The sequence below is a fragment of the Erpetoichthys calabaricus genome, chromosome 3 (assembly GCF_900747795.2).
Source record: "Erpetoichthys calabaricus chromosome 3, fErpCal1.3, whole genome shotgun sequence".
Classification (NCBI taxonomy): Eukaryota; Metazoa; Chordata; class Cladistia; order Polypteriformes; family Polypteridae; genus Erpetoichthys; species Erpetoichthys calabaricus.
This window is the reverse complement of record NC_041396.2, coordinates 258,585,531-258,657,619: the sequence shown is the minus strand read 5'-3', so window position 1 is coordinate 258,657,619 and position 72,089 is coordinate 258,585,531. Positions and strand designations below refer to the sequence as shown.

The 72,089-nt window shown below is 41.2% G+C and overlaps 1 protein-coding gene across 1 annotated transcript; it reads left to right on the top strand.

Annotated features, from left to right (window-relative positions):
* Positions 1 to 11,443: 11,443 nt before the first annotated feature.
* On the top strand, positions 11,444 to 68,591 carry lmbr1l (limb development membrane protein 1-like). The gene is made up of 17 exons (XM_028798114.2): positions 11,444 to 11,712; positions 34,029 to 34,113; positions 42,214 to 42,247; positions 47,877 to 48,016; positions 48,381 to 48,484; positions 50,785 to 50,911; positions 53,787 to 53,855; positions 56,113 to 56,177; positions 56,389 to 56,461; positions 56,552 to 56,635; positions 56,854 to 56,930; positions 57,020 to 57,097; positions 57,301 to 57,374; positions 61,602 to 61,692; positions 61,784 to 61,850; positions 64,820 to 64,981; positions 67,822 to 68,591. The coding sequence occupies exons 1-17, from the start codon at positions 11,650 to 11,652 to the stop codon at positions 67,905 to 67,907; spliced, it is 1,479 nt and encodes a 492-aa protein (XP_028653947.1). The 5' UTR covers positions 11,444 to 11,649; the 3' UTR covers positions 67,908 to 68,591.
* The last annotated feature ends 3,498 nt before the right edge of the window (positions 68,592 to 72,089 follow it).

The window sequence follows — 72,089 nt, the reverse complement described above, 5'->3', positions numbered from 1 at the left end:
CATTATATAAAAACTAGGGGGCTCTGCCCCCTGCTCGCTTCGCTCGCCAACCCCTGGCCTTGGGGCATGACAAAGAGTGAGATGTATGATTTAGATATAGCACAGTGTGCAGGTTTGGATGATGCGTATAGAAATAAAAAATAGAGTGTTTGGCATAGAGTAATGTTTTATTGGAATATTTCTTTGTATACAACATTAGTAGTAAAGATGGTGTCTTGTCCTTGAATGAGTCTTCCTTGGCATGGATCATTTATAATTTTAACTTTAACGTCAGATGAACGTCTTGTTCTTTGTCCTTTATCAAGACCAAAGTAATAGTAGTTGCTGCTATACCTTCTGCATTTGCTTTTGTATTGGCCTCCTTTTCAACTTCATGTAGCATTTTTATAGACTTAGCTAATGGGTGATTGTTTATGACATGAGAGACGTTTCTCATTATAAGCTCTGTGCATTGTTTGTTTTCAGGAAGGTTCATTCATTGATAGATTGCCTCATCTGGATCTAGGATGTAGATTTGTGCATATTTGCGTTGTTGATTTGTTTCAGGGTGCACTGTTCCAATGCGATGCAATATTTGTCCACATATGCGAAAGCAGTATGGGCCATTGCCTTTTGGTGGCCTGATATGTACTCCGGTAGATGCAAAAGCAAATGAACTATTGTAGGATCTAATGCACTTCATAAAGTTTTTACTTTCAGGCACATCGTTAGTTAGAAGCTTCTGTAGATATTCAGGATATGAATGTAAAGGAGTCAGTCTAATCTGCCCCTTTTGACAACAACGTGTAAATTCATTATTTGTATTGCCAGTTGTTTCTTCTGGGAAGTTAAGTGAATGACAATGATTGCAAATGACATTCATTAATCCAAATGAATTTTCCTCAATAGTGGATTCATTATTGAAGGCGTTTTCAGCCATTTGGCTTAAGCGTTTAACATGTGTCTGGCGTTGATGTCCGCTACGTGCATGTTTTGCTTTTGGCGTTTGAGTGCCGCGTTGTTGCATGTCCAGTATTTGTGACGCGCTATTTTTTTCTTTTAATTTATTCTCCTCCGCTTTGCGCAAAGTCCGTTTCAGTCTACGTCGTGCATTGTTTGTATCGAGCCTTGTCCGTTTTTGTATGTCGGTCATTTGAGCTTTCTCCTTTTGGAGTCTTGCTTTCTTTTTTTCTGGCAGTTCATTTGCGCTTTGTAGACGTCTGCGTTCATTTATTTTTTCTCTTCGCTCCCTTTTTTGTATGTCTGAGACGTGAGCTCTTTCGTTTTGAAATCGTGCTTGTTTCAATGCAGCACTTTGAGACGCGCGCTGTATTTGTCTACGTTCATTGTGTCTGTCCATTTGGGCACGTCTCTGTAACGGTGTTACTTGTGCTTTGCGTTTTTTGATCCGTGACATTTTTTCTCCCGGAGTTTCAGAAGCGCGTTTTATGCTCCGCCGTCTATTTTCTTGTTTCTTTCATGTTCGTGTGTTTGTTCCTGTCATCCTTTCCGAATCGTTTTGTACCCGTGACCGTGTATTCATGACTTGTTTCTTTCTCAGCATGCGAAATATGGATAAGTAATAAGGAGGATCGCACTCACTGTTAATATGTTTCCTTTTCTGCAGTTGAACGGTTAATAGTGCTTTATTGTAAGGAGATCCACCTATGCTGTCTAGTGTGAAGGTGTTTTTGTTCACTTTAGAATATGTGGCTTTGGGTGTCACTTCTTATGGATGTGTGTGGGGGGGAGGGGGGTGGGGTGAGGATTGTTGTTGCGCGAGCGTCTTCTTTCTTTTTGTGTTCCTGTGTCTTGTTGAATCCCCCTCTTTGTGTGTGTCCCGTCCCTTGCTTGTAGGGTCTGTGGGGTGGTTTTGTGTTCTTTTTTTTTGTGTTCCATGGGCTTGTTGAATCCCCCTCTTGGTGTGTGTCCCGTCCGGTGCCTGTAGGGGGGGGGGGGTGCCTTGCTGTTGTGTGCGAGCCTCTTTTTTTTTTTTTTTTTTTTTTGGGTCTAGTTTCGTGTGCAATGTGTTTCGTGCTTTGTCTGCGTTTGACTACTTTTTTATGTGCCTTTTCCTTTTTTCGGTGCTCGTTGCGTCTCATTTCTTTGACTCCTTTTTTTTCTTTTTTCTGTGCTCACTCCTTTTTTCTGTGGTCTTGTCCGCCTCTCGCGGCCCCTCATCCGCCTCCCGCGGCCTCTTTTGTCCCCCTCTCTCGGCTCCTCATCCGCCTCTCGCGGACTCTTTTCGCGCCTGTGCAGTACGTCTTTTTGCGTTTCTTTGACTCCTTTTTTCTCTTTTTTCTGTGCTCACTCCTTTTTTCTGTGGTCTTCTCCGCCTCTCGCGGCCCCTCATCCGCCTCTCACGGCCTCTTTTATCCGCCTTTCTCGGCTCCTCAGCCGCCTCTCGCGGACTCTTTTTGCGCCTGCGCAGTACGTCTTTTTGCGGCTACGGCCCATGGCCGGATGTCCCTGCGTCCATCCGGTTTAGCATTCTCGGTTAGTAATATGGATATATTGATAAAAGTGGATTATATAACCAACTGGGCAAGAAAGAAATTAGAAATGCAGTTTTGGGATGCTATAAATTAAATACAGTATTGACTAAGGATCTGATATACTGTATGTGGACGATATAACACTAATTTCAATAAGTGACCAACAAAGGAAACAATTAACATGGAAGAGTAAGCTAGAAGCAAAATGTATGATAATAAATGTAGAGAAATGTAAAGTAATGAAAATAACAAGGGAAGGACTAGAAGAGAAACAGTAAACATGGATCCAGATAGATGGAAAACAACTACAAGACATGTCAGTGTATGAATACCTAGGAGTAAGAAGATGGAAATGTAGATGAAGAAATAAGAAACAGATAAAACAAGGCCAATAAAATATACTATTAAATTAACAACTTAATAGGAAAGAAAGAATTAAGAATAGATAGATAGATAGATAGATAGATAGATAGATAGATAGATAGATAGATAGATAGATAGATAGATAGATAGATAGATAGATAGATAGATAGATAGATAGATAGATAGATAGATAGATAATAAAGGTGAAGATGTACTTATATAAGGCGAATTGGTGGCTCTGAGGCTAAGGATCTGCGCTGGTATCCAGAAGGTTGCCAGGTCGAATCCCTGTCACTGCCAAAAGAATTCCTACTCTGCTGGGCCCTTGAGCAAGACCCTTAACCTGTAATTGCTCCAGGGGCGCTGTACAATGGCTGATCCTACCATTATACCAAGGGGTATGCGAAAAATAACAAATTCCTAATACAAGAAATTGTATAAGGCAAAATAAAGAACCAAAAATATATATATATAAAACCATACATGTACCAACAATATTATATGCTGCAGAATCTTGGATAACACTGGATAAACAAAAATCTAAAATAGCATCAGTTGAAATGAAGTATTTAAGAAGAGTGGTAGATAAAACAAAAAGAGACAGAATAAGATATAAAACAATCCGTGAGCAACTGGAAATGCAACCACTTGTGGAAACCATAGAAATAAAACAGCTACAGTGGTATGGATGTATAATAATGACAAGTGAAACAAGCTATCCAAAAAGGTTTTTGAAATTAAGGGCAAAGGAAAAAGACAGAGGGGAAGATTTTGAAGGGTATGGGAGGAAAATATTAAAGAAGTAGCCAGAAAGAGAGGGATGAACATGGAGAAAGTGAGAATCCTAGCAAAAGCTAGAAAAAAATATAGTCATTGGCTCAAAACCTTAACACCATGAGGTATAATGGTAGAGAAGATAAAGTAAGCAGGTAAGCATTGATAAATAGCCCATTAAACCAAACATAAAGTCAACTACATGCCTCCGGTCCTGTTCAGCCTATATACATCAGACTTCCAATACAACTCGGAGTCCTGCCACGTGCAAAAGTTCGCTGATGACACTGCTATCATGGGCTGCATCAAGAGTGGGCAGGAGGAAGAGTATAGGAACCTAATCAAGGACTTTGTTAAATGGTGCGACTCAAACCACCTACAACTGAACACCAGCAAAACCAAGGAGCTGGTGGTGGATTTTAGGAGGCCCAGGCCCCTCACGGACCCTGTGATCATCAGAGGTGACTGTGTGCAGAGGGTGCAGATCTATAAATACCTGGGAATGCAGCTGGATGATAAATTGGACTGGACTGACAATACTGATGCTCTGTGTAAGAAAGGACAGAGCCAACTATACTTCCTTAGAAGGCTGGTGTCCTTCAACATCTGCAATAAAATGCTGCAGATGTTCTATCAGATGGAAGAGGCGAGCGGCATCTTCTATGCGGTGGTGTGCTGGGGAGGCAGAATAAAGAAGAGGGACGCCTCACGCCTGGACAAACTGGTGAGGAAGGCAGGCTCTATTGTAGGCACAGAGCTGGACAGTTTGACATCTGTGGCAGAGCGACGGGCACTGAGCAGGCTCCTGTCAATCATGGAGAATCCACTGCATCCACTGAACAGTATCATCACCAGACAGAGGAGCAGCTTCAGTGACAGACTGCTGTCACTGTCCTTCTCCACTGACAGACTGAGGAGATCGTTCCTCCCCCACACTATGCGACTCTTCAATTCCACCCGGGGGAGTAAACGTTAACATTATACAAAGTTACTGTCTGCTATACCTGCATTTTTATCACTCTTTAATTTAATATTGTTTTTTATCAGTATGTGAATCTGCCCTTGGGATTAATAAAGTATCTATCTATCTATCTATCTATCTATCTATCTATCTATCTATCTATCTATCTATCTATCTATCTATCTATCTATCTATCTATCTATCTATCTATCTATCTATCTATCTATCTATCTATCTATCTATCTATCTATCTATCTATCTATCTATCTATCTATCATCATCACATTGTGAAGTCAAAAATGAGACACTTCTGTAAACCCGTCTGATAAATTTACTTCAAGAATGTGTTTTGCATTCATTCAATTAAGTCCTTCCCACCTCAGATAAGCTTGGAAAAACAAACTTGCTTGCCTGTGATGTTTCCAGATGTTTATCTGCCACTCCTATGCACTTCATTATAAAGTTCAGGCTTGCAGATGCTCATGTACTTACAATATCTCCCTTCTTCTAAACTGCCTTTTATACTGCCCATCTTTTCAAGTGACTGTGAAAATGAGCTCACCAAGAACCTCACCACATGAGTCAGTCCCTGTATGAATTCACACCTGTACCCACGAGTATGCAACCATGCTGTCTCATCAGCCTCACCTCACTGCATACTCTCCACCAGCCCGCACACAGTTCCTGCATTGCATGTCTCCTTGGCCTCTAAGCAAAAGGATAACACACAATACAAAATACTGCCCACGCCACCCGTGTCTGTCCATGGAGGTTGAGAAGCCCAGTCCTACATTATTTATTACTATCTGTTGTGCTTGGAGTTGATGACTGGTACTCATGATGTAAACGATCAGTTTACATGTGTGATGTACCTCACTGTCAGCAGTGCTCACTCGGGTTCTTTTCCTGTTAGCAATGCTGCGTGGCGACACCTCTGGGCTTTTCCTGACAGCTGCACCGCCACTTACCGTGAGGGGGACCAAAGATTAATTCTGTGGCCAAATTGCCTGCATGTCCAGTTCATGGGTTGTACTACGCGTACCATGGCATAAACAGTTATCTGAGACCAAAATCAAAATTTTAAGGCCCAGGGGTTTGCAGGACACACAGTCAACCCTTAGCTTTTTTTATATATAGACAAATTGTCTGTTAAACCAAGCATTAAGTTCACTACATCTCTCATTTTCACACTGCACAATTATCTGGTGTGAGGCCAAAATCAGACCTATACTTGGGACTTTGTGCCACCCTGTGCAATTGGATTTTGGACTTTCTAACCAGCAGTCCCCAGTATGTGTGGAATAACTGCATCATATCCTCCATGCTGATCTTTAGCACAGGCACCCCACATGGTAGTGTGCTGAGCCCCCTTCCATACTGTTTCTTCACCTCTGACTGTTTGGCCAGATGCAACTTCAACTCCTTGATTAAACTTGACAGCATGACAGCATCATCATGGTCACCAAAAATAAAGAGGTAACTTAGTGTAGCCGAGTGAAGTTTTGGGGTCCCAACCCAGTCGTCTCTGTTTAATCAATGAAAACGGTAAACAAAACACACACTCGATGGCACTAGAAATTAGCGAAATTTTGCTTGACTTTGCGATACCTGATTTAGTCTCTGGGTTTAGGAGCTCCATCCTATAATGCATTCTTGTTTCGTGTGAAGCACTCCATTAGGTGATTGTGGGAAATATAGCTGGGAAACCAGAAGGGGCGGAGTCAAGTGCACTCACCTGGCATCTTCTCAGCAAAGTGCAGGGAACACAAAAGCAATGAGGTTAGCACCAGTGCCCCCTCTTGACAAGGGTCAGCAGTACATACCTCAGACGAACTCGAAGGATGATCCACTGAAGTGCATGAGTAACATTAGAAAATAGATGTTCACCCTTTGACACATTGGTGCTGCAGCAATAATCTTCCTCATTCTAAAACCTGTTTTATCTAAATAACTCACAGTGGGACAGAGGATGTCCTAGAAACACTGGGTACAAAAAAGAAATGGTTTTAAACAGGGCAGCACTCCAACACATCTCCATACACACAAAGGCCAATCTGAAATCACCAATAAAAGTAATACATGTGAACTACAGTCAAATTCAGGACTCAGATGCAGGATCCATGAGGTGGCAGCACTATTCACTGCACAGCGGAATCACTGAGACAACAAACTCTCCCACTTTATTTCTTTAAAACCAAGGAGTGGGTCCGTAGATTTTAGGAAGAAGTAGACAGTCCACACTCCAATCTACACTGGAAAGATGTTACAGAGACAGTTGGTAATGTCATATTTCTTGGATTCACCATAACTAACGAACTTAAGTAGCACACAATATTTTGTTTTGTCAAGAAGACTCGCCAATGCTTTACTTCCTTAGAGTTCTAAGGAAGTGCAAATATCTCCATTAAATTTAGGTTACGTTAGGTAGATTTTATTATCCCATAGTGAAATTTGTTTGCAGCTGGAAAGTATAAAATATAAGATATTGTTACACAGGTACAAGAAAATAAGCAAAGACAAAGCAACTGAAATCCAGTGGCATCATAAACTCACACTCTGGATTAATACAAATGAGAACAATTACCTTCAACAGGACACTAAATAATAATTCAGAATTCAGCAGTAATCTTACACGTTTTTTGATTTTTCCAAGTGCTCATACAGTAAATTCAAAAGTGTTGCTGTGGTGTCCTCTAACACCCTGATATCCACATAGGCCTCGATTTTGTTACGTAGTTGTCTCTTAACCAACCTCCCAAAGGATTTAAAGACTGTTCCTGAAGTGAAAACACATAAGTGCATGTACTCCATGTTTTTGCCAGCCTCCTGATTCTCCAAAGATGTGTTATACATTTATCCTGATTTACTAATTATTTGGAAATCGGGGTTGGGTGCCTTCAGAGTTTTCAGAGTGATGAGATACGCAGATTTGATTAGAGGGAGTGTCCCCGTCTCAGTTTTGAGTGTGATGAGATTCGCTCAAAGAGCAAGGGGGTGAGAATCAAGAGCAATGAGATATGCACATTCAGTCAGAAAGGCAAGGTGATCTGGGGACCCTTGGAGTTGATAAGTGAACATTAAAAGGGGTCCCCTTGAAGGTCAGAGCGGGAGGTGGTGCCACCATTTACTAGGCAGAATAAAACAGAAAACTGCATACCCGTGCATATCAACCCACTTCAAGCCCTGTTTAAAGATATGTGGCACTAAAGATAGATAGATAGATAGATAGATAGATAGATAGATAGATAGATAGATAGATAGATAGATAGATAGATAGATAGATAGATAGATAGATAGATAGATAGATAGATACTTTATTAATCCAAAGGGGAAATTCACATACTCCAGCAGCAGCATACTGATAAAGACAATATTAAATTAAAGAGTGATAACAATGCAGGTATACAGACAGACAATATCTTTGTATAATGTTAACGTTTACTCCCCCGGGTGGAACTGAAGAGTCGCATAGTGTGGGGGAGGAACGATCTCCTCAGTCTGTCAGTGGAGCAGAACATTGACAGCAGTCTGTCGCTGAAGCTGCTCCTCTGTCTGGAGATGATACTGTTTAGTGGATGCAGTGGATTCTCCATGATTGACAGGAGCCTGCTCAGCGCCCGTCGCTCTGCCACAGATGTCAAACTGTCCAGCTCCATGCCTACAATAGAGCCTGCTTTCCTCACCAGTTTGTCCAGGCGTGAGGCGTCTCTCCTTTATTCTGCCTCCCCAGCACACCACCGCATAGAAGAGGGCGCTCGCCACAACCGTCTGATAGAACATACTGCAGCATCTTATTGCAGATGTTGAAGGACGCCAGCCTTCTAAGAAAGTATAGTCGGCTCTGTCCTTTCTTACACAGAGCATCAGTATTGGCAGTCCAGTTTATCATCCAGCTCCACTCCCAGGTATTTATAGGTCTGCACCCTCTGCACACAGTCACTTCTGATGATCACGGGGTCCATGAGGGGCCTGGGCCTCCTAAAATCCACCACCAGCTCCTTGGTTTTGCTGGTGTTCAGTTGTAGGTGGTTTGAGTTGCACCATTTAACAAAGTCCTTGATTAGGTTCCTATACTCCTCCTCCTGCCCACTCCTGATGCAGCCCATGATAGCAGTGTTGTCAGCAAACTTTTGCATGTGGCAGGACTCCGAGTTGTATTGTAAGTCCGATGTATATAGGCTGAACAGGACCGGAGAAAGTACAGTCCCCTGCGGCGCTCCTGTGTTGCTGACCACAATGTCAGACCTGCAGTTCCTGAGACGCACATACTGAGATCTGTCTTTAAGACAGTCCATGATCCATGCTACCAGGTATGAATCTACTCCCATCTCTGTCAGCTTCACCCTAAGGAGCAGAGGTTGGATGGTGTTGAAGGCGCTAGAGAAGTCCAGAAACATAATTCTTACAGCACCACTGCTCAGCTTAACAAAATGTGCCCCACTTCAATCACTCTTGGTGATGATATCCTCAGACCTTCTTCATATGCCAGTAATCTTGATGTCATTTTTGATTCTACTGTGTCTTATTGTATCTGCCTAAATCACATTAATAAACTTTCTTACTTCTACCTTGTAACATATCTCATGTTCGCTCATTTCTCTCCTTTACTAATGCTGAGAAACATATCCATGCTTTTATTACGTCCCACATTGACTATTATACCTCCCTACTGGCTGTGTGTTATTTCAGCTACAGTTGATTCAAAACTCTGCCGCAAGAGTCTTCACACAGACCACAACAGTGAGCACATAAAACCCATCCTGCTCCACCTACACTGCCTTCCTGTGTCTTACAGGACTCAAGTGTAAATTCTATTACTAACCTATAAAGCTTTATGTGGCCTTGCACCAGACTACATCAGTAGCCCCCTCCATCACTGTGCTCCTGTCTGCTTACTATGGTCTACTGACTCTGGCAATCTTGTTGTGCCCCAAAGTAACCTGTGCTCTGTGGGTGATAGAGCCTTCAGCTTTTAAAGCACCCACACTTTGGAACGACCTCTCTAAATTAATGAGATATTTTAAGACTCATCTGTTCAGGAAAGCATTTAACTTAACCCTGATATTCTGGTCCTTCTTTCAGTTTACACTCTCTATCCAGATGCTCAAGATGGCTTGCATTTGTTTAACAAATTATGCTATTTGTTCAGGGTTTTTCTCATAGTATTTGTATTTTTGGTATTTTATTCTGGTTTATTGTCTCTTATTTAATTTCAATGCTTTGTATATGCTGTATTTATCTTTATTTAGTGTTTTATGTAGATATTACTTGTATCAAATATTATATATAATCTGTTGTTCTCCCTGAATTTCTGTGAAGTGCTTTGAGCATGGGAAATGTGCTATATAAATAAAATGTATTATTATTATTATATGAAATTAAGGCCACTGGTCTGAAGTCATTTAATGCTAACCCACCTCTGTAAGCGGAGTCCATCCTTGATGGCTGCATCATACCCCACTACTATCAACCTGGGTTGACAAAGAACTACAGAAGTTGTTGAAATCATCACAGAATAGGACGGGAACACAAGTCCCTTCTGTCGACGACTTACATAACACACGCCAGCTTAGAAAGGCAAAGTGTTACTAAAGAGCTCAGCCTCCACCATGGCCACTTATCGTCCTGTTCAAGGTCTTCAACACTCACATCAGGGATGATTATCAACAGGTCATAATGCTACTCAGTGGAAACTCACATTGTCAATTGAATGTGTTTCTTGTGTGTACGAGTATCATCTGATGTTGCATTTAAAGTGTGCAAGTCAGAATTTCATTGTACTCTGTACACATGACAAAAAAAACTAAACTTTATCTGAAAGAAACCTGTTGGCACTGCGACACTCAGGAAAGGGCACCCTTTTTTTAAGTGGCATCAGTGAGTGATTGTACAAAACTACCTGCCTGTCCAATGTCTAGTCCGGTGTGTGTACAGTAAAGTAATGGACTATTTACTACGTAGTAATAACGCAGCACATATTGTATGCTACAGTATAAATAAATCTGGTGCATGTATACAGATATATGGAGTCTGACAGCAGCAGCGTAAGGCTTTGTCAGTTGTGTTGAAGTCTCTGTATTGTCCCGTTAGTAAAAATCACCAAATACAGTCATGCCTCTTTGTGTTCATTGAACCATGCAGTTGGGAGGCTTGCAGAGTCTGGGAGCTCACGACATTCGTTTCATTCTCTGGAAATAACAGGTAGGGCCGGCGGATTTCCAGGACTCCTTTTCCCATGAAAAAGGGAATTTATCTGTGCGACAGTAAAATAAAATCCACTGTAAATAAAGGGTCCAATCCCAATTAAACGAATACGGGAAGACAGTTTCCTGTGCGCATTTGTTGACCTCAATTTGCCGAAAATGCAAATACAATACACTCTACAATTCAGACCACAGAGAATGTGTCTAATTATTACAATATGTACTTTTCCGAAAGCAAATTCTTCTGAATGCACGTATTCAAAGCTTGAGGCGTGTATCCGCAGTTCATTGTATTGTAACGCAAATATTTACGACTGTGACACGCCTCTGTAACTTTAAAAGTCTTTTAAAAGAGAGCTTTTCTCCAGTCGTGGGTGGGGTTATATTTAACTACGTCAGACGCAAACCAGGCACGACACCGAGCTTATCCAATAATGTGGGCGGTAGCTCAGTCATTCAAGCCAATCCACAAGGGAACCGCGTATTCAATTTTTGCTCGAATGTTTCTTTCTATTGGCCGATATGCTTTATTGACCTTATTTGCATTAAGCCCACCCTTTCAGAAACGTGTACCGATTGAGCTCCGCCTTACCCTCCAGCTCCTCCGGTGTGATAGGCCAAGTGAACAACTTGATACTCCGAGTTTCCCCTGCTTTGCCTAGCCCCGCCTCTGCACCATGTCCAGCCCCACAATGTAACTCGGAGGAGTAGCGAAAGACTGCAGCGGATAGTCCATATCGATGTCATCGATTCGATGAGCAGCATCGCTGCCATTGGGACGTTTAGCACACTTTACTGTGAACTCGTCGCTATTCTTTTTTCGCTTTTTCATCGCTGCACTAGAAGACTCCCAAAACCATGGTGATCCCGGAGGATGGACCCGGACGACGTGTCAGTTAGAGAGCAGTTATTTCACAACCGAGTTCGCGAGAGCATTGTAAGTATGTGCGCCGAGTTACCAATTCCGTCCCCATTGCAGAGGTGCGGCTGCATCAGATCTTAGTTCAACAAACGACGGGAGGCTGCTGGGGGGTTTAGGAGGATTCATATTTATCCGGGATTGGTGCTTGGGCAGGTTCACATCCAGGGGGACGCAGGTGGGCTGAGCTTTCAGTCCGTTTCCATTTTTTTCCTTCTAATTTGGTGCAGCGGTGTTGGTGGGGGTCGTCTAACTCTAATATGGAATGGAGACCGCAGCTGAGCAGCATGAAGGCTCAGCTGGACATTAGTACAGGTTTTTAGCCAGGGCAGGACACAGCTGCTTTGTTTTTTACACATTATGTATGAGAACAGCGACAGATGCCATTAAGATAGTTTCCATGTGAAACCCTATGGGACTCTTTCATGTGAGGAAAGGTGGGGGGTGGGGAGCGAAGGTTAGGTGTAATTTGTGAATAAGCAAAGTTGTGTCTGCATTATCAACACCCAGGGGAACAAGCGGGCGTCAGGAGGATGATTAGCGTGGAGTGTCAGAAACGAAGTGTTACCTTCAGTGGTTTCAAACTGGTGGTCTTGTGTTCATGGTACTTGTGCCTTCTCAAAGCCATTCAGCCTAGAAAGTAAATAAATGGTGTCTTTATAATCTCCATCCATTTATCCATCTCCCAAACCTGTTCATCCAGAGTTGGGTAGCGGAGAAGCTGGTGCCCACCCCAGGAAGCATTGGGCTTTAGGCAGGAGCAATTCCTGGATGGGGCACCAGACCATTGTAGGGTGAATGTAACTGAATTGAATGTCCTTGAATGTAATTTAAAGCTTTACAGTTTGGATATTCTCCAGTTCGATTCCCCATGTATAAAATGACTTGTAGTTTATTTTGATGGCTGTCAATCATCAAATCAGTCTTTATTGTTATGCAGTTCATTAAAACGCAAATAAGAGTACATTTCAGAGTCTGTCTGGCCGTTTTCATTCTCAGTTTAGCTGTGGATTCTGAAATTTATTCAAACAGCACTGGGAACAATGCAGGAATCATCACACAATTGTGTTGCCAATTAACCTAATGCACAAGTATTTGAGATACTGGAGGAAAATCAGAGTGCCCAGAAATTTATTTTTTATAAACCCAGAGTCACAGGGTGAATGTGCAGACTCCTCACAAACATCGAAATGGAGGATGTGCGAAGCTAAGATTCCGGAGCTGTGGCAGGAACTTGTGGAATATTTTAAATCCAATGTGAGCAAACCATTTTGTATTGCACCTTTCAGCTGTGAACACTGTCCTTAGTCAGTATGGAGTATAGAACAGTCATTTCCATAATTATGGCAGATATGCGACTGACCCATGGTTACAAAGAGCATCGGAAGATTGGTTAAACTAATTCTGTGGTTTATCGTCTAATTCCTTACCTGTGGTTTAGAGCATATTTGTTGCTTCTTCTGTGTCTTCCTAGGTCACTTTGGATACATGCTTTTGCTAAATAAAGAAATGTAACATGGACTATTAAAGGTTCTTTATAAAAATTGACTTATTAGAACGGTGCTAGCTCCCAGCCATCAATTTCCTATGGTTTCTTTGAACAACATTGTTTTGTGCCCTTTAAATCCTGGTTCTCCAGTTGGCACAGACACTGCTTGGGTCCCCTATTTGATCCTTTAATTCATTTCCTTTCTTGAAATCTATTCTCCTTATGTTATGTAATGTCCAAACTAACAGAGTTTAGCCGTTGGTGTAACTGTGTATTTAATGATTTAAAGTCATCTTCTTAGATTAACATTTATAATATGTGACTTTTGTGCCCCGTTATTCCATTAGTGTAATGTGTTTCAAGGGATGAGTTAAAACTGTTACAGAATGAAGAGAAGTGATAACCCTGGCAGGGCATAGTTGCCCTGACGCTGGGTGGTGGGGGAAGTGTTAAGTTTGGCCGGCTCTGTGCTTGCCTTTGCCAGTTGCGCCTCCGTTGGCATGGACTTTAGCATACTGCTGTGTGGGGGCCTTTACTTGTTGGAGTTTCTGCAGCGTTAATCTCTCCAATCTTTTTATTATGACTGTGGCTTAAAAAACTGGTCTGGTAACCATTCGGTTACAGGCTCAAATCTCACTGCTAGATTTCTCTGTGGCCCAGGAGAGCAGATAAGTATATGTCTTATCTGTCCTCCTATCATTTGATAATGAATATCGGTGTAAGTGGCTCTTACTTCAAATACATTACATTGTGTCAGAATCAGAAAGCTGCTATATATAGGGAAAATAGTAACCTCAGCAACACATTACGAGGGAGGATCCAAAATTCCTCGAACTGTTAAAAGATAATTTACTTTACAACTTTCAGCAATTAAATTTTAGTCCCCATCAACATACACTACTTGAGATGCAATACATTTGTTCCCAGCGCTTTGTCTGTTCCTGTAAATATTTCCTTTACTGGCAATTTGTGAATTTCCCCTTGGGATTAATAAAGTATCTATCTATCTATCTATCTATCTATCTATCTATCCATCCATCCATCCATCCATCCATCCATCCATCCATCCATCCATCCATCCATCCATCCATCCATCCATCCATCCATCCATCCATCCATCCATCCATCTATCTATCTAATGTGGCCATGTCTAGAGCCTCCTGCAATTTTTTCCTGAAATTTCTTCCAAGGTAGCAAACCATCTTTACTTGGCTCCTCTCCTTCAGTCTCAATTTTGATTTTGGTAACAAAAACAACTCACAGGGAGCACGATCTGATGAAGCAGAGACCAAGGTGGAGTGGTGGCTCTAAGGCTAGGGATATGCACTGGCAATCGGAAGGTTGCCGGTTCGAATCCCGTAAATGCCAAAAGGGACTCTGCTCTGTTGGGTCCTTCAGCAAGGCCCTTAACCTGCAATTGCTGAGCGCTTTGAGTATTGAGAAAAGCGCTATATAAATGCAAAGAATTATTATTATTATTATTAAGGGTGCAAAGCAACAACTACCTTGTTTTTCGTCAAAAACTCTGACTGACAACATAGTGCATGAAGATGATCTGTCATGCTGCAGCAGTGTGTGAAGGTGCTCCGTCAAGGTGTAAAATGCAGGTTTGTATACCCTTCATTCTCCAGCCGTTTTTTTTTTTTCTTGATGCGTTCCCATAGACACCTCAGCAGTTCAGTATAATGTTGCTGGTTAACATTCTACTCATAGCCAACAAACTGTTTATTAACAAGTCTGTTAATGTTCAGAAACATGATCATCATTGTCTTGATGTTCACTTTGACCTGACATTCTCTTTTCGGCTTGGAGAAAAAAAAATCACCCAGGTCATGCACGCGATTACAGTAATCCCTCCTCCATCACGGGGGTTGCGTTCCAGAGCCACCCGCGAAATAAGAAAATCCGCGAAGTAGAAACCATATGTTTATATGGTTATTTTTTATTGTCATGCTTGGGTCACAGATTTGCGCAGAAACACAGGAGGTTGTAGAGAGACAGGAACGTTATCAAACACTGCAAACAAACATTTGTCTCTTTTTCAAAAGTTTAAACTGTGCTCCATGACAAGACAGAGATGACAGTTCTGTCTCACAATTAAAAGAATGCAAACATATCTTCCTTTTCAAAGGAGTGCGCGTCAGGAGCACTGAATGTCAGAAAGTGAGAGAAAACCAAACAAATCAATAGGGTTGTTCGGCTTTTAAGTATGCGAAGCACCGCCGGTACAAAGCTGTTGAAGGCGGCAGCTCACACCCCCTCCGTCAGGAGCAGAGAGAGGGAGAGAGAGAAAAACAAAGTCAAATACCAATACGTGCCCTTTGAGCTTTTAAGTATGCGAAGCACCGTGCAGCATGTCGCTTCACAAAGCAGCTGCACACAGAAGGTAGCAACGTGAAGATAATCTTTCAGCATTTTTAGATGAGCGTCCGTATCGTCTAGGTGTGCGAACAGCCCCCCTGCTCACACCCCCTACGTCAGGATCAGAGAAAGTCAGCGCGAGAGAGAGAGAGAGAAACAAAAGTAAGTTGGGTAGCTTCTCAGCCATCTGCCAATAGCGTCCCTTGTATGAAATCAACTGGGCAAACCAACTGAGGAAGCATGTACCAGAAATTAAAAGACCCATTGTCCTCAGAAATCCGCGAACCAGCAAAAAATCCGCGATATATATTTAAATATGCTTACATATAAAATCCGCGATAGAGTGAAGCCACGAAAGGCGAAGCGTGATATAGCGAGGGATCACTGTATAGAATAAATGCCAGAAATACACACTTGGTAAAATAAGCACAATGTCACTCAGCTCACTGATTAACGTGACTGTACAACATCTAGCGGCATAGTTGATAACTATGCCATAGTCCCAAGCTATCGACCGATTCCGGGAATTTTTGGGTCCTCTTTCATAAATGAAGTTTCTTCCACACCCAAATTTTATGCAGCTGCCTACCAGGAACAGTGGAGTCAGGGATTGGCACACATTAACCAGTTTTTACTTTGTACACTGCCAAAATCCAAAGCTTTGAGAGTATAGTCCCAAAGTAGAGATCATTCAGTTTTGTCTGTTGATGTCTGCCAGTGGTGGGTTAAATAAGCATACATAAGTTCCAGCATTAAATCAAATTGTGTGGCATTGCCTGTGGTAATCAGAACAGTGAGCCTATGACTCTGCATGTGCCCTGTTTAAGAGCCGATGGCAGGTTAAATTTAGGGTCGACTAATCTGATTTGCTAGAAGAGTAAAATGACTTTAGCTTGCTCCTGATTAGAGTTGCGGTTTTCCTTCATACCTCTTTTTATTTGAACCTCTTCTGTCAGTCCTGCTCATTGACCAGCTCTCAACCTGACTGTAGGCCTGAATTAGCTCAATTTTCAGAATGTAAGCCAGCCATTCGTCGTTCTGGTAATGGCATGTATGGACTTGACATTTTAATAAATAAATTAAATAGTGGACACCATGTGGTAACTCCATCTACCCCAGTGACCATCTCAAGTGTTTTTTTTTTTTTTTTTTTAAAACAAGGTTTTGCCATCTTCATTTATTATGGAACTCAATACTGAGTTTAGAATGTTCATTATCTTCCTTGAGAATGACCGCCTGGGATCCCAGAGTGCTTCCATGTCTGATTGCAGGGGCATCAGGGAGATCTGTCATTCACTTCTTGCAGTGGTTAAGTCCTGGTCAAATGACACTCATTTTTATGCCAGCAACTAATAATTACTCTTGTCCTTTAAGTTTTAGCCTGTCTCACAGAATGATCAAAGAAACCTGAAGTGTGTGACCTAAAGGAACCTTGCTTCCCCCTTGTTTTTAATCCCCCTGCTTCCCCTAGACCAGCGGTTCTCAAACTGTGGGGTGTGCCCTAGTAACATAAAAAAGGGGGCGCGAATGTTGCCATATGTGGTGTAATTTCGCTATTCGTAGGAAAATGTTTAACTTGTAGCGGTGTATCGGCAGCAAAAAATATAGGAATAAATTTTATCAGGGTTTAAAAAAAACGTTAGGGGGGCGCGATTAAAACTGTTATGAAAACTTGGGTCACAAATACTTAAAGGTTGAGAAACGCTGTGCTATACTGTCCTCTTTGTTTGAGGATGGTGGATAATCTGTGGCCAGCTGTTATAAAAAAAACAACAAATCAATGAAAGTCTGCATTTGTCATAATGGCTTTGTAGAAGAGAAGGAAGTCCCTGTCGCACAATTAATCCTTCTGCAGCTCCCAGGTGGGGGATGTGAAGTGTTGGGTGGGGGCAGCTCTTATCAGGAAGTGTCACCTTCTGTATTAGTGCAGCCCTTGGTGGGTGTGGGGAGAGAGTGGATTCACTTCACTTTATTTCAGCACATCATTACAATTTTATGAGCACTGCTGTTAGCAAGTAAGTACACCATCTAACAAGTGTCCTGTATTTGAACATATGTGAAAGTTTGGCAAATCTGATTATTAATATGATATTATCAGTGGATGGAGGTGATAATCTAACAAGCAACGCTAAAAGACTGCAATTGTTCATTTATCTAAATCAACCTGCCCGAAGAAGGGGCTTTAGCTGTCTTGAAAGCATGCATATTGTAATCTTTTCAGATTTGCTTGACTTCTCATTGCATCTAAAAACAACCAAAATGCAGTTTTCCTGGAACAGGAAAGTAAGCATTTTTGGTCCCCCGCCCCACATACTGTTTTAGAAGTAGTTCCGACTTCTTTAACTGGAAGGAATTTCTGGCCAGTCTCCCATATAGAGCTGCTTCCAGACTGCTTCCCACCCCATCTCAGAATTTCAAAAAGACTTCAGATGCGACTTTGAACTCAAACCTATATGGCATATTGGTAAGCAACACAGCTTCTTTTTTCTGTGTGGAGTCTGCACATTCTCTACGTGTATGCATGAGGTTTCCTCCTATATCCAAAATACATCTAGGTAAGGTGAACTATCAGCTTTTCATTGTCCCTGCATGGTCACAAGTTTGAATGGGATAAGTGGATTAGATAAATGGATGGATGCATGGCTTTGTGGATTAAGTTTGAGCATTTCAGGTCATTTGTAGTCTATCTCATTGACAGATGGCATCACATTCTGTTCCAGTATTCTCGGCTTCACTGTGGAAGTTGCTTTTGATCTGATGACCCAAAGATGCCTAGGTCTGGGATATTAAAGGATAAGATGGATATTTTTAAAGTCTTAAGTTATTTCTTCACAAGCATGGTGTACAGGCATTTGCCACATGAAATTGTGTTCTAAAGTTAAGTGCTTTCTATAAATTTAATAAAAGTTTTTCCCGCAGTGGCACTTTACAATCGAGTGTATGGGGCATAGAGGAAAAGTTTAAAAACTTACCAGATACATCCATTTTTAAAGTCAAGACAGTTGCAGAGTATTGTCGATAATTAATATCAGCTTGAAAAAATGTGTTTTAAATTCCTTTGCAATTATTCTGTAATGCTTCCTGGAGAAATGGCCTTTGAGAAGCTTTCTTCTTACTGGTAATGATGTGATGCCCACTCACCTGTAGGATTAAGATCCAAGTTTCTCATCTTGCTGTGAAGCTGAGCTCTTGATGTTACTTACAGTCTAATGATTTACTCCTGATTTTCTGCATCTGATGTAAACTGTAAATCAGTTTAAGGAATTATTAATCCAAGAGTTCTCATACTTTAACCACCAGTGGAAATTGTATTTTGTATTGATTAACTGAATAACTTGCCCTGCAGTGGACTGGCGCCCTGCCTGGGTTTGTTTCCTGCCTTGCACCCAGTGTTGGCTGGGATTAGTTCCAGCAGACCCCCGTGACCCTGTAGTTAGGATATAGCAGGTTGGATAATAGATGGATGGATGAATAACTGAAGAGTACAGTCATTTAGTCACGTTAGCTAGATCAGGAGCCATCATCGGTTGATAATGTTCAAAGATAGACCAGACTTCCATATGCTGACATGTCAAAAGATATGACTCTTTTCACTTCCTCTGTTTAGTATTAGGGTGTAGTACCGTGTTAGCCATTATGAATGCAGTGAGAAGTCAAGCAAAATGACACTTTTCATTGGCTAACTAAAAAGATTACAATATGCAAGCTCTCGAGGCCACTGAGGCCCCTTCTTCAGGCAAGATGTATACTCGCCATTTACTTTCTTATAGCACTGCTTTGAGAATTAGTGAAAGGCCAGCTACCATTCTCCCAGTGTGACAGAGTAAAGAGGGGGGAACTGTTTTACATCATTTGTCCAGCTCTTTGCGTCTTACGATTTTGGGCAGGATAATACAAATTTTGTTTTGCTTGTTTACCTCCACTTCTCCTCTGGCACTGACAGCCCAGTGAAATTCCTTTTATGTCCATCAGAGATCAATTATACGTTTTAAGTAAATGACACAGGACAAAAGAGTCTGCAGGTTCTTCTCATCTCAGTGTTGTTTTTCATAGGATATTGTTTGTTAGTTTTGCTAATTAGTTTCTCCTTTTAGTAAGTGGTATAATCTATTCTTGCATCTTGCCTTGAGAGTTGATGCGACACTCTGCACTTGGTGAGGAGCGCTGTGCGCAAACAGAATTTGTGCTATTGTCTTGTATTTCTAAGGTGACAATGATAGATTGGCCATCTAGCTCTGTGAAGAGGATTACTTGTGTTCAGTTTTGTGTGTTGTATTTCCTCTTTTTTTTGCATATTTTGCATACCCAACCCATCTTTCCAAAGGTTTCATACATTTTTTTCCCTTCAAGGGTTTTGGTAATTTTTTTTTCTTGTCTTCTTAGGGAGTCAAGGCTGGGGGGCTGTCAAAAAATGGGGCCTGTTAAAGCCCATTGAGGAATTGCTTGTGTAATTTTTGGTGGGGGGAGTGGGGTATACAAGAAATAAATTGCTGTTGTTGCAGGGTACTTTAGCTTCTTCTCACATTTCAAAGATGTGGCTAATTGCCAATTCATATAAGTAGGTAGAGGTGTGTACTGTATATGTGAGTGTGCACCCGGTCTAGCACTGATTGTTGAGTTGTGACTGGGGATGTCAGGATAAAAAAATGAGTCAATAATTTGGTAAAATGGTTAATAAGCTATAACTGACAAAAACAATATCAGAGATTCAGATTGGATTCCACAAAAAAAAATATATTATGATTGTACAGTAGAAGCATTGTTCTTTGGTATTTAGTTTTGGGTGTCATGTTCTCTTATTATCCTGAGTCAGGGTGAGTTCAGTTTGTGTTACTGCAGCTCACATCCTGGTGTTGTGGATTGACGGGTGTGCAGCTTCACACCACAGCTGGCTGCTCCATTGTGATTTTGAGTATTGACAAAATGGCTCTTCTGTATTGATCAGCTGTAACTATATGTCCGTGGGGGGGTGGGTGCTGGCCTATAGGAAGAGACAATTGTTTTGGCTGTAGGGGGGATGGGTTGCTTCCTTTTTCCTTTCCTGATTTCAGGTGAATTATTACTTGAATTGTCAAGCAGCATGGCACACTTTGCTTAACTGTAGAACACAAGGTAGCGTGTTCAAGTCACAAAGTTTTGACCTTGAGTGAGTTTTTAAATCTTTCAGTTATAAAAAGTGTACCTATTAAACCCCACTGGAATGGTGCTAACCGTGGATGGACACCATGTACAATTATTTTTAATAAAAAAAAAAAACACACACAAATTTGTCTATATTCATTTAGTCCTGAACCATCGGCAAGCTAATGTTGATGAATTCAGCTGTCATTGGCCATAGGATGGACAGTTACAGTTATTTGCACATTTCTATAGAAACGTTTTAATGCTTTATTCCTGACAAAAGAAACCGTCTGCGGAAGACATTTTTAATGGTGTGGCAAAAGCAGCTGTTCTCCTCAAGCTGTGGATCTGTTATTGATTTTTCAGCTTCTGGAGTCTGGCCAGTGCATGTATACAGTACAGCCGTCCTAGCACCCATTAACCCCCACACATTAGGTTACAGGGCACATCTCGTTCACACAACATATTCAGATACTGACAATACAGGAATCAGTGAAGTGTGTGCCATCTCTGTCTCCACCAGGTAAGATCCTGAGAATACTGAATAGAACATTAAGCCAGTGTTGACGAGAATGGGCCACTCATTCAGCCCAAAACGCTTGTCAGTGCTATTCAGCAGATTTCTCTAAATTGACATCAAGTGGTGTTTTAAAGGTGAACCAAATCACTATCTACCACACTGCTTGGTAATGTTTTTTCAATGTGTCTGTGGCCGCTTGTATGAAGGGAAACTTTATAACAGTCAGTCATTTTCTAACCCGCTTAGTCCTGAACAGGATTGCTGGGGTTGTGCTGGAGCGTATTCCAGCCAGTACAACGTTGAGCACTTGTAACATTTAAGCGAAATTTAATTTTAATAAGTTTCAGTTAATGCCTCTGTTGAAGAACTCATTTTTAAAATAACAGCTGGGGTCCACTGTACTACTTCTCTTCATAACTTTAAACACTTCAAGCATGTCACTTCTTAACCTCTGTTTGCTTAAACTGAAAAAGTTCACCTTCTTTAATCATTTCTCATAGCTTATGCCTTGCTGTCCTGCAGTCAGCCTAGTTGCTCTCTTCTGTTTTTTCTCTAGTACTACTGTGCATTTTTTTGTAATATTTAGGCCAAAATAGAAAGCATGGCAGATGAGGCCTCACTAGTGATTTATTTTGCAAAAGTGTAGCCTCTTATTCCATATAATGTGCTAAATAATCTAACAGCTTACTAGCCTTTTTAATGGATAGTGTGCATTGTCTGGATGTGGATAGTGACACGTCCACTGTGACCTTTGGGTCCTTTTCCCAAGGTCTTCTTTCAAGTTTCAAACCTCCCATTGTGTATTATAGTCTAACATTTTTATTTGTATTAAATTTCATCTACCACATATCCCCTAGGAGATGCTAAATCTCGTACCCACACTGTTACCTGTGGGGTCCCACAAGGATCAGTCTTTGGGCCGACCCTTTTTAACATCTACAGTGCATCCGGAAAGTATTCACAGCGCATCACTTTTTCCACATTTTGTTATGTTACAGCCTTATTCCAAAATGGATTAAATTCATTTTTTTTCCTCAGAATTCTGCACACAACACCCCATAATGACAATGTGAAAAAAGTTTACTTGAGGTTTTTGCAAATTTATTAAAAATAAATAAACTGAGAAATCACATGTACATTAGTATTCACAGCCTTTGCTCAATACTTTGTCGATGCACCTTTGGCAGCAATTACAGCCTCAAGTCTTTTTGAATATGATGCCACAAGCTTGGCACACCTATCCTTGGCCAGTTTTGCCAGTTCCTCTTTGCAGCACCTCTCAAGCTCCATCAGGTTGGATGGGAAGCGTCGGTGCACAGCCATTTTAAGATCTCTCCAGAGATGTTCAATCAGATTCAAGTCTGGGCTCTGGCTGGGCCACTCAAGGACATTCACAGAGTTGTCCTGAAGCCACTCCTTTGATATCTTGGCTGTGTGCTTAGGGTTGTTGTCCTGCTGAAAGATGGACCGTCACCCCAGTATGAGGTCAAGAGCGCTCTGGAGCAGGTTTTCATCCAGGATGTCTCTGTGCATTGCTGTAGTCATCTTTCCCTTTATCCTGACTAGTCTCACAGTCCCTGCCGCTGAAAAACATCCCCACAGCATGATGCTGCCACCACCATGCTTCACTGTAGGGATGGTGCCACGTTTCCTCCAAACGTGACGCCTGGCATTCACTCCAAAGAGTTCAATCTTTGTCTCATCAGACCAGAGAATTTTCTTTCTCATGGTCTGAGAGTCCTTCAGGTGCCTTTTGGCAAACTCCAGGCGGGCTGCCATGTGCTTTTTACTAAGGAGTGGCTTCCGTCTGGCCACTCTACCATACAGGCCTGATTGGTGGATTGCTGTGTCTCCTGTTCACCCTCACTGTGCCACAAGCTCCAATTCCAATGCTCTGTAGCTCCATGAACAATTCTGGTCATGTATAAAAAGTGTCCATGTACATAACATGACCCAAATGTTCATAGCCCTGAAGCAGTTCTAGCACAACCTGACTTGTCAAGGGACAGTTCTCTCTTTGAAAGAAATACGTTCCTGTATATGTGATTACTTTCAGGCAGAAACCAGTGTTTGCTTCTGCCAGTACAAAATCCTTTATGCCATACTCTATTGGCTTGTTTGGCATATATTGGCAGAAAAAAAAGGCTTCCCTTGTATTTTATCATAGATTCTTGCATAGACAAATCACGGCCAGGCTGATAAAATTGTTTATATGTTAATTCCACAATGTCAAGCAGGGGCTGAACTTTATACATGGGGTTATAGCCTGGCTCACCCCTTGGGATTTGCTTCTGGTTATCACAGAAGTGAATAAAACTTTGCAGCAGCGCATACCTATCATGCGGCATAACCTGTCCAAAACCACCAGGTGACAAAGCACATTTGGACCAATGCTCCCTGAAGTTATATCACCTGTCTAGTCCCATCATTATTTGTAATGCCACAAAGCCTTTCATCCCGACTTTTGTTGTGGGTTTCCACTTTGAAAAACGAGAATGCGGTGCAAGCGTCAGCCTGCGGTTCAAGAAATTGCTCTGCATACCTGTTTGTCTCGTCTGACAGTAACTAAAAAGCCGCCTCAGGAGAGAGCAGCCTGAAGTAGTCCAGCGGCCAGTAATCTGTCATGTCCAACAGCAAGCCATGCTGTCTTGTGAAGTCCGGTAGCCAGTTTGGCTCCCACAGATCAATGTCTGGGTATTCCTCCCACACGAACCTTGCTGTAGGTGCATCGGCTGCGCGAATACGCTCAGCTGGCGGCCGATCAGCTGGGGCGGCATCGGCTGGTGTCCAATCAGCTGATGCTGGCTCTTCACTCTCCTGCTCGATCTCCTGATCACTGTCAACAATATCAGATTCTGAAAAATCTGAGTCCGACTCAGCGATAATGCGCAAAACATCGTCTGCTGAGTATTTTGTTTTCTGCACTCGCTTCGCTCCCTCGTGAGATGTCGACGCCATCTTGCCTTTGTGTATATTTCGTAACTCACGCACACGCAAGGATTAGATACTGAGTCAATGAGTCTAACATTCCTCCAAGCAGAGAGGGAATGCCTGTGACGTAACAGTGAGTTTTGTCGCCATTAACAGTTGATCGTCGCCATCTACCCCTGGATGTCGACTTTTGTTGACATGCGCCCTCAACCCTTCCTGTCGACAAAAGTCGACATCTGCCCTAAAAGAGTTAAACTGAACAGCACCAAAACTGAAGCTCTTTTAATTGGTACCCTCCATCAACTCGTTCCTTTTCTGACCATACCATTGCCCTCTCCCCCTCTGTTACAAATTTGGGTGTCAAATTAGACTCCCATCTGTCATTTGATACACATGTTCATCACCTCCTGTAAAATTGCATTCCTTCATCTCCAAAACATAGCCAAACTCCATCCTTGCCTCTCCCTTTGTGATGCTGAAAAGCTGGTTCATGCCTTTGTCTTCTCCATGCTGGACTATTGTAATGCACTTCTCATCGGGATAGCCAACAAGACCTTTCAAAAGCTCCAACAAATTCAAAATAGTGCTGCAAGGATCCTGATGACGGTGCGGAAATATGAGCATATCTCACCAATCCTTCGGTCACTTCATTGGCTCCCTATCCACCTCCGTATTGAATACAAACTCTGTTTGCTCACTCATCAGTGTATTCATGAAAATCCTCCACAATATCTTAAGGAATTCCTTATAATGCAATCTACTACAAGAAACCTCCGTTTTGCAAATACCTACCGCCTTCGTCCTCCTATGACCAAACTTCGTACAATGGGTGACCGAGCCTTTGCAGTTGCTGCTCCACGGCTCTAGAATGCCCTACTAGAGAGCCTGAGAACACAGCAGATTGTGGGCTGTTTTAAAAAACAGCTAAAGACTTTTCTATTTAGGAAAGCATATTAACAAGAATGCCACTATTTATTGTTTTATCTTTGTTAAATATTTTTATGCAGCACTTTGAGATTTACTACTAATGTAAAGTGCCTTATAAATAAAATGAATTATTATTATATTTGTCTAAGCCTGTATTCACTCTAAGTCCCTCTGTACTGATACAGCTGATGCTAGGTGATCTTCCATTCCACACAGTTCACAAATATTCTAGATATTTAACCATCTTTTTTTTTTATAGTCTTATCAGGATCATTTTTGTATATTCAAAAGAGTGGCAGCCCCAACACTGAGCCACAGTGGACACTTATTTCTAAAAGGTTCATCTAACTGTAATATTTTGCTTCCTGTGCTTGAGCAAATTTTACAACCATCCCCAAACAGTGCCCACTTGCTTAAGTTTGACCACTGGCCTCTCATGTGATGTCTTGTCTAAATCTTTCTGAAAATCAAGATAAATAATATTACATTCACCTCTCTTATCATATGCTTTTGTTACTTCCTCATAGAATGCTACCATACTGGTGAAACACAATCTCCTTGTCTAAACCCATGCTGACTGTTCACTAATGCACCTATTCTTACATATGATGCTCAGTCTTTTCCTTAACAACTTCCGCCATTAATTTATCCATTATGTATGCTAAACTTACTTGACCATTGTTACTTGGATTAGTGTGATTGATTATCTTTTTATATAATGAGATAACATTTGCTAGATTTGCGTCTTTAGGAATTTTCCGAGAGTGTAATCATTTTTAAAAAATATTAATCTTTTTAGTTCAGATACTGTTAATATAAGAGAGGCAATGCTTCATGTTAGTCCCCATCAGCTAGAATACCTGGAATAGACAGTAAACACCTCATTAGTTCAGATACAGGGGATACAGAAGAGAAAACACTTTACAGTAAGTTACATCTTCTTAGCTAGTGGCAATGCATCATACAGTATGCCCTGCTAGTTCAGCTATAGGAAAAAATGAAAGAGGACATGCTAAATAACTAAATAAATGAGAGCTAATGCATCTCTTTGCTTTCAGCCTTCAGCACCCAAATCCACATTTGAAGGTCACTGGAGCAATGGCACACTGTCCTAGAGACAGTGAATTGCCTGCTGGGAGGAATGAGGCTAGTAGTAGACTTCAATTTGCAAAGCAGCTTTGAGCGCAGTTATTGTGCTCGGTTCGACTCGTTCTGCCAGCTGTGTTACATGCCTCTGGCAGACAGTGCAAATAAAACACCTTTGACGCAAATGAGAGCTTTCTAAGTAGGGTGCGTCTTCAGAGCTCACTTCAGAGATCCTAGTTACATTTAAAAGTAAAATTGTAAGTTTCTTCAAACAGTGTCTAGTCGGAAATCTGTACTGCGTAGACTGAGATTGGGTGTATGCAGATTGAGTTAAGTGAGCTCTGCCAGCTGAGCAGCCATAAAGGCCTGGAAGTGCAGCAGAGTGCCCATGGGCACCAGAAACCCTAGTAAATACACCTTTATTTTATATTGTGCCTTTCATGAGCAGAAGATTTTGGTTTAAAAAGCCAGAAAAACGTTTCTGTTGCCATGACCCATCTGCTGTGGGTGCCACTTGAATCCTGTAGGGTTGCAGTTATTAGATAGAAGAGATGGGCTTTGTTTCCTGACCAGCCCTTCGTTAACCCATATGGTATGATGGGGCAGATTGCATGAATCAGGCTGTGCCACCTTGTTCTTTGGGTGTGGAGGGATTACTGGGCAGAGGAGGAGGAGGAGGAGGAGAAACAGACACTTACATTTCCTTAGGCTATGTCTACATTACCATATTTTCATTTAAACTCAAATGATCTCCATCCATACTAGGATTTTCACATAGTTTACAAAAGTACAACGTTGTACATTTGTCCAAACTAAAATGACCAAAAACACATATGATACAGACATCTGCCAACGCTGGACATGTGCGTGTCCATTGGAAGAATCCTTGAGTGGACAGTAATGCCACCATCCATGGAATATATCACAAAATTATAACGACTAGTAAATTGTTTGCCTTTTGCACACATATGCAGAATTCAAATTGCACAAAACACAATTTGACTGCCTACAAGTAAGCAACATAACAAACACCAATGGGAAACATCTTTTCTATGTCTGCTGAGTTGAAATATGGTTTCCTTCCACAAAGCGTGACCAATCAGCTCATGAGATATTGTAATGAGCAGTATCTGATTAGAGAAGGGACGCATACTATAATAAGCAGGAACCAATCAGAGAGTGATTAGAGTCTGCATTTTCAAAAATATGCGTTTTTCAACTAGCTACATTACAATGCTGAGTTGGCATTTTCAGAAGTATGCAGCTTTCAAAAAATTTTCAAAAGTCCCTGTTTTCAGGGGTTGAAAATGCCAGGGTAAACTGAGCAAAAGGTGAAAACACAGACTAATGTCTTATCTGAGCTGTTAAATGAAAAAGTAGTAGTGTGGAATGAGCCTTAGTATTAAAATGCTGAGATTAGAATGGTTATACAGTGAGGGCATGAACTAATAAGAAGAGTCTTTTATGACTGAACCTCAGTGCCCCTGGTGTCCCCAACTGACTACACAATTACCGTGGCTCTAGTGTGCCTCATGTGTCCTGAGTGCTAAGCCATCATTAAAATTGGCTACAGTTACTGACCTCTTGGTTAATGCCACCTCCTGCAAGTGCCAAGCCTCTTTTGTGCCTGACCAGCCTCTGTTGTGTCTTACTGGCCCTGCATGCTGAGTTCCCTGGTTACTGGAGCTCTGGTGTGCTTGACTGGCTGTGAATGCTAAGGTCGCAGTGTGCCTAAATGACTGTAAGTATAAAGCTGTAATCAGTGTGGTCTGTAACTGCTAAATTCCTAATATGCTCGACCAGCCTACATTATTGAGTCCTGATTACTAGAACTTTAGTGTGTCTGACTGAGCCTGAGAGCTAAGCCCTTGTTGTTCCCATCTTGCCCTAAGTGCTGACCCAATGATATGTCTGCTTATCCATCTGCTTCAGATATCTACTGTCCGACCAGCCATCTTGGCTCTTTCTTAAAGACATGCTGCTTCACAAAGCCGTCTGTGCTTTGTACATGTTTCTGATGAGCTTGATTTTTCAGCAGAGGCATCCACACTTGTAGTGAGCTTCCTGTTTTTGTGCTCATATCTCTTCCTTTGGAAAGACTGAGACTTGGCAGGCACAGCTGGATTCCACCTTGACACATCTGCTCACATGCTTGCTTGTTTCCTGTTTCCTTGATTGTGTATTAGGGGCTGAGGTAGGGAGGTATAGGGGGAGGTGTTGGTGGTGTTTAGGCTCCACACCTCAGCTTACATAATGTCTGTGCCTCGTTGGCCCATGATAGTTATTCTGTATTAGAAGATTCTGTCATGCTAGACCTCATTAAAGGCTGTCACCCGTGAGACATGGTGCGTGCGTCTCATAAACTTGGAGAGTACTGATTAGAAATAAAGGCTCCTCAGCAGTCTCAAGTGAGCCTTCGTGAACGTGTACTGCAGCATACTTTTCTTTCCCAGTTTGCATATGCTGATGACATGCTGGTGTAACTGGAGGAAATTTTGCCATCTCTTGTGATCGGGGTGGCGGTGTGATCTCAAAATGGAAGAAACAACAAAGGTGAAGGCGGCAATCAGAAGGTTCTGAGAGTGCTTCTTTCCTCCAAATGTTTTCCATGCCATTCTTTCTTTTTTCTAGAAGGTACCCTGTAGATTCCTCCCTGGAATTTTTCATTCTTTACATTCACATCCTTTTTCCATTTTATTCCTCTGAGCCTCAATATCCTGCCAGCCTTGGCCACCACAGAAATTGCCTTTCTGTTGCATTCCATAAATTCTGCTATGACCAAGGCCAGATGTGTGTACTTCACACGGAGCAGAGTGGTTTCTGAGTAGTACGTTCTTTAATTTCCATCCACAAAAAAAAAAAAAAAAACATTAAATCTGTCATGAGGGGGACTTGTATACATGAGGAAGAAATGTGTCTTCTAGAACAAAGGATCTTTTATTCAATTTGCTTGTCCAACATGCATGTAAACCATTGGTAATTAATCAGGTTATGATTGTACCCATTGTGTAAGGTGCTATAGATCTATTGACAAATGGCATTTGATTACTAGTTTAGAGTGCCAGCATGCTGCTTGGCTTTTGAAGTTTTGAATAACTGCAGCATCCTTGGGGCTTGATTTTTGAATTTTCCTTATAACAAGTAGGCATGAGGAAAATATTGCTTAAATTTTGTAATGACATAGGAGCACGATGACTAACATAAACACAGTGAGGCTAAGTGTGGAGCGCATATGTTAACAACAAAAGGGTGGGAATGCAAGAATTACATAGTATGGACCAGAAACAAAAATATGCATTTTCTGATCCTAAGGCTGGGCAATATGGCCAGAAAATAAAATCTTAGATTTTTTTCACCAGAAACCAATTTACAATTTTATTGGATTTTTTTTCTTTAAAAAAACTGAATTTTCTCTGGATCGGTTCGCAGCTGAGTGTGAAGCGGCTGGGATGGGAATCAGCACCTCCAAATCCGAGACCATGGTCCTCAGCCGGAAAAGGGTGGAGTGCCCTCTCAGGGTTGGGAGTGAGATCCTACCTCAAGTGGAGGAGTTCAAGTATCTCTGGGTCTTGTTCACGAGTGAGGGAAGAATGGAGCGTGAGATTGACAGGTGGATCGGTGCGGCGTCCGCAGTGAGCTCTCAATTTACCAGTCAATCTTTGTTCTTACCCTCACCTATGGTCATAAGCTATGGGTAGTGACCGAAAGAACGAGATCACGAATACAAGCGGCTGAAATGAGTTTCCTCCGCAGGGTGTCTGGGCTCTCCCTTAAAGATAGGGTGAGAAGCTCAGTCATCCGGGAGCTCAGAACAGAGCCGCTGCTCCTCCGCATCGAGAGGAGTCAGATGAGATGGCTCGGGCATCTGATCAGGATGCCTCCTGGACGCCTCCCTGGTGAGGTGTTCCGGGCACGTCCAACCATGAGGAGGCCTTGGGGAAGACCCAGGACACGCTGGAGGATTCTCCCGGAAGAGCTAGAAGAAGTGGCTGGGGAGAGGGAAGTCTGGGTATCTCTGCTCAAGCTGCTGCCCCCGCGACCCAACCTTGGATAAGCGGAAGAGGATGGATGGATAAAAAAACTGAAAAAACCCCTATATTATTCAAATATTTTTTACGTTTTGTTTGAGTAGCCATATCACGCCCATCCTTCGAATCCTGCTCAGTGACTGCTCACAGCTTGTAGTTGATCATAAAGTGCAAACCCAAGTTAAAAAATAAAACACTCACAATTGGAAAATAGCAAAATCAAATGTGAGGTGCATTTAATGTCCTTTAAAGATTTTTTTTTTTTTGCAGTCTATACAAGCATCTCTACTGCATCTGGATTGAGACCAGCCCTGTTGTATTAGGGTGGGACACAGACCAGAGCAAACAGTTGATATTTGTAGAATCGTTTCTCCACAAGGCTGATTTTTTTTTGTGTGTGTCCATTAGGGATAGCTTGCGTATTTGTTAAATTTCAGCCTGATTGTGTAACATTTAGAGGTGACTCCATTCTGAATATTTTATTTGTATTGCTACTATGTACATACACTTCTGCGGGCTTCTTAACTGGCTAAGTGATTGGTAAACAATAAAAAAAAAAGAAACATAGAAGATTCAAGTACTAAGGTGGAGTTTCGAGAACATTCTAGTATTAAGTGGAAGTTTCTGCTTGTAGCAGTAGAGGCCCCTATCGACCTCTTGAACCCTCAGGTACCACTCCAAACACCAGGTAAAAGTCCAAGACTTATTTATTTTATAATAATTAGTGCACAAAGCACCCTCCACTCCACACTACTCATATAAATCAATAAACAATCACCAATCCTCCTCTTCCCAGACGCGTTGCCACCCTTCCACCCAGCTCAGCTCCCTCGTCTGGGGTTTCCCAGAGTCCTTTATAGTCCCTGACCCGGAAGTGGTTCTAGCCCTGCAACCCATAAGTCCTCATCACTTCCGGGTCAGATTAAGTCCTTTTCTTCAACAAGGAAGCACGTCGTTCCTTCCGGTCATGTGATCAGGACGCACTTCTGGGTCATAGGGCACGTAGCACTCTGCAAGCCTCCCTACAGCGGCTCCTGGTGGTCCCTGTGGTATCCAGCAGGGTTGTTTATAAAAACTACAATGTCCATAAGGCCCTGCTGGAATTTGGGGAACTTCCATGTTGCTGGGAGGTCTCCATCTGGCAGCCTGGAGGTGTGGACCGGAATATTTGGCCGGCCATCCCTCACATGCTTTAGACCTTTATGATGACAGGTTCTCAGCAGAAACAAAGAAAAACATGAGGCAAAGCCTGCAGTGGACACCGTTACCAGAGAATCCCCAAAATCGTCCACGAAAAAAGAAATCTGAACAGCTGAAGTTGAAGGATCTGGTAACAGAAAGAACAACATCATTTGAAGGCATTATGGATAAAGGCAAAAAAAGTTCATGGACGTTTCTAAAGAAACCACCAGAACAGTGGACAGATCAGATTTTCAAGTATAATGATAGTGAACGACGCAGCTGAAAGAGGAGTGAGTCTTATCGAAAAGTAAAAGAATACACTGACAAAGGATGAGGAGGAGAAACAGTCACAAACCATCTCAAGATTTTTCCAACTCCATCAAAGACAGTTGCTAGTGTTGTAGTCCTATAAGTGCAGAAAAGTTGTCGGCTGTTCAGTTCAGTTTACATAAAAAGTGGCAAATGGAATGACATCTAAATGTTTATTTTCATTAAAATTGTGTGTGTTTGTTATAAGAATAAAACTAGCCTTGTGGACAGCTTGAATCTGTTGGTTTTTTTTTTTTTTTTTGATCGCCCTTCTGCCATCTGTAGCATTTTACAATACTACCCACCAACACACTAAAGATCCTTTCTGATTGGACACTTGTAGCAGCAACAAATAGATATTTCTTGGCCAGATTACTGAGCTTTAGGACATTTCTTTCATGGCACTTCCATCGCTGAAGTGGATCAGTGCTTGGATCTGGGAAAATGATGCTGCTATTGCTACCTCCTTTTTACCAGCCGTTTTGTTTTTTGTTCTTTATTTCGCCTTATACAATTTCTTGTATTAGGCATTTGTTAGTTTTCGCATACCCCTTGGGGTCAGAGCGCAGGGTCAGCCATTGTACAGCGCCCCTGGAGCAATTATAGGTTAAGGGCCTTGCTCAAGGGCCCAGCAGAGTAGGATCTCTTTTGGCAGTGACGGGGATTCGAACCGGCAACCTTCGGGATACCAGCACAGATCCTTAGCCTCAGAGCCACCACTCCGCCCCACTAGATTGCAAATCTCTTTCACAGAGCTGCAGACTTCTCTCATTTGGCTGCGTGCTACCTTTACAGTAGTTGGCTCAGAATATAACGGACAGTGGTTTGATCAACATCGAACTTTCCATAACCAAATCATTTCAGAATGGCTGAGGAGATGTTGCCAGTTTTAGATATGAGATCCTCACTTGTTTATGCAGTGGTGCTGCCATCTCACTACTGTGTATGTGTTAGGGGGTAGTGCGGTTTGACAGAGACCTCGTCCAGCGTTCTGTGACTACCCGGGTTAAATTGAGTCTACAGTTTCTTTTTTGCACCTCTCCCTAAAACACAAATTTGAATTAATCAATAAAATTAATGTATTGTTCAGCTCTAGCTGAACCCAGAACTAGAGGAAAGACTCCAGCAGCAGCATATATAGCTAGTCATAGCATGGTATGTGAATGGAGTCACCCATGTTAATTTATATCAGGCTAGATTAGAGTCTACAGTTACCTAGTTTGCAAGCCTTTAAGGGAGGTGGGAAGAAACTGGTATAACTCAAAAAACCGACGTGATCACAATTAGGGTTGGTAAATTCCACGCTAACAGCAACTGGACCAGGTATTGAACCTGGGTCTCTAGCTGTGAGGCAGATTCACTCCTGCTTATACTTTCACCACCCAACCCCCATCAATATTTCCTATTCATAGTGGCGAGGAGTCCACACCTGTCTCATCAACAGTAGATGTAGAAAGGGGAAAAGCCGTGGAAAGGTTGTTGTGTTGGTCCATCTCGGGGTACATGGAGCCACACTCCTACAATTTAGAGTCACTGATTAACCCTTATGGACATGTTTTACACGCACTAAAGGATCGAGCAGTACTTTAGTTGGGATTTGTACAATGGCACAACAACACTACCAACTGTATCATTGTGCTCCCCTCTATCTATACAATTATAAACATCTTAGACGACAGCTCTACAGTCTTTCCACAAGTCAAATGCTCACTCCAAAAACCCTAGCCCTTGTTCCATCCCAACAGTGAACCATCTTCTACTTGTTACCCTCTATAAACTGCCTGACCCTTATCCAAAAATAATCTCATAATCTCCAGAGCTGAGCAATTTGTGGATGCAGGAATGATACCAAAATTAGTAGTTAGACAAGGAATTAGTAGTCTTCTGGAAACCATTTAGAATTCTGTCAAGAGATAATGGCTCCTTGATGAGTCTCTCGCCAGCCTGTGTGGACCCAACTGTGAGTGAGAGACAGTGGCAATGCCCCACATGGAATTTAGAAACCATCCACTTATTCATATGGCTCCTCCATTTGCTTCTCTGCTTAGTGATCTTGCATTAGGGTTCTCTTACCATTACCAGATGGGTTGAATGTCTTATTCTTTCACTAAGGTGGCCTGTTCTCTAGTGTGTATCATGGAAAATTGTTAAAGGGGTTAGTGAATAGAGTATGGATTTGATCCGTTTTCATGTATGCGACTCACTCAGACTTGTGTCTGATTTGGCTCCAGCGTCCAAAAGACCTAACATTCCAGATGAACAAACTATGGGCCTCCAGTTTCATGCTTCACAAAGGACAAAAAATAAGTGTGTGCAAGTGGCCTACAGGTTTTTGTGCTAGCATCACACCATTTGCTGACCAGGTTTTTTGCTTTTGCAGATATGCTGCCTCTTGTTCCTGTGCCTTTATATCCTGTCATACACTATCATCACTCGATTTAAGAAGAATGCCGATTTCTCCTGCGGTAAGTATCTCCATGTTAATTTCCTTTTACTGTCTTCTCTGCGAGAGGCATTGTGCAAGGGTCGGTGGAACCATCTGTCAAAACGAGGTTGGATGGTTGGAGGATTGGCTGGGGTAGGGGGCAGTGTGTCTAGTTATAAGTGAGCAGTCTGCAGTTGTTCACTCCTGTGTAGAGCAGGTGCTGATTGCCACAAAAGGACTAAGCACTTGGTCTCAGTTTGGTGCCTGAATATTTTTTTAACTAATTCAGACAATGAGTACTGTATTTTTTAAAAAAAAAAAAATGAAGCTGCTGATTGGGACAGTAGATTTTGTAGCTGTAGCAATATATAGAATATTCAAAAGACAATGATCTTTGGCTCAAGATAAGAAGGAAATGATCAGTTAGGAATGTATTAATAGATCGATCGATGATGTTTCTTTCCAATTCTAAATATAGAAGCAGATATCATGGATACAAAGAAAAGTAAGCTTTCAGTTTAGAAGTCAGTGTTGAAAGTGGTCATATGGAAAAAATGCAGTTTTAAGGACAAAAATTAAGCCTAGTCTTGGCGATACTTTATCTTAATTTACAGTTAGAAATCAATGTCCCAAAAACAACTTCCATAGATTCTGATTATTTCTAAACTATAGCAGCTTTCAATCTATTATATGATAAAATGCATTAGTCTATGTGTGGCTGGTCATTTTGAGTTTATCAGTTTCACTTGGGTTGCTGTGTTAAACATGACTGAGATGGGAATTACTGTTCAAAGAAGGTTTCATTCCTGATTGTGACAGTTTTTTCTTTTATTTTTACAAAAAAGAAGTTAAAATGGAGTATTTCAGTGACAACAAAGCAAATATGCTGGGTAACTACTAATGCAGCATAACTCAAGTTTACCTCAAAGATGGGAATATAAAGCAGATGGGAGGTGAACAATGCACCTCAAAATAAAAGTCTGGGAAGCAGGCTTTATGGGAATGAGGCTGAGAGAGGAATTGTCAGCCAAGACATGTTGAGACACACAAGGATAACGAGAAAATATAAGACGAGCACTTACAGTACACACAAGGCCAGAAATGTCAAATGTAAAATATCTTTTTATTTATTCTATTACCTGTCTTTGGCATGTAACATAGCTAGTTATTCTACAATATCTAACTTGATCCAACACTTTAGTACTTCACACTCGCCTGTGCTGCAAGACTCTTAAGGGATTTGATTTGCTTTAGCCACCTCTGTTCTCATTTAACTGTTCTATTGGCTAAACCTCTTGTTCATTCATTGTCCTTCAACACTAGCAATAAATAACTCACTTTGTTCCTTTTCTAAAGTAATGTAGAAGTTAATTGTTTTTGTGAATTTGTCTTTGAGCTTTGAAATATGAGCTTTTCCAGCCGTAGGTGCCTTGATCTTCAGCTGGATTTTAGTCACATGCTTCTCCTGCTTGACTTTGTTAAACAACTGTAACATCAGGTCAATATCTCTGATTCTGCACTAATGGGGTATATTGATAAAGAGGATTAGACAGAATATAGGAGTTGATCGGGGTGAGTGGGTTGGGGGGAATGCGACTCAACATCATCAAACCCTAGGAACTGGTTAGTGACCTTCGCCATACCAAAGAGCCTGTATGTCCGGTCACTATTGAGGGAGTGAATGTAAAGGTAGTGCACTCCTACAAGTACTTGGGGGAACCACATTAATGACAGGTTGGGCTGGTCTCATAACACACTGAAACTAAATAAGAAAGGGCAGAGCAGGCTCTTCTTTCTTAGGAGACTGAATTCCTGTAATGTGTGAAGTGACATCCTTCATTTCTTCTCTGTGTGCAGTCTTCTGTGCTGAGCTGGTGACATCATTTCAAGAGTGTCCCACGAAAGCAACAAGCTAATTCCAAGGGCGGGCTCAGTTATGGGACACACTTTGGACCCCCTGGAGTTAGTAGGGGAGAAGAGAATAATGGCAAACCTGGTAGCCATTAAGAACAATGTTGCACATCCTCCCTTCAACACACTAGCAATTAAGTGCTTTCAGCTAATGAATTATTCAACTGAATAAAGAAACTCCATTATACCAACAGCAAAACATCTTTATAATGTCTCATCGTGACTGCTCTTTTTCTCTTTAGCCAAGTTGGAAGTTTTTCTTTCTCTTTAGTAAATCTGGTGTTTGAGGGGAATGATGTTTGTTTGTTTGTTTGTTTATTTATTTATTGAGTTTCTGGAAAGAGCTAAATTTCTCCTTTGAGGCAAACAGTTCTTTCTCTCTATTGATGGATGCCAAGAGAAGCAAGTTGTACTGCAAATATTAGCCAGATTATTAGAGAAGCAGCACACCAGTAGTGTCCGATTATAAGGAAGTACATGTTCCCTCCTCTATATTAAATGGAAGTGGCATTTTCCTCATACTCTCTGTGGTCTTCAGTGTCAAAGTATGTGCCATACCATGCTTAATTTTTGTAGGATGCTACAACACGTGACATTGTTTGCCACTGGAGGACTTTCTGATCACAGCGAATTGTTTTTGACAAGTCTGTAAATTGTGGTGCCAGGGTGAATGGCAAGTTGTGTTCTGCTAGCTATAAAGCCAAGTAGCATGCCCTATAATTAATAAAAAAGAAAGACAAATAACTTGTTGCTCTCAATAAAGTCTTAAATTACTTTGTGATATGCTATGTACATTAAAAGGTTACACTGTAGTTTAATAATTTCTTCATAAAATCACTTACTACGTTTGCAGTGCACTTCTAGCTTAAAGAGTATCCATTTTGTAATTTCCGTAGTTTTTTTACATGATATAAATGGTTGACGTCTTTTGCAATGTTAAGGCCATTCTAAATGCTATTTAAGCATGCATAGGTAATGTTCCTCCATGGTGAATACTGATAAGCACAAAACGACAATAAAGCATTGTACATTATTTAAATGAATGATGAAATAATTATACAAATTTCAGGTAATAGCACAATTCTCTTTGATACCTATTGGTTTTTCCCCCTCAGTCTTCTACAGCAATCGATGGTCTAGTTACCAAATCAGATTGTTAAACTAGGCGGTGTTGCATTGTTGGTGACTGAAAAAGCCACAGACAAGATGTATTGTATGTAACAAATTTTGTTTTTCCTTGTGTAAACTTCAAAAGCCTTAAATCCCCTCAAGCTGTAATTGATGAACAGAATTTGCATGATAATTTTCCAGAGATATCAGCTTTTTTGCAATAGTCACCTGCGGTCAATTCAGTGTTCCTATTCACTGAAACAGGTTTTTCCTGTCCAACCAGTCCCAAATACATTTTTTATATAACTATCAGTGTCATTTAACTTACACTTGTTTTTTTTTTTTTAGTTCACATTACTTTTACAGTCATTCTTTTTTTAATTGAAGCTTACTATTGAGTGTCTGCCTGGCCGTTATGTGGTGATTTACAATCAACCATTAAAGGCCATCCTCACTCAAGCCACACATGCACACACAATGTCAGCTGACAAAATACCTTTGATCTAAGTGACTCCGGCAAATGATGCCTTTAGACCTGGGAAGAACGCAAATCTGTGCATCTACAGAACTGTTTTGTCTCATTAGAAATACCAAAACCGTCAATGGAGAAAACATTGCGCGGGAGACAGAAAAGCAGCAATAGAACATTCAGTAAGTAAAGGTCGTCGGCTTGAGATTACTGACTTGTGTTCTGAAGCCATCTGTTCAGAAGAAATATCAGTTTATTGAAAGGTAGCAGTTATTTAAAATTCCTTAGTGCATGAAAAAAAAATATATAAAAATAAAATTCTCAGTAAAAATACTAAAGTTGTCAACACAATTTGAATAAAATCTCAGAGATGTTTACCTACCTCCCCTCAAGGCGTAGCATTATCAGTGAGAACTTCCAATGGGGAAAGGTTTCTAGCAAAAATGTAAAAGTATTCATAGTCCACAATCATTGCTGTTTAGTTAATAATTTCTAATAAATTCTGCAACAAAAACATGGGGACACATTTGGAAACTTGTTAAGGGTAGATGTCACACAAATTGTAAAGAACCACAGGGTACCAGGAATAAATTACCAAGTAACTTTAGAGACCTTCAGATCTCGACCTGATGTTCTTTTAGGTAGGTAGGTAGGTAGGTAGTTAGATAGAACTAACTTCCTTCCTTCCTTCCTTCCTTCCTTCCATCATTAATTTATTTGTCCTCAGGGGTAAGTTTTGCTTTTCAAAGAAGCTCTTTAAATAAATTCTTGATCTAAACACACAACAGATCACTACAAAGCAAGAAATCAAAAAGAAAAAAAATGTTCTGACTTGACTGTCAAGCATTTCTTGACACCCTTCTGCTGAATAATTTATTGGAGGAAATTTCGTCCTTAGTGTTAGCATGTCAGAGGATGTGCAGCATTGTTCATAATGGCACTCGCTTTTGTTTTAATTCTCTTCCAGGGTGCATCCCATAACTGAGCTTGCCCTTTTAATTTCCTTGTTGATTCAGTGAGTCTCTCTTGAAGTGATGTTACCAGCCCAGCACACTGGCCACTACAGAGTTATAGAAGGTGTGAAGGATGTCACTTTTTGGACATGTAGATAAGATGGGACGAGTTTTTTGGGTTGTTCTCGTCACAATTTTTTTTTTAATGTTCTAATTGATGCTTTTCTTAGTGTTTTTTTTTATTTAAGAGTTTAGCCTAAAATATTTAACCCTCACCCTCTTTATTTTTTAGCACCCCAATCAGCTCAGTACACTTTGTATTACAGTCACTTCAAGGTCAGTTCTTGTCACACATGTGTTTTGGCCTTAAGCATTCATTTTATGTTTGCACCCCATTGGACAGAAGCCCTAGCTATGAGAAACACTGGCTTTTGACTTATTGATTTTCTTGCTCTGCACCGCCTCATCAAATTATTTCCTAAAACCCAATGTAGAACTCAAATGCATTACTAGTAGGCCTTGTGCTGAGATACTTTCCCAACACAGAACCAGTTTTGGCACTCAGTGGACACAAGTAGTAAATTACATATGTCACGGGTCATTTATTATTTTTCCCCCTTAATGGGTTACTTTTTGGTTTACACTTTCCAGTTCAGGTGCCAGAAACTTTTAACTCTCCCATTTAGCAAACCAAATCTGACTGTGGTGTTGGATAAAAGTTAGCAACTCAACACCCTCCATATTTTATCTGTTGTGTCACAGTTTCCAGGGAGCACCAGTGTAAATCTGTGAATGCTTTCAGCTTTGCGATGGCTGTTTTTGAGCCTATCTCTGCTGACCTGTCATCATTCCGCGTTATATAACTGCTTTGATTACATCAGCATGCTGCACATTGGCATTCTAAGACTTAAGCTCCTGACTGCATTGTTTCCCAAAGTGGAGGGGGTGCGGGGGGTTTAGTGTGTTCTTGGCTCCAAGCACCTCTGGATCAGAACTCTTTGTTCTGTTATTTCTGGTACAACACCCTCCCCCCAGTGTACAGACCCGTTGTCGCTCTAACTTTAGCGCAGTCTTTCGTCAGCTGTTGTCTCTAGTGCTCTACTCTCCTGGCAGTTGAGTTGTGTCAGCATTTTCCTCAGGATTCGGCTTTACACCTGTTTTACTGGTTGATGTCGTCACAGTACTTTGACATTGGATGTCTTGGCTGTCTAACTCGGGGGATTCAAGGCGCTCTATTGAACTTCTGTTTCATTGACTGAGTTTAAAGTTTAATAGTATTCTCCTTCATGTGATGAGGGGTGGCATGGTGGCCCAGTTATTTGCCTCACAGCTCCACAGTCCTCTGTTCAAATCCTAGCTAAATCGGCATATTCATGTGGGCATTCTGTGGGTGCTGCCGTATACTGCAACATCTCAAGGACATGGAGGTTACGTACATTCTGCTCCAGTACTAGTAGATCAGATCATGAATGAATGAACAGGCAGACAAGTGGTTTCTTTAGCATTAGGAGGCCTTTCAGATTTCTCTTTGCAGTGTCATATGTGTTCCTTGATCTGAATGCAGCCTCATAGGATTTGTCACCTTTTGCTTTTTGGTTTATACTTCAGCACTGATGACAGACTGACCTTTGTCCTCAACAGCCTTACAGGGAGACTTTCAGGGTATGTCTTGGGCTAGTGGGGCTTTTGGGTTTTCAGGTGGGATATAGGGGTGATTTTTATCATTTATGTCTGGGTGCAAAAAGGCTTTAGGAGTTTGACCTGTGTCACAGGAGGCATATTACTAGATGGTGAGGCAGGGTGGCAGAATGGGACTATTTCCTAGCAGTTGCAGATGACTGCGTTTGATGTACACTGTATGTGGAGTTTGCATTTTCTTTCTTGCTTTCGGGTATCCCAACACTTCTCTACCAGGTACCCTATACTCATTTTTTTTTTTTTTTTTTACTTCCAGATGTTTAATCCCATTCAAAGTCATATAAGACAGTGAAGGCTGTATTGGGTGCCAGGGTCTACCTGACACATGTCAGGTCAGGTTGGGGAGCATGCATTGGTACAGAACATTTCCTCACCCATCAAAACAGCTCAGGATTTCAGTCAGCAACCCCCCAGGCAGACATGCGGTCCAGTCCCACCCTCTGAAAACGACCATCTATATACTGCAGCCTGGTGTACTTGGGCGCTCCCTTGGCTTGGTCCAGCCACTCGAGGGCTCAACAATGAGGATTCTGTGAGCTGGATCACCCTCGGGGAATCATGCCATAACTGACACAACCTCACAATACAGGTATCATACCTCATTCGGGACTCCAGCGGTGAAACCAGCGGTACCCAAGGATTGTCTGAAGAGACACAGTAACAGAGGAGTCCAGTCTTCATCTCACGTCACTGGATAGCATCCATGTCTCACTATCATATGGCAAAACTGGAAGCACCGGGACTTTAAAGACTTGGATCTTTGTCCTTTGACAAAGATATTGGGAGCGCCACACACTCTTTTCCAGCAACCTCATGACCCCCCATGCTCTCCCAGTCCGACTGCTGACTTCATAGGAACAGTCACCAGAGACATAAATGTCGCTGCCAAGATAACTAAACCTCTCAATGCGGTCAACACTGTCTCCGCAGACAGTCACACTGCTGATGGCTGTGCCCAAGACGTCATTAAAGGCCTGGATAATGGTTTTTATCCAGGACACTCGCAAGCCCAGACACTCAGACTCCTCACTTAGTCTCTCGAGAGCCCCTATCAGAGCCCCCACAGACTCCGGGAAGATCACAGCATCGTTGGCCAGAAGAAGTCAAGATCTGTGAATCTTTCTTTACCAACAGATGCCCCACAGCCAACTGGTCCCCACAGCTTTGCCTAACACCCAGTCCATGCAAGCATTGAACAGGGTAGGAGCAGAGCACACCCCTGACGAACCTCAGAGTCAACTGGGAAAAACGCAGAGGTTCTGCCTCCACTCTGCACAGCACTCATAGTACTAGTGTAGAGACTGGCCATGACATCTAACAACTTTGTGGGGATCCTGCGAAGTTTCAGGATGTCCCACAGGGCAGCTCAACCAACAGAGTCTACCAGACTACCCAGGGAAAAACCAAAATAAGAGGAGAACCTGCAGTATCCATGAAGACTATAACTAAGAGTAGGATTTAATACCAAGAGGACTAGAAAAAAAAAACACGTCAAAACTCATCTGTTCAGGAAGGCTTTTAGCTCTACTTGACTTTATTACCCTTCTTTCAGTTTACCTCAATGTCAAGTTGCTCATGTAACCTGTGTGTGTGTGTGTGTGTGTGTGTGTGTGTGTGTGTGTGTGTGTGTGTGTGTGTGTGTGTGTGTGTGCTAGACCATCAATTATGTTGTCTGTTAGGCTTTTCTCTGAATTTACGATCTTACTCTTTTTTTATTTATTTATCTGGTTTAGTACAATGCTATATACTGTATACCCTGCTGTTCTTTCTTAAACTCTGTGAAGTGCCTTGAGCATTGGAAAGGTGCTATATAAATAAAATGTATTATTATTATTATTATTTTTAGAACTATGAGGCAGCAGTACTAGTCACTGCACCACTGTGGCACCACATGTTTCAGTTTTTATTGTACAGTACTTTTCTGCTGTTATGAAATCTGTGTGATTAGGTCAGTGTGCTTCATTGTCTGATTTATTAATCACTATTCTGTGTTTTTTAGATGACAGTGAAGACGCCACCGTCAACAGAATTGTGTAAGTTTTAATTTCTTGTCTCTGATCTATTTCATCTTGGCTTCACCCATAGTTAGGGGTTTCAGCCTTGTGGTGTTTGAAGTGGACCGTAAATTAGAGGGTTACTGGTACAAATCCCACTGCCAAGTTAGTTGCTCCTTTTTTGTCCATGCATGCCATCCTAAGAATTTACCAGTTTCCATGCAGTTTCCGTTGGCAGGAATTGGGTATGATTGTCATGAATCTAATTATGGTTTAACAAAGCTGTAAAAGTAAAAAAACACCAAAATCCACAAAGGAGCAAAGCTTAGAGACGTTACTATGAGTGTCCCGATCATAAGAGATTTATGTGTTTAAGTTAGCAGATAATTATTTTTAAGTTCAGAATTTATATTGTGTTTAGTTTTGCAAGGTTAGCTAATTGTACCCAATCTGGAAATTGGATAAATCTGACTCAAGGATGCTGTTTTCCATCTGAGTTTAGGAAGAACTTGTTATTCAAAAGTCTAAATAATGATTTATTGGCTTTTACTTTAAGACCAAGGCTTGAGCTGTAAAGAGGCTCTTTTATACAACTGCCAGGATGTCGTCTCCCACGGATGGTTTTGCCAATTTAGGGGCCCATGTGGGCAGGCCAGTTGTACTCCATTTCTGGAGTTGCTAACCTGGTAATGCCCTTGCTTCGATGTGTGAGAGTGACTTCTGGGTTTTACGGTGAGTGTGTTACTGCCCAGACTTTAACCATATTAATGTTAATTTGTGTAGAAAAAGGACTGTAATTTAAAAAAGTCTTGTATGTGCAGGTCCCCATCCTTTAATCCAGTAATTCTGACATGGCACACAACAAAATGTTGTTGGATTTTTTTTGCTTAAGATAACTTTTGGTGTACCAAGACATGCTCACTCCAGATTCCACCACTTATGCTTGCACCCAGTTTTCTGAAACACGTTAACATTGCACTTTGTGACGTGGCTGTTATGTTGGCAAAGTTCTTCTGGCATTCTGCGTGCTGTGTAACAATGTAGGTGCACTTTGCTCTGTAGCCGCTTTGTGGCTGTGCTTCATGCATACTTAAAATGGACTCATCAGCACAATGTTGGCAGTGGCCTTACAGGGAGGAGTAACTGGAGTGCCTGGCTGGCACTGTTTAAGTTTTATTAGCCGGTGGACTGCAGTGCTGTGTACATAGTAAGAGTGACTCTGTGGCTTTATGTTGCATGTAAACACAGCTGAGCTGCGTTTGCAGAAGACCCCGCACAGATAGGCTCACAGACTCCTTGCAGTTCACTCGTGGCCTGTATGTCTGAACTTGTTTATGTAGCTTCACAATGAAACCAAGGGATGAGGAGTGTGGTGTTGTGGCGGCGCGCAAAGAAAATTGGACTTTAAACCTTAAACCTGCTGGTTCAACTTCTCCCTGGGACACACTGTGTGACCCCTGAGCAAGTCGCTTATCCTGCTGGTGCTCAATTTGCAGATAAAATATGAATAAATTGTGAGCGACTATTGCTAATGTAAATTGCTTTAGATCAACATCAGCAAAATAAATAATGAAAAAAAAAATGTACCTCCCCAGTGTGCATCACTTCAGTTATTTTCAGTCTGCAGGAGAACTCTACAGGGAGAAAAGAGGTTTGCATTTTGTCTCCATTTTTAATAGTGGAGGACGCACAAATGCTGGTGTGCCAATGGATGAATGTAAAACATGTTTGTTCATAAGAATGCATTAACATTCAGGCAATTTAAAGTTTCGTTTTTGTAACTCAAACCTCAATAAAATGAAATTGGGAGCAGCTGGCAGAACGTACTGGAGAAAGTAGGCAGCAAAATAAAATGCATTGTCAATCTTTACTATAGTTGGCACCTTTCATGGACTAACCATGCTAGCTCAGTATTTATTTTACCCTTTTCATAGCATATCCCTATTAAAATATTATCTAACCTACTTAGTGTAGTTCATGGACATGGCAGGCTGGAGCCTTTCATAGCAGCATTGAGTACAAAGCAGAAAATAATCTAAGATGGCATACCAGTCACTGTAGTCATCCTCTGTTAAGATGTACATTATTTAACGATTTAAGCAGTCTTCATGTTTTTAACATACACATGGGGATCTACAATGTCTTTAAGTCAGTCAGATTTTATATTACATGTTTGAAACACCTTCTATAGCACATCTTCAGTTAATCTTACCATATATTGCAGCTTTCATAATACACAATCATGAACTCCCGACTTTATAGAATCTGTTAATCTTTAAATTACCCTTTCTAGTGTCTCATCAAATATATGCACTTGTAATGATTTACAGTACACCCCCTAGAGCACGTTCCTAGAGCACCCGCGAATTGTTAAAAACCGCGACTTTTGGATGTGGTTAAAAATGTCTTTTAAATACCTATTTTTATAGTTTAAACCCTAAATACAGTATGCCTCCAAAGCACTTTAATTTCGTTGCAAACTCAGCTTAATACATTAATACATTACCTAAAAAATTACCTTAATACATTACCTAAAAACAGAATGTAAAGGTAAACCCATATACTATACTGTACAAACTAGGCTTAATACATTAATACATTACCTAAAAACAGAATGTAAAGGTAAACCCATATACTGTACAATACTGTACCGCTATGTCTCCCGCGGAGGTAGAATGTAAAATACTGATGTTATTGCTATACGTACTGTAATTCTTGCAAGCGTGTTTTCTTTGGTATGCGCTGTCGCTTTCTTTGTTATAAGTAGAGTAAATACATAATAATTTCATTTAATTAAAATACAGTAAAATGAACGGGTACTCACCAATGATGAAAGTTATTGATGATGATGATGAAGTTGCTGTGCAGTACGATGCACAGGATTTAAAACTCCTCAGGTGGCGCCTCTTCTTCAGGCACTTCAGGAGTCGTATCTTTAGACGGGTGGTCTTCTGGTGGGTTTTTTTTTTTGTGCTGGCTTTTCTTTATAGGTTTCAGGAACATTGTGATGGAAAGATGCTACATTGTCTCCTGTAGCGAACTGTTGGTACAATTTCCGTGCTTTCTCACGGATGATGTTACAGTCCAAGGGGATGTTCTTCTTCCTGCAATCGGTGATCCACAATGCAAAGGCAGATTCCATCCTGACGATATTTGTATTCCTTACGGTCATTACCGTTTTGGCACTATCACAGAAACTTACAGATACGGTACTCCTGATCACTGCCTCGTTCTTCTTTATGTAGCGTATGGTGCTTTCGTTAATGCCATAGTGGCGCACTACTGCAGCATAACTTTTTAGTACCTGGAGCAAATCCAGTAGTTCAACCTTCTCCTGGAGTGTTTTAAACTTAGAAGGTACAGGGCGTTTTGGCGACATCTTGTCCATTTAAGAATAACACACGAGGGCACTCGGCTGGAGACGCGTCACAGGGCAGCAGTCAATCAGCAGCAAAGGATAAATGAATACGCTCTCAGATTGGCTACTTTCACCATCCCAAACCACGTTTCCCTCAGCGGTTGCTTCCTGTTCTCTCTACAGCACAGTATTGCCACAAAAAAAGCCATAAAAAATTGCTGAGGATATTTGCGCTTTCTGCTAACAATTAATAGTTAGGTTCTAAGGAAAAATCCGCAAACCCTGAACTGCGACTTCACGGGGGTCTACTGTACCTTGTAAAAGAACCTATATCAAATATATATTTACATTAATATAGTGCCTTACATAACATATTCCTAATAAATTAACATTTATAAAATGTCCTTTTATGGTCTGTACTCCTTTGACCTTTAAAGTGTATAGTGCCTTTCACAGCAGGCTCTATTCCACACTTTGCAAAGTGAACCGATAACAATACAAGATTATTCAAAACATTTGTTTTATACAGTGTCCTCCATAATGTTGGGGACAAAGACACATTTTTCCTTGGTTTGCCTCTCTGCTCCACAGTATACAATTACAAATCAAGCAAGTTTGACGTGATTAAAGTGCGCATTGCAGACTTTCAGTTAAGGGCATTTGCATACATTCTGATCATGCCAGCTAGAAATTATAATACTTCTCCTACATGGTCACCCCCACCCCATTTCAGGGCAGCATAATGTTTGGGACAGTTGGTGTGTTTTATTGCTTCATTAGTGCAAGTTAGGCTTGCTTCTACATATAATAATAATTATAATTCATTACATTTATATAGCGCTTTATGGACTGCCTTTGGAGTCTGGAGTTGCCATTGTTCAGCATGAGGACGAGATGTGCCAGTGAAAGTCAAAGAAGTCATTATGAGACTGAAACACAAGAATAAAACCATTAGAGACATTGTTAAAAACTTGAATGACCTAAATCAACTGTCTGGAGTGTCATTAAGAAGAAAGAACACACTGGGGAGTTCAGTAATCGCAAAGGGAGTGGTAGGCCAAGGAAGACCTTCACTGCTGAGGACAAAAGAATCCTTACTATGGTAAAGAAAAAGCCCCAAACAACTGACTGACAGATCAGAAACAGTCTTCAGGAGGCAGATGTGTGTGTGTGTGTGTGTTTGTGTGTGCGTGTGTGTGTGTGTGTGTGTGTGTGTGTGTGTGTGTGTGTGTGTGTGTGTGTGTGTCAGAGACGACTATCTGCATAAACAGATAGAAGAGGCCACACTGCAAGATGCAAATGACTATTTAACCACAATAACAGGATGGCCAGATTAAAGTTTGTGAAAAAGTACTTAAAAGAGCCTGCAGAATTCTGGAAAAAGGTCTTGTGGACAGACGAGACAAAGATGAACCTCCATCAGAGCAAAGTGTGGCGATGAAAAGGAACTACAAAAAATCCAAGGCAGACCACCTTAACTGTCAACCTTGGTGGTAGTGGGGGTGTTATGGCTTAGACATGTATGGCTGCCACAGGCACTGGCACACTCAATTTTATTGGTGATGGAACTGCTGATATCAGTTGCACAGTAAATTCTGAGGGGTATAGAAACATCTGCTCAAGCTCCAGTAAATACCTCAAAACTAATCTAATTGCGCTTCATCCTACAACAAGATATTGATCCCAAACATAATGCTAAGGCAACACAGGAGTTTTCAAAGCTAAAAAATGAATAACTTTGTGAATGACCAAGCCAGTCACCTGATTTAAATCTAATTGAGCTTTCATTCTATATGCTGAAGAGAAAAGGGGACAAGTCTACAAAACAAGCAGGAACTGAAGATGGCTGCTTTAGAGGAGAGAGCATCACTAGAGAAGATCCTCAGCACCTAGAGGTGTCTATGAATCGCAGACTTTAAGTAGTCATTGCATGCAAGGGATATGCGATAAAGTCCTAAACATGACTGCTTTAATATACCTACGGCCGCTGTCACAAACTTTATAGTGCCCTGAAATGGGAGACCATGTAGAAAAAGTGTCGTAATTTCTTCATTGTATAACCAAAGTGAATGCAAATACCCTTAAGTTAATTTCTGCAATGTGGACTTTAATTATGTCTAAATTGATTCATTTGTAATTTTAAAACTGTGCAGAGGGGCAAATCAAGTAAAAATGTGCATTTGTCCCAAACATCATGGAGGACACTGTATATACCGTACATAAGAAGAGATCAGTATAATGAAAATCCTCCATGTGATTCTTGCTGCAGGTATGTCTTTTTCACTGTAACACTTCTGTTTTCATTCACAGGCTGTGGCTTTGCACTTTCACGCTTGCTGTGTCAGTCGGTGCTGTCCTGCTCCTGCCTTTCTCCATCCTATCCAATGAAATCCTGCTGTCCTTTCCAGAGAACTACTACATGCAGTGGCTTAATGGCTCCCTCATCCACGGTGTGTTGAAATTGTTTCCTAAATACAGAAGTCTGCAAATTCATTTTGTCTTCATAACATCAGAGTGCCCCCTGGTGGTCATATAATAACTTTTTTGATGGCTTGCCATAAAAACTTCCTGTAACTTGCATACATTAAACAGGGTCTTCCTCATACTCATGTCAGTAACAAAACATGCTCCACCTGGATTAAAAAAAAAAGGGGGGGGGATAAGTACTATCTTTTGTGCTCCAGCACGTCCGTGACTTAGTACTTGAGTGAACTGAAGGGTGCCTGGGTAGCTGTCTAACAGTGTCATCTTCACGGCATTTCAAGAGATTCCACCATTATTCTGACTTCTCTCTCTGATTCCATGCTATTTCAGGCTTGTGGAATTTGGTGTTTCTCTTCTCAAACCTCTCACTGGTGCTCCTCATGCCATTTGCCTACTTCTTTACGGAATCGGAGGGCTTCGCTGGCTCAAAGAAGGTAAGAACAAAGTGTGAAGATGTGGTACATGGCCATTTGCTGTCCTAGGCCTGACATTGTGAATTCCTCTTCTGTTCTGTTTCACAAATTATATGGCACATTCCTCATCTTTCTCCACCTTAGTTTTATTCTCATTGCTGGTGCACACAGAGAGGAAAACTTCATACTGGCATTTGACATATTGTATTTATGTGACATAGAAAATAAAAGCCTTTATTTTATATAGTCATTTTCCTATAGTAAGCACAAGCTTGTGATCATTAAGGTTAAGTGACTCACCCAGGATCACACAATGAGGAGATTAAACTGGAAGCCTTGTGGTTTAAAGTACATTACCATAACCATTAGGCCACACTGCCTGAAAAATAAACAAAGTGAACTTTGCGTACTGTGCAGCAAAGATGTCAACTGAGAGATTTTGAAATGGTCCAAGGTTGTTGTAGGGGAATTATTTTGCAGTTACAAGTGTGACCTTTTTTAGATACAAAGTGTACAGTTTAGATGCAAAGAGCACAGTAAATGAGAAGATAACAGTCAGTCGACATCTCTGCATGTATGGAGATAAGGCATAGCGAGCAGCACTGCAGCAGATAAACAATCTGTGTTCTTTAATGGTTTCACCAAGACCTGTAACATGCTCAGGAATGAAATGGTAACGAAAGTGTGAGTAGGTGAGGCATAGGAACCTTATCCAGATGGTCCTACTAATGCAAAAATAAAACAGATGATCAGACAACTGTACGAAAACATTTTATGTAAATTTAATGTTCTTTTAGCTGCTGCCAGGGAAAGAATGACTGTCTTCTGTTAAATGATGTCATGGATTTAATAATTTTTCTAATCATCTTTAGCCAGTTTGAAGGTTTTTGGAGCTGCAACACGTTCAATCCATATCTTTTTTTATGGGAGCCAGGTCCTATCCATTAAATACAAGGCAGGAACCAGGCCTGTCGACTGTACAGCCCACTCACACCTACATTTAGAACGACAAATCAACCTGATACACAGAAAGATGTAGGAGGAAACAAGAGTATCTGGCAACATAAGTGCCTTGAGCCTGAGAAAGGCACTATATAAATAAATTGTATTATTATTATTATTGTTATTATTTTATGTCCCATGAAGACATGGAGAAAATGTGCATATTCCACACTGGTGATAACCAGGCTCTGGATTTGAACTTTGGACATGGGATCTGTGAAGCAGCAGTGCTGACCACTGTGCCACTGCATCACATAATTAATAAGGTGTAGTCAAAATAACAAAAATGCATAATCTGAAGATACAGATACTGGCAAATGGCCCTCCCCACCCAAAGACATTCCTAAAAGTTGTGGTTAACTGTTGACTTTAAACTGCAGTATTTGATAACGTTATCAGTAGTTTAGACACTGTGACTGTGTATTGACTGTGGGCAGATAACTGTTGTTTATCATTTATGTTAATTAGTTTCTACTTTGTTTTTGATGTATTTGATCAACTCTGTATCCTTATATGGGATACTTCTGTATTTAGTGAGTAGTACAGCATAATCTATTCTTGCATTTTGCATTGAGAGTTGTCACAGTGCTGTTTGCCTGCACTTGGTGAGTAGCGCTGTGCAAGAACAAAGTCGTTTCTACAGTTGTATTGTATTTGTGAGGTGGCAGTGATAGATCTAGCTTTGTGAAGAGGATTACTTGTGTTCTGTTTTATGATAGATAGATAGATAGATAGATAGATAGATAGATAGATAGATAGATAGATAGATAGATAGATAGATAGATAGATAGATAGATAGATAGATAGATAGATACTTTATTAATCCCCAAGGGGAAATTCACAAGTGATACATCAACAATATGTGTTGTATTTACCCCGATTTCTTGACACTCATTGCATGCCCAGTCTTCTTGGAAGGGGTCTCTCTCTGAACCACATTTACTAAGATTTCTTCCATTTTTTTTTCCCTACAATGCTTTTTTTGGGGAAGTTTTTTTCTTGTCTTCTTAGAGAGTCAAAGCTGGGGAGCTGTCAGTAAACCAAGGCCTGTTAAAGCCTATTGAGGTATTCTTTGTGTGAGTTTGGGATATACAAGAAAAAAATTGTTATCAGTTTCATTGCAGATCCACAATACTTCTGTAAATTGTCATGTCATAACATTCATTTCACTGGTTGTAAAGCCCACAGTTTCTCAAATGCTCTCTGTATGGGGTTGTCCTCTTCTAGCTGGCAACAAGATTAAAAGAGCAGCCATCTCTACTGTGTGGACATGCGTGTTTAATACTAGCTGAGCTTCTGATTATTTTCTCTTTCTATAGGGTGTCATGGCACGAGTGTACGAGACCTCCGTTATGTTGCTACTGCTAACGCTCCTAGTGCTGGGTATTGTGTGGGTGGCATCGGCCATCCTTGACAACAGTGCTGCCAGTCGAGAGAGCCTTTATGGTGAGTTGGGGATATGCAAGGGAAGAAGGGAAAGGTCACCTTAGACTAAAGCCTATACATGCTGGGGGTTATCTAATAGTAAAGAGTATAAGCAGGATACCATATGATGAGTATATCAAATTAATATATTTAAAGAAACAAATGATGAAGGAAACATAATAACACTCAAATAAAGAAAGTGTACATAAAGTGAGCACATTACTAATAATTGAGCAGGTGAAAATAGTTCAGATATATAAGTAGAATAAATAGAAAGAAAGTAAATAAAATGAAACAATTTTCCTATGATACAATAAAAGAGAACAACAAAAAGTAAACATAAATATATACAGTACATCTGTATTGCATCAAATTACAGTAAATAAATGAAAACATGTAAATGGTAGATTGTCCATATAAAGAGGTGTTTATTTGGCCCTGAAGAAGGATGCCTATGTACCCCTGAAACGTGTTGGCCCCTTCCTTGACATTTTGAAGGCTTCATCTCCCATGTAGATTTTTATAACATTTGCACTTACAGGGAATCAATTTATAGAAAAAATTTGTGAACACTTGAAAAAGTTTTGTTCTGTTATTTGTAACCTTATTTCGACAATCTTTTTGTTTCATGTGTTTATTTCCAGATTGTATTGATATTTTTCTGCCAATTATGGATGTCATATGTATGTTGTATTCCTTTATTTGAGCATATTTCTATTTACCTGTTTTGATTTATTTACTTATGTACTGTTTGTGATGCCATATGTGTTTGTGTGTGTTTGTATGTATTGACAATAAGTTGCCCCATGAAACCCAACAGACAGATGCAGACTCAGGTTTAAAAGCACTCAGAAATATTTTAGTTTTCTTCTTCAAAGTGCCCCAAAGCACCTCCACCACCATAAACAAGTAAATCACTATAATAATCACACAATACTGAACAAAACAATTCTCCTCCCAACTCCGGCTCACTTGCTGGGTCTCCACCAGTCCTTTATATAGTCCTTGACCCGGAAGTGCTTCTCCTCTTCTATTCACGTGATTTGTCAGCACTTCTGGGTCAGATGGAGGATCAAATTTTTCTTCAGCTCAGAAGTACTTCTGTCCTTCCGTCCCCATGACTTGGGAATACTTCTGGGCTATATTGTAAATGGAAATCCCCGTGTCTCTTGACAGCTCCTCCTGGTGGCACCCATGGCACGCAGCAGGGCTGTGTATCCAAACTCCATGTCCCATAGTGTCCTGCAGGAATCCGGGGTACCACTGCACTCCAGGGAAGCTGCCATCTAGTGTCTTGGGGGAAAGCTGTGTCAGCAAGTCGCTGCCTTCCCCCATCTTTCTATTCCAGGAGCATCCCGGCCGGGTTGAGCTGCCGGCTGTCCATCACAGTATGTATATATGTATATTTTTATACACATATACTGTGTGTGTGTGTATGTATATGTATATATATATATATATATATATATATATATATATATATATATAAAATATATAATGCACATGTGTGTATGTTTTTGCGTTTTTTCTTTTTTGTATTATTGTAATATTGTTTCATTTTTACTTTATACTAGGGGGCTTTACCCCCTGCTCGCTTTGCTCACCAACCCCTCGAACCCTGGGCCAGTGCTACGCGCCACCTACTTCACATCTCTACCGCTTGAGTTGTGATGATGGCGGCTGAACGCACCCCAAGGAGACGCGGTTGCTCCTCCGAAAGCCCCTCTTAAACTGGGTTGCTGCGTGATCTCCATTCTCGCACGGCGCACTTCTGTCATCACCAATGTCCATATATTTGATCTCTTTTCGCATTTACCTTTTCGTCAGTATCAAACTGAATTTTGATTCCGTGTTTGGACTTGCATCGTGACAACGCAACGTATAACTGCCCGTGAGTGAATATCATGTCTTTCTCTCTACAAGAAATGTGTCTGAAAATATCTTGTGGGACGTGAAAGTGTCTCTCTGAGAAAATCGCGTCTTCTTCCAAGAATTTTTTTTCTAATAGAGATATTTATTCTGTTTATATGTCTGAACTATTTTCACCAGCTTGATGTGCTCACTTTATGTGGTCTTTCTTTAATGTAGTGTTATTATATTTCCTTGCTGTTTGTTTCTTTAAATATATTAGATATTTTCCTCATATTGAATTTTATTACGGTTAGGAAGTCCTTATTATAAGCAGGCCTGTAATTACTTTGGGGGGGTTTGCTTTGGTAAATGCTTTAGCTTATACCACTAATAATAGGAATGTAACTGCACTTCAGAAATATTAGAACTGAGAGTCCTGGCCTCTTTGAATTGTGTTGAAAGGTAAAGTGGTGGTACCTTACTGGTAGGAGGGGTGAGACATACTGGAAAGCCCATGCAGAAAGACAAATGTGGTCACGCTAAGAGCTGTGAATAGACTGTTGAAGTTCACTGGGGAGCAAGTAGGGCCTGAGGAGTGGGGCTGGGAATCGACGTGACTTTATTAGGAACATTGTGGAGACTGAGACAGTTAGTGTCCCAGACGTGACTTGAGCATCATCTATGTCATGCGAGGCTCCTTACAAATTAAAACAAAAAGAATGTTGTGAGTATAACAAGTGAATAAATATCTTGCCAAAATAAGATTTAAGATTAAATATTATAGGCTCACTGAAGTGAAATTCTAATATAATAAATACATAGTAAAATAAAAATGCAATGACATGTATTTGCTTGTGCACTCTGCACTTTCGTGTCTGGCAATAGGCAGCCGTGTGAGTGGCTTACACGTCCTGCCTGAACTGAACTGTCGAGTGTTCCCAGTGAGTCCGACTTGAGCTCATTTAGTCCAGTGACAGCTCTATGAAATGGACGGACATGTACTGAGCTTTAGGATGCTGACTTGCTCGGTGTTTCTTCATTGCAGACCTGTGGGACTACTACCTGCCGTACCTCTACTCCTGTATTTCACTGTTTGGTGTCCTGCTTCTTCTGGGTGAGTATGAAATTTTTGCTCACTATGGGTAACTAGTATTGGAAGTGTGGCCACCAAGTGGTAAAACACACACCTTTATAATCTTCTCCATTTTAAAATAGTTGATAATTCAGATCTGTGATAAGATAAAATGACTAAAAAGGTCAACAATACTTATTATTTGTTGCTTTTGAGTCTCTTGACAACTCTTAAAGAGATCCTGCAATTTTTAAAATGTTGTGATTAGGCCAAAGCTATGTGACACAAGCATCTCCTATTTCTGGAATTATATGAAAAGATGTAAATTCTCAATTTTAGTGAGCCAACATTAATTTTTCAGATTACGTGGAGTAAGTATTAAAGATACATGATACATGATATAAAGGATGAAGAAAGAGAGCACAAACCAGTCAGTGTGGTCATTAAAGCTGGCAGTGGTTAACTGGGTGCAGTTATGCTCTTGGATTTTTTTAAGCAAATTGACAAAAGCTGGGTCAGTGTGAAAGTCACTGGGCATGCTTGGTCTAAGCAGTTAAGACCAGTTTAAGTTTCTTTAGGGGGGCAGATCCAAATTCTCTGTAAATAAAGATTTATGGAAACATTCCGATTACTAAAGATGTCATACATGGCCACCCTTACACGCTTGTTGAAGCAAAGAGGTATTTTTAGGCCTCAAGGATCACGGTGGTGAATGGCTTTTATTCCAGCAAAGTACTGTCTTTGTTTAAAGTTGAGATGAATTCAAACAGTCTTGAACTTGAACTTTGAACATTTTTGCTGGGCAGTGTAGTTGCTAGGAACCACTCTTAGTGTTCCTTCCATGCATATAACAAGGTGCGTAGAATTAAATAATACATGACACTATTGCAACATTATACAGTATATTGTATTAGTAGTTTCATGTGGAGCCTGAGATCGGGGAAAATCATGAGAGACACTTTTAACATTTAATACTATCTGGTATCTAGAAATAATTAAATGAAAAAGAAATCCTAATTTGGAGCTCACAATAACAAAATGTACACTTTTGATATTCAGTTTATAATATAATGTAATGTTATAAGCAAAAAAGTGCGATGGAGTAGCACAATTTCCTTACAGTTTCAAGGACTGGGTTGCAGATTTCAGCCCCATCAGTGCCTGGGTATTGTTAGCATGGTTTCAGATAGCTAATGTAGGTGTTTTACATGCCCAGTACTACACATTTTAGCTTAATTTTAAACTCCATATTGACCAGGTATTAGCAAGTGTGGATGGGTGCTGTTATGTGAATTCTAAGGCACTGATGCTCCATCCAGGGTTCTCTTAATACTTCCAGGATGGTGCGTGACTATAATGGAAAACGGCTTTTAAAAAGTGAATGGATAGATACAAAGACCAGAATGTATAAACATGATATATTTAGAACTGGTCATGAAGGTGTAAATCCAGTACCGAGACGTTGTTCACGAGGAGTTTAGATTTACTTCCTGTATCTGCATGTGTCTTTCTTCAGTATTCTGTTTTTCTTCTCCCACATTTCCAAGTGTGCAGATTAGGTAGATTGCCAATTTCAAATTGGCTCCTATGTGACTGTGAATGAGTCCTGTGATGGACCCGCACCCTGTCTAGGATTGTTTCTTGCCTTGCTAGAGGAAAATCCATGTAGACATGGATATAACATACACACTGCAGATGGATAAGGATCAAAAAAGGGAATTTGATACCAAGATACTGGATCTGTGCCACACACTATGCCTCCATATAGCATTAAATTGGCCATTCATTAATCCACCCTTCCATTACCTGTACTTGTTCTTACCTGATTAGGTCATTAGAGCTGCGAGTGGTTTGAGTTGGCTATACTTGCAGGGGGTCCCAATCATGGATGTGCCACTTCTTATAATGTATATAGCAATAAAAACCCAGTGTGAATTCCACACACAAATTGACCAGGCTGAGATTAAAAGCTCGCTGGAGATTTGAGGTAACAGCAGTAATCAATGATTCACCACACCTTCTTGTGTTCCATTGTGTTTTATTAACGTAATGTGTTTTGATGCCCAGTAACCCCAAGTAAGCTCCATTTTCAAGAGCTTAGGCAGAGCAAAGTCCACAAACTACATCTGGTTGTGTTTCTCTTTTGATGGTTGTTGTGCCACCGTGTATTACATTTATGAGGCAGACCTTCCTGCTTCCTCTAGAAGAAATGGACAGAATCGTTTGTGTGATGTCACCCTTATTGGCTTTTTTGTCTTTGTGGTTGGGTATTTATATACTGCTTTTCTTCTGCTTGCAGTGTGTACGCCGTTTGGACTGTCTCGAATGTTCAGTGTCACTGGGAGCCTCCTGGTCAAGCCAAGAGTAAGTCCGTTTGACATTACTGGGCAAGTAGTGGCGGTTACCCTTCTCAGGTCTCAAAGTTTGCTTCCTAAATTAATTATAGCTACACAACTGTTAAGAAAAGCATTTGGCTCATTAATGTGTGTGGTGCCTTCAGGTTTTTTTGGTTTGTGTTTATCCATACTTTTTGGTTAAGATTTTTCCAAGACACATGTATTGGTCTCTCTTCTAGCTTTTGGAGGATTTGGATGAAACTCTCAACTGCACTGTCTTTGAGGAAGCAGCTCTATCTGCAAAAATGAAAGGTGAGCAATACCTTTAGTCTGTCACTCTTTTGTAGAATTAATCATTGTCGACTTTGTTTTGACGCCTCAGGCTTTTATTTTTTGCTTTAGGTAAAGCGTCATGTTGGATTAATGTGGATATGGTGGCCTTGAAGAAGCAGTTTCTCACCATTAAAGCTCGCCGCCTAGCTCTGGGTAAGTGCTGAATGTCCTCTTGTTATTATGAACCCTCTGCAACCATTTGAAAGTACTGTGCAAAGGCGGAGTTTAATTTGTTAAATATTAATCAGTATTTTACGGGAACTTTCCCTGTTAATACCTGGTAATAATAAATAAATACATTTTTGAAATTTTGAAGAGGAGAGCTACTTATTTCCTAAAATTGATTTATTTGTTAAATCTCCTCTTTTCAGAGATGCGGAGAAAAGCATCACCATGGCAACGCAATTTATGCTACCCGCTAGCCATGCTGCTGTTACTTGGGCTGACGGTTGGTTTAAATATTCTTTAAGCTCTTATTGGTGTTGCTAGGGATTTTGTTAGTGGGCCGTTTGAGTAACTTCTGTTTTTCTCCACTAGGGGGTGTCAGTGCTGATTGTGTGTTTCCATGTGCTGGAGCTCTTAATTGATGAAGCGGCTATGCCTCGTGGAATGGAGGTATGAACAATTTCTCTGGTCCGACTTCCAGATAGTCTTGCTGGTTTGCCGCACTCCCTTGGTGGGCTCAGACAGAAGACCCTCTCCTAGTTTTTTAGTTGTCAGGCTTCTCAGAGTCATGAAAATCTTTTTCCTTGGTATGTAATTGAGTCATTCAAACATAAAGCAATTAACTTTGTCTGTCTTTTCTGTCTTTCCTTCAGGACCACCACCTAGGAAAGGCTTCATTTTCGGTGTTTGGATCATTTGGAGCTGCTGTGCAGGTCATCCTGATCTTGTATCCTTATAGCTCTTTGAATTGGAGCCATTTTCCTTGTGACAGTGGCTTTACTGAGAGATCGCATTTACAGTCCTCTTTAAAGCAAGACATCCTTTTCTGGGCTGTAACATTTGAGTGCTGAAAGCTTGACGGAAAGTGGCCGCATTATGCCTGTTGGGTGTGTCATTACAACTATTGGAATGACTGATGTGGATGTCTTCAGTTTCTCTGGAAAACTCGGGATATGTGCTTTTTTTTCCCGCCATGCCCCTTTTTAGGGAGAATCCATCCATTATCTAAAGCACTATATCCTAACACAGGGTCACAGGGGAGCCAATCCCAGCCAACACAGGGCGCAAGGCAGGAAACAAACCCCGGGCTGGGCGCCAACCCACTGCAGGGCACACACACACCAAGCACACACTAGGGCCAATTTAGAATCGCCAATCCACATAACCTTCATGTCTTTGGACTGTCGGAGGAAACCCACGCAGACACGGGGAGAACATGCAGACTCCTCTCCTAACTGCGAGGCAGCAGCGCTACCACTGCGCCACCGTGCCACTCTAGGGAGAATGTTGAAGTAAAATCCTGATTCACGTATATTTTTATTTGATCAAACACCACTGGCACAAAGTGTCTTTTTCAAATGTCTTTTCTTTACGTTTGCTGCCAGGCAGTTGCATTTTTATTAATTGTTAATCCAAAAACCCCAAGACTTGCAGTCTGTAAACTAGTGACTCATTTATACACTTGACACATACTAATGCCAAGATGCCACAGTAGACGTATAAGTGCAATAAACTCTGAGCTGTCAAGGAAGCCTTAGAGGACCCTTATGTTGAGGGTGTTTTGAAAGGTTTTGGCTGTATGGTCACTACCTCCACATTCTTTTTTTATAAGAGTGATGATGAGTTGAGAGCGTTTGCCTCCCCTACACTTACCTTTTAGAGGAAAAAGCGACTTTCCATTTATTAATTTTGTGTCTGTGGACACCTCCAATCTAGAATTCAAAAACTAGCGTTGATCTCATCTCTTATATCCCTACGTTTTTTGCCTTTGGTCAGCACTAGTGGGGTGTATTGTGTATTGTCCTCTTTACCCCCTTGATATGTTTGGATATAACTACCCTCCTTCAGTTGTTTGGGCATTGAGTTTCACTTTGTTTCAAGACCAGTCTAAGGTGATCACAGTTCTTCCTTGTTTTCTTAGTGATATGCACCGTAGTCCTAAAGAGCGTAAAAGAATAGGAAAGGTGTGCGATTAAACCTTCTAAAACATTTTCTTGCATACTTTGTGCCTAGTAAAACTATGTTAAAAATAGAGTTTTGGTAAATATAGCCATACCACCTACACTTCAGACCGGGTAAACCACTGGAAGCTAAACATGTTTGGGCCCGGCCAGTACTTGGGAAGTCTTGAGTTATTATTGGAAGAGCTGGGGGCGCTTACCCTGTTGTGTATCTGTGGATCTCAACACTCCAGTGCAGTGACGGGGACACTGTGCTGTCAAAAGGTTGAGATGTAAAATCATCGTGACTCTCTGTGGTCAAAAAAGATCCCTTGGCATCTTATGCCCTGGCTGAATTGTCCAACACAGCTTGGTCATTCTGTCCCTCTAATCATCCGTTGTGCCTCATCTCCTTCATTCCTACACCACCTACTTGCTAATGTGTGGTGTGTGTACTAACACATAAATGGTTGCCATCGTATCATCCAGGTGGATGCTGAACCTTGGTGGTGTTTAAAGCTCTCTTTGAGTAGTTAGAAAAAGTGTTTATATAAATGTAATGAATTAATTAATTTTTTACCTAAAACTTAGACTGAATTTTTCAGAGGTGTAGTAATATGTGTGTCCAAAAATATTCCTCCAATAATTTTGAACTTTGCTTAGTCCAGGTCAGGGTCATAAGAGGGATGGAACCTAACCTGGAAGCATAAAGCAGTTACCATATCTGGACAGGGTGCCAGTCCATAGCAGGGCAGACTCACACACAGTCCCTCTAGCTCACATTTGGCCAAGGTAGTTAAAAATAAACTTAACACACATTTGAGATGTGAGAGAAAACCTCCCAGTCATAAGGTATAGAACTTGCAAAACCTGGCATTTACACCTAGTTTGTTTGAAGTATGAGGCAGTAGTGCTTAGTTGTCCATCTTTTTCAGTATGAATTAAGACCCCTTCATTTCCTAATTGGATGGCTCTTTCTCCCTTTGCCAGCTTCAGAGATACGGGTTCTCAAGGCCTCCTGTCTCCTGCAGTGTTTCCTAGGCCCAAAGCTGTGAAACAGCAGTTTAAGATTATGGCACTAGTGCCTCCTGGCTGTCACTGAGTCAGGCCAACCATAGCTTATCCCTTGTCGGAAACTGTTCATTACTCGGAATATTTGCTGGGAATCTCCCATGTTTTTCTGATATCTCTTTTTCATTAGTAGTTGGAACAAGTGCTCTCTCGGGGTGGGACATCTTTTGACTGAATATATTAGCAGCTATGCATTGAATGAGTGCATGTGAGAATATTATTGCAGTGCCTTGTATTTACTAGATGCTTTTTATTCAAAAAAATCTTACCGATTTAAAGGGTCTTTGATGCTGAGTCATGCAGAAGGCTCTAAGGGGAGGTTGTCAAGAGCAAGATGTTGCAAAGCTCACAAGAGACAGAAACAGAGACTCTGTTATTGTGCAGTGAGAAGGCAAGAATACTAGGAAGTGGTAGATGCTGTCGGTGAGTCGAGCAGGACCAAATGGAGACCTTTTTCGCTCAGCCAGTTCATTATAGGGCTAGAGATTTATTTTTAGTTGATGCCAGTGTTAGGGCCGGTTTATACTACACGCTCGGAACGCTTATGCACACGTCTCATGGCTGCCACGAGTTCCCAGCATTCTTTTGAAGCATCCTCTGAACATGTTGTCAGAAATTAACGTGACATGTCTGCAAGTTGTAGTACCAGCAAAAATACGGGTGGCATATGTGTTCAAGTTTTGGTACGTAATGTCAGCATCGTTGTTTACTATCAACATGTGACAGCAGGCTTGCAGCTCCAACAGGTTCAATCTGCGTGCTTCAGTGTTTAATTAATGTTTTGATGCAGTGAATCAAATTGTCAAGCTTAAATACTGATGTGCTAATGTATTGATAATACTTTTCTTCATCCATTTCTGGCATAGTCAATACAGATGTCACATATTCCCTACTGTAACAACGCGATACATTTAAAGGTCTCACATACCATCTTCTGTGTCACTGTAGCCGTCAGTTAACAGCATCAGGATGCAAAGAATTTTCATCTTTAACATCAAACACCATGTTGTTTTCTCACCGTGATGATTGCTCACACCACTACCTGGTAGATCCCTCCAGATTTACTTAAAGCATCCACACAAGAGTCACTGCACTGCTTGCGTAGCAGCAGAGTCCTCAAGTGTACGCATCGCATAGTGTTAAGTGTATCCCCGGCCTTACACAACCGATTTCTTGGAGACAACGAGACTGAGGCCTCACTGACAGCTGGTAGCACATGGTCTCTAGCTAAAGAAGCTGGGACATTGTAACTGAATATAGTTGTCTTTTTAAGGCAGTGAGCATATAGAAAGGTTACAGATATTTTAGACAAGTGGGGTCACTAGAATTTTCTAGAGGTATTTTAGGCTGTTAACCCTTTAATAGGAATCTTCCCACTCTTAACCCAAGAAGTGATGCCAGTAAGGAGTTTAAATTACTCCATATAACGGAGTCTGTAATCAGGAGGAGGACTGTGGCAAAGGCAGACTGGCTGGAGGATGAAAGGCCTGTGAGAGAGAAACAGAGAGGTGGACAAGGGGACAAACTGCCCACCTGGTAAATCGGAGTTCAGAAACATGTTAGGGTAGCTGTTATTTTGATACTTCAGTTCTCACTTGCATGTTTATTATTTAAAATTAACAATAGTTTCATAGTTGTGGGCTCTTTAGCATTATTCCCGATGAGAAGATATGCCACAAAATGACCCCCTCGACAGCTGTTTGTTATAAGTCATCATTCAAAGCATCCGTTCAAATGCAGCCAAACCCTAATACTTCTACTGAATGCTGCTTGAAAGTCTAAATGTGAACCACATCTGGTACCCAGTTTTAGATTTGGAAACACTTAAGGTGCTGACAATGAGAACACAAGTCGGAGCAATGACTGAGATTGGTCTTGTCATGAGAGGTCTTCAGTGTTTTGTGTTTATACATTTGTTTGTTCCCTTAACTTATTATGCACAGTTACTTGATGGTGTCATCTGTTGTTGGCTTCTACAGCTCCCCCTTTTTCACCAGGTTGCTGCCCAGAAAGCAGGATACTACCATGACAAAGGTAAAAATAGTAGATTGGATGTCCATACACAGCTCTTTCTCTTTCTGACAGTTTACTCTCACCACTTACCCTGGCTGCCTTCTCTCTGCAGATCATCGGTAACTGCGTCTCACTGTTGGTTCTTAGCTCAGCTTTGCCTGTTTTTTCCCGGACTCTGGGTAAGTGGAGGTGTTTGTTTTATTAGAATGTGGCCTAAAGCTCAGGATGTCTATTTGAATGCAACCATGCCCCTCCGTCTTCAGTGCCACTGCCAATATAGTGGGGTTGGGGTTAGCTGGGAACCCACGCTAATAAGAGTTGTGGATACAAGGGTAACATTATATTCTGGACACCTGTATAATATAAACTTCTTCTTAAGTTTGCATATGCCCCTGGCAAGGATAAAAACTACTTTATGATACGTGATTCATTTTTTACTCCCTTTGTGGACCTCCAGCTGCAAATATGCAAACCGTATCACAGACCTTCTCTTCCATATATATATATATATATATATATATATATATAAATTATATAATCTGCGGTGGGTTGGCACCCTGCCCGGGATTGGTTCCCTGCCTTGTGCCCTGTGTTGGCTGGGATTGGCTCCAGCAGACCCCCGTGACCCTGTGTTCGGATTCAGCGGGTTGGAAAATGGATGGATGGATGGATAATTATATAATGTGTGTGTGTGTTACTTACCCGATGTAGTTTGTAGTAATGACTGAGAAAAATGTGTAATGTCATGTTTTCATGCACAACGACGATGTCAGTTTATAATAGAATAGACATCTTTGCCAGGTCAACACTGGACAACTGTAAATAATATCAAAACTGTTCATGAAAATAATCTCATGCTGCTCGTATGGTATAATCTAAATATCAAGTCATCCAGCCATCTGCTCACAACATCATAAACACATGTATTTTTATGAAAATATTGTTAAATAAAGCACTTCTTGAAATTGCTCTCGAACAAAAATAAAATGCGCTCAGAAGCGAACAAGCATTTGAAGTGTAGGCCTGGCTGCTGTCATTACATTTAAATTTATCTCCCCAACTTGCGTACCTTGGGTATATTTGGCCGCAGCCTGTGAAAATACACGGGTAAATAGACCTTCTGCCAGTTAAAGCATCTTCGATAGGCACAAGTAAGGCAGCATATTCTCTTCCTGATAATGTTTTCACTCGCTTTTCTTTAATTTTTAAACTTTAGTTGTACTTGCCTCTCAGTGACCTTTTCACGGCGTTAGATAATGAAGTAGATGTTATTAGGCTGGACCCCATTACTAATGAATGAGGAGGACAGATGGGTTTTCAATTCAAATGTTCAGTTGTGTTGAGCGTGTTTCCATTTTAGTACAGGAGAAGGTTTTCCGGAATAGGTTAATTTAACAATATTTTAGTAAAATGCTTGTGTTTGTGACCTTGAGAGTGTAGAACTGGATGACTTGACGTGAATTACACAAGATAAAATTAAGTGAGATTTTTTCATGAACATTTTTGATTTATGTTTGCTGTTGTCCAGCGTTTGCCACCATAGATGCTTGTCCTATCATAAACTTTCTTATCTATGTTCTGCATGGAAACGTGAGATAAAAAATTTTCTTGGCCATGAGTACAGACTACACAGGGTAAGTAACATGTAAAACAAATCTAATTTTTAGTTGGAGTATTCCTTCAAGTAACGTTAAATGCGAACATCAGGTCAAGGGAGAAGTGGGCTTTGTATTGTACAGATGCAGAAGGCCTCTTGGTGCAGTGCTCCTAGGTTCAAATGTTGGCCGATGCACCTTCTGGCAATGCCTGTGTTCGCTTTTTCAGGTTAATCTGACTTCCTTTCACATCTCAGAGATATACAGATTAGGCCGATGTGACAACTTCATATTAGCTGGTGAGCGTGCAGCACACTGTAGTTAACACCCTGTCCAGTATACCTGATGCTGATTGTACCATGAATATAAATAAATACTACAAGATAAATTAAAAAAAGGTAAAAATGCATGGAAAAACCAAAGTATCCAAGAGAAATTTAAAGGTGTGGCAATTTGAGCCACTAGAGGGCAGCAACATCAAAAGGAATACCCAAAATGACAGTGTGAAAGCAAAAGTGTTGAGCACTTTGAGATGAAGAGATTCATTTAAACAGCGATCTTCTACTTGTGGACACCAGTAGTGTAGTTTAGCCCATCTGATCATCAGGCTATGGGCAGATTTCATCAGCTCTGGATTCACTCTTAATTTCCAATCACCCCTAATATTTATTGTAAGACTCCATTCTTAGTACTTAAATGTTACCAGTGTGACTGGTTAAATTGTCTGACAATTCTTTTTATCCAAACCCCAGTGTAACTATTATGCCCCCATTGATACTGTTGCAGAGATGACGTCATCTCAAAAGAGAGTCTTCAGTCTTATGGTGTATTTCAGAATCTCTGTGTTACCAACATAAACCATAAAGATAATGCTGACCTACATGGAGAAAATTCTGGAAAGGTTTTAGGGTTGCCACATTATTCTCGTCCTACATGCAAAGTGCAGAAGATGAATAAAATGTTAGATCATAAGGAATGTTGATCATAATTTCTCTTGATTTAAATGTGTAATGCACTAATGAGCGATTTAGAAAACAAGTAATGAAAAATGGCAAAAGTAGCTGCTTGACACCGAAAGAAGCAATTAAGAATTGGGAATATTAACTAAAGCTTTAGCTATAACTTCTTTAGTAGCAATAAGTGGTATGTAATGAAGAAACTGGGTTGAAGCACAAACCTACAGCCCCTAAAACTAAACTTGACAACCCATGGACTTGACCTAATTCCTGTATTCAGAGTTTGCAATCGCACTGATAAACGTGATCCAGCAGACGTCTTTTAATCTGATAGAGAATGATATGCTGATAGAAAACCAGGAGGAAGCTAAACATAGGTGTGTTCAGAACAGACCCCAGAAAGCATTTCTTCATACAAAGGGTTGTTTAACGCCTTTTATGCTGCTATTGATGACATTTCTTATATTCTTACTCTTATGACACCTAAGATGATGTTTCAGCTTCCAAGTCTTACCAGTGTGTGAAAGTACACCTGTGGACAGCACAGTGCTCACCAGGGGGTGTTCTCTTCTCTGACCTGTTGCTGTTCTCTTCCAGGAATCACCCGTTTTGACCTTCTGGGAGACTTTGGCCGGTTCAACTGGCTTAGGAACTTCTACATTGTCTTCCTCTACAATATGCTGTTTGCCGGCCTGACCACCATGTGCCTTGTCAACAAGTTCACGTGGGCCGTGCAGGCAGAACTCATCCGTGCCTTTGGTAAGCCCACTAACTTGTCTAACAACAGAGTGATAATTTACAAATGCATGGGGTGTTTATTATTGCATTTGAGAGAGCTCCTCTGCCGATGTGAATTAACAGAAGGTAAAGAGGAGCAGATGCAGGGATAGAACCGATTAAATTTAGAAAAAAGGCAGACACTCGAGCATCCTAACAGGACTCCGTGTGCTGGAGCTGAATTGAAGGGTGTAGCGGTGAGGCTGCATGAGGTAAGCTGATTTTGGTTTGTGTTAAACAGGGTGTTAGTGTGTCACTGCTGGCTTGATGTGTTGAGATCAATGAGGGGAAGTGTGCCATGGCTTAGAGCAGGGGTGTCCAGCTCCGGTCCTGGTGGGCCACAGTGGCTGCAGGATTTCATTCTAACCATCTTCTTCATTAGTGAGCTGTTTTTGCTGCTGTTTAATTTGTTTTGCTTTAGTTTTAGTTGATGTGACTCAGACCCCTTAGTTGTTTCTTTTTCCTTCATTAGCAGCCACATGACCAGCTAACCTGAAAATAAAGAAAGGTGAAGGTCTCGGTCATGTTGATCTGCTCAGTTCACCAAAACATCTTGACGGTGGTCTTAGAAAAAACAGAAAACCAAGTCTGCTGTGGCTAAATGAGAACAGCAACAAGTCTTGATATTCAATAATGGCTTTAATTAACAGCAAGAATTGGCTTCTCATTAAGAAACTGGTTGGAGTGAAATTGGCTGGAGTTTGACGTTCTAGTTTAGCTGGTCATCTGTTGGCTCGTTTCACATCTCATTTGTTTGGCTGACATTTAATGAAGAAACAAATCAATTCAGAGGACTGAATCCTTAAAAACAGGGCTATTAAAATGAAAGGAAAAGGAGTTAATTAGCAGTGAAAACTGGTCACTGATTAGGAAAGGGTTAGAATGAAAACCTGCAGCCACTGATCGGAGTTGGACACCTCCGGCTTAGAGGATGCTACTCACTCTGTTTGTGAGGTTGGCTATTACGAATGACCGAGGCTTTTACTACAATTGAGCAGATTTTTTTTTTTTATTGAACTAGTAATCATCTAAGATCCTAACATCTGCTCCATTTCCCCATGAATTGGGTAAAGTGAGAACTTTGCAACTAAATTATTAGTCATCTACAGAAAAATTGTCACTTCACCATGGAGTTTTTGATGCTGTACATGTTTGTTGGCTTTCACTATTTGTCTTGTTACTTGGCCCGTGCTGCCTACCTCCTTATCAAACTGACCGTGAAACACCAGCCCACCCAGCACATGTACATCGCAAGTCTACTATAGCGCTTGCAGGTTTCCCCATTCACAAGGTTTAGTGTTCTGGTGAGCCCCCCTCACCATCCACACATGGGCCAACTCATGCCGACGCAGCAGGCCCCGTGGACCCGAGCTCTTGGCACCCATCCACCCAGCAGGCTGCCTGCCCTTCTTGGCCATTTCCTCAGATAGAAAGGCACACAATTCTCACAGGAAGGGCCTTTTTTCTTTTCTTTTTGAGGGAGGCTGAGTAACTGAGAGGCCCCTAGGGGCTCATCACTTGCAGAATCTGAACCTGAGGGTCCACCCTAACCACCAACAAGCCCCCCCCCCCCCCCCCCTTCTCTCTCTCTCTCTCTCGTTAGTGGAAGGAGATGCCTTGCCCTTTATTTAAAACCTTGGTGCTTCCGAACAAAAACATGTCGCCACTGAGAACTGTCCCACCCTCCCTGCCTAAGAGTTAAAAAGAGCCACTGAGATAGCATCTTGGCACAAATGGAAGCCTGGAGGGCAGGGGACACTGCCTTGCTGAGGTCACACACCATCACTTTAGGGGAGTCTAGTGGGTCAGAGGTAGGTGGGCACATACAGCGGAGTCACTTTGAGTCTCTCTTCAGCCCGAAGTCACACACTAAATTAGAGGTTGACCCCAGGAGCTTGGCTGAATCTTTTCAATTAGTCAGGTCCTTTCAATCTGCTAACAAAGCATTTTATGAAATTTTCCAATGTTGAATTTATTGCCCTGTCAGTCTGTATATGACCTACTGTATTGTGATCTTGTTTGCTCTTTCTTAAATGAAGAGTGTATGTGCGTTGTGCACACGAGTGTGCCTTGTGATGGCCTGGTGCCCTGTCCAGGGCTGATTCCTGCATTACTAACCCAATGTTGCTGTGTTAGGCACTGGGACCCAACCAGCCTGAATGGGATTAAGCATTTTAAAAATGGGGCGGCGCAGTGGGTAGCGCTGCTGCCTCGCAGTTAGGAGACCTGGGTTCGCTTCCCGGGTCCTCCCTTCGTGGAGTTTGCATGTTCTCCCCGTGTCTGCGTGGGTTTCCTCCCACAGTCCAAAGACATGCAGGGTAGGTGCATTGGCAGTCCTAAATTGTCCCTAGTGTGCGCTTGGTGTGTGGGTGTGTGTGTCCTGCCTGGGGTTTGTTTCCTGCCTTGTGCCCTGTGTTGGCTGGGATTGGCTCCAGCAGACCCCCGTGACCCTGTAGTTAGGATATAGCGGGTTGGATAATGGATGGATGGATGGATGGATTTTAAAAATGTTGAACTGAATTGGCGGAGCTGTGTAAAGCGCTATATGAACATTCTGTGCACTGCTGAGGTTTGGATCCATGAATGTGCCTTCAGTTTCTGGCAGCTTTACCTTGTCTTGAAATATTACGTGAAAAGGAAGTGACTGCCAGTACGGAGAAGTTGGCCCACCTTGAACAAGGGATGCTTTCTAAGACTCTGTGAAGCGCCTCGAGCATGGGAAAGGTGCTATACAAATAAAATGTTTTATTATTATTACGGTGTTGCCTCAGATACTATACGTCCTGCTTTAACCTGAATGCAAATCTCTGATTTGTTCACAGGGCTCCATAAGCTGCCGTTACCAGTATCCCGATCCCGAAACGTAGGCAAGAGCATTACCATCTCTGGATCTTCTCCCATGCAGTAGGCCATTTTTATGCGTGAAGTGATGTTGAAGACAGAAAGCATGGACCACAGCAAACCTAGTGCTACTGTTGAACAGCAGCCATCCCTGTACTGAAGAAATCGGGTCTGGGATTCAGTAATGAGAATGATCCAATATAGCGCCTTTCTTATCTTAACCTCTGAGCCATAATATAAAGTGACTTCTTGCAATCAGAGCACAAGGAAGCGAGCGTCAAGCTATCATATTGGTAGGGACCACCATCAGACTAACTGAATGGATTGCTTTGGACAGCTGGGTTCAGTGTTTTGGTTTTTTTTTTTTGTTTGTTTTTTGGGTTTTTTTTCTGTCTTTTGAAAATGAACACTTTTTTTAACCAAATTGTATTTTATGTGAAAAACCGTTTGTTACTTTTACTGTTTTTAACTCTGAATGCATCCTTTAAAAAAAATCTCAAAGGCAGCAGCAATGGATATGCGACCATTGACTGGTCACTCTGAAGGAGAAACTGGACAACCATGAAAACTGTGAAACGTTTACATTAATAGAGAGAAGTGCAATATGGGGGGCTCGGGTAATAGTGATTAGCTGTTTACAGTATTTGTGTGCTGACTGTTGACTCTGTGCTGTGTCGTCTCCTGTGTCGTCGTCGTTCATCTCCCAAGTGTGCGTGAAAATAAACGTGTGCTGATGAGTAGTGATTTTTAACTGCAAGTGTGGCATCTTTGTGTTGCTTCGGCGGTAATAACTTAAGAGGTGCTGTGTTTTTCCCCAAATATTTTTGGCGAATCAAGTGTTGCACTTACGCCGAGCATTCACTACGATTTTTAGACGTTGTGTTCAAGTGACTACTCACAATTGTCAGAAAAATGACCAACAGACATGGTAAAGGTTTGGGGCAGCCGCTCGTATAATAAGCCCTGGTTGCAAAAGGTTGAAGTTTTAACAGAGTTGTTCACAATACTGAGTCCAAAACAGAACTGAATAGGTGGAGGTAAGGCGGCTTTAAAGGCCGGAACTGGAAGTGACGTCAACACAAGTGCCAGAACCGGAAGTGACGTCTTCAGAGGTGCGGGAACCTGGCAGGATTTCCCGAGAATGGTCTACAAGAAACTGAGAGAGACGGTCAGCGCACTCTGCCGCCCCCTGGTCTGGTGTAGAATTACAATTACTTAAGCCCTTTAGCTGCCTCCTACTCACACGTGTGTGACACAATGTCCGTTAGAGTCGCCAGTTATATATGAGCTCAAACTGCACAAGTACGATTGGTCCAATCGACCTGCCACAATGCCGGTGCTGTAACTTTTTGCAAGCTTTGCCCATTTGAAAAAAACAATATGGCAGCAGGCTTCTCAAAATGTCAACAAAGGAAAGAGCCGCCTTGCTTACTGTGTCCTCAAAACGACAAAGGACAGAAATTGACGTAACTGGAAACACAGAAGGTTAGCAAGGCATGGACTATATGTCTGTCTCTTTTACAGAGAGAATTGAAGGTATGTCGTCTTATATATTTTGCTATTTTATGTGGAGTTTTTTTTTAGTTTTTACAGTAAACATTTCCTAAGATACCTTTGCCATTGGCTATTTAAATGTATGTGTCTTGCTATGTGATAGTTAAATTTTTGAGATCTAAAAAGGTAAAAATGAGCATTACAGCAGCAACACCCAATGAACAATGCGCACTTACTGCAGTTGTAGCACAATGAATTTCAAGACATTTTGTGGCAGCATGAAAAATTTGGCATGTGAGGCCGCTCCCACTACAAGACATACATTTCTGACATGACAAGAATTCTTCTGATTGTAGGCCAGCAATCGAACATCACAACCGCACTCCTAACTGCTTTTGAAGTGTTGGCTGATTGATGAAGCTGAAATTCGAGTCGACGACTACAAATTGGACTTAAAATCATGACAAAATCGCACAGAGTATGCTTGGCATAAGTGATCACTTTACGTACACCAACTCTATGCAGATATATTTTTGGGGCTACAAAATGATTGAAACATTTCTGAGGGATTTTGGTCTGCACTCAACGTGATAGCATCACACAGTTCCTGCAGATTTTTATGATTGATTCTTAGAGTCGTATTGCAGGACTCTTGTGGCAAGCAATCTTAAAGGTGCAATATTGGATTGAGATCTCAGAAGTGTGGAAGTTATTGTACTTATTGTTACGTCTGTGAATCAAGCTGAGATGGCGTGTGCTTTATAACACTGAACGTAATCCTGTTGGAAAGATCCACTTGAAGAAGGGTACACTGCACATGGTTGGCAACAAAGCTTGGGTACACTTAGGCAGAGGAGCTGATTTTTAGAGGTCTACAGACATCCTACACCATTGGACTGCCCTGCCAGCTTGTACTGGTGACATAAGTCAGGCTGGTTTGACTGTTGTTTATGTTAAGTTGTGATCCAACCCCCTCTCATCTATCTATCTATCTATCTATCACATACAGTGGTGTGAAAAACTATTTGCCCCCTTCCTGATTTCTTATTCTTTTGCATGTTTGTCACACAAAATGTTTCTGATCATCAAACACATTTAACCATTAGTCAAATATAACACAAGTAAACACAAAATGCAGTTTGTAAATGGTGGTTTTTATTATTTAGGGAGAAAAAAAAATCCAAACCTACATGGCCCTGTGTGAAAAAGTAATTGCCCCCTGAACCTAATAACTGGTTGGGCCACCCTTAGCAGCAATAACTGCAATCAAGCGTTTGCGATAACTTGCAATGAGTCTTTTACAGCGCTCTGGAGGAATTTTGGCCCACTCATCTTTGCAAAATTGTTGTAATTCAGCTTTATTTGAGGGTTTTCTAGCATGAACTGCCTTTTTAAGGTCATGCCATAGCATCTCAATTGGATTCAGGTCAGGACTTTGACTAGGCCACTCCAAAGTCTTCATTTTGTTTTTTTTCAGCCATTCAGAGGTGGATTTGCTGGTGTGTTTTGGGTCATTGTCCAGTTGCAGCACCCAAGATCGCTTCAGCTTGAGTTGACGAACAGATGGCCGGACATTCTCCTTCAGGATTTTTTGGTAGACAGTAGAATTCATGGTTCCATCTATCACAGCAAGCCTTCCAGGTCCTGAAGCAGCAAAACAACCCCAGACCATCACACTACCACCACCATATTTTACTGTTGGTATGATGTTCTTTTTCTGAAATGCTGTGTTCCTTTTACGCCAGATGTAACGGGACATTTGCCTTCCAAAAAGTTCAACTTTTGTCTCATCAGTCCACAAGGTATTTTCCCAAAAGTCTTGGCAATCATTGAGATGTTTCTTAGCAAAATTGAGACGAGCCCTAATGTTCTTTTTGCTTAACAGTGGTTTGCGTCTTGGAAATCTGCCATGCAGGCCGTTTTTGCCCAGTCTCTTTCTTATGGTGGAGTCGTGAACACTGACCTTAATTGAAGCAAGTGAGGCCTGCAGTTCTTTAGACGTTGTCCTGGGGTCTTTTGTGACCTCTCGGATGAGTCGTCTCTGCGCTCTTGGGGTAATTTTGGTCGGTCGGCCACTCCTGGGAAGGTTCACCACTGTTCCATGTTTTTGCCATTTGTGGATAATGGCTCTCACTGTGGTTCGCTGGAGTCCCAAAGCTTTAGAAATGGCTTTATAACCTTTACCAGACTGATAGATCTCAATTACTTCTGTTCTCATTTGTTCCTGAATTTCTTTGGATCTTGGCATGATGTCTAGCTTTTGAGGTGCTTTTGGTCTACTTCTCTGTGTCAGGCAGCTCCTATTTAAGTGATTTCTTGATTGAAACAGGTGTGGCAGTAATCAGGCCTGGGGGTGGCTACGGAAATTGAACTCAGGTGTGATACACCACAGTTAGGTTATTTTTTAACAAGGGGGCAATTACTTTTTCACACAGGGCCATGTAGGTTTGGATTTTTTTTTCTCCCTAAATAATAAACACCATCATTTAAAAACTGCATTTTGTGTTTACTTGTGTTATGTTTGACTAATGGTTAAATGTGTTTGATGATCAGAAACATTTTGTGTGACAAACATGCAAAAGAATAAGAAATCAGGAAGGGGGCAAATAGTTTTTCACACCACTGTAAATATACTATACAGTATATCCTATAAAGTTAAGCTGCTTATTTTATTGTCTGTGATCCTGTACCTGAAACAACTTCAAAAATGTACCAAAGAATTCCTATTCATATTTTTTGACAGTGGTTATAGAAG

Bases quoted from the DNA above. Each gene is read 5' to 3' on its own strand.
- lmbr1l (XM_028798114.2), top strand. From the start codon at position 11,650: ATGGACCCGGACGACGTGTCAGTTAGAGAGCAGTTATTTCACAACCGA. The intron at 48,017-48,380 runs GTGTGTTGAAAT...ATGCTATTTCAG, and splicing joins TAATGGCTCCCTCATCCACG to GCTTGTGGAATTTGGTGTTT. The intron at 50,912-53,786 runs GTGAGTTGGGGA...TCTTCATTGCAG, and splicing joins CAGTCGAGAGAGCCTTTATG to ACCTGTGGGACTACTACCTG.